We start from the raw sequence: 72,089 nt of genomic DNA on the forward strand, positions 1-72,089 counted from the left end.
ACTCCCTCCACACTGACCCTCTGATATTGATGCACTCCCTCCACACTGATCCTCTGATATTGATGCACTCCCTCCACACTGATCCTCTGATTTTGATGCACTCCCTCCACACTGACCCTCTGATATTGATGCACTCCCTCCACACTGATCCTCTGATATTGATGCACTCCCTCCACACTGATCCTCTGATATTGATGCACTCCCTCCACACTGATCCTCTGATATTGATGCACTCCCTCCACACTGATCCTCTGATTTTGATGCACTCCCTCCACACTGACCCTCTGATATTGATGCACTCCCTCCACACTGATCCTCTGATATTGATGCACTCCCTCCACACTGACCCTCTGACAATGCTGCACTCCCTCCACACTGACCCTCTGACAATGCTGCACTCCCTCCACACTGACCCTCTGACAATGCTGCACCCTCTCCACACTGATCCTCTGACAATGCTGCACTCCCTCCTCACTGACCCTCTGACAATGCTGCACCCTCTCCACACTGATCCTCTGATATTGATGCACTCCCTCCACACTGACCCTCTGACAATGCTGCACTCCGTCCACACTGACCCTCTGATAGTGATGCACTCCCTCAGTACTGACTCTCTGACAGTGTGGAAGTGGCCCGATACTGGCCCTCCGACAGTGTGGCCCAATATCAGGCCAAAACCTCTGACAGTACTGCACTCCATCATAACTGACACTCTGACAGTACAGCACTCCCTCAGTACTAACCCTCTGACAGTGCAGCACTCCCTCAGAACTGACCCTCTGACTGTGCAGCACTCCCTCAGAACTGACCCTCTGGCAATGAGGCAGTCCCTCAGTACTGACCCTCTGATGGTGCAGTGCTCTCTCAGTGCAGATCCTCTGATAGGGAGGCTTGCTGTCTGTACTGAAACTCTGACAGTGTCGTGCTCACTCAGTACTGACTCTCTGACAGTGCAGCACTTCCTCAGTACTGACTCTCTGACAGTGCAGTACTCCCTCAGTACTGACCCACTGACAGTGCAGCACTCCCTCATTACTGACCCACTGACTGTGCAGTACTCCCTCAGTACTGACCCTCTGACAGTGCAGCACTCCCTCAGTACTGACCCTCTGACAGTGCAGCACTCTCTCTGTACTGATCCTCTGAAATAGCACTCACTCAGAACTGACACTCTCACTGTGTAGCGCTCCCTCAGTACTGACCTTTTGATAGTGCATGCTCCCTCAGTTTTGACCCTCTGACAGTGTAGTGCTCGTTCAGTACTGATCCTCTGATGGTGCAGTGCTCTCAGAGTACAGAGCCTCAGATAGAGCGGCATTCCCTCTGGACTGAACCTCTGACAGTGTGGTGCTCCCTCAGTACTGACCCTTTGACAGTGTAGTACTCCTCAGAAATGGCCCTCTGGCAATGCAGCAGTCCCTCATTACTGACCCTCGGACAGCGCAGTGATCCCTCAGTACTGACTCTCTGACAGTGCGGCACTCCCTCAGTACTGACGCTCACACAGTGCAGAACTTCCTCAGTACTGACCATCTGACTGTGTGGCACTGCCCCCATACCGACCGTGTGACATGCTCGGTCCTGATCCTCTCGCAGTGTAGCTCTTTGACAGTGCAGCGCACCTTTCGTTCTGACATTCTTACAGTGTAGTGCTCCCTCAGTACTAACCCTCTGAGAATGCACCGCTCCCTCAGTACTGACCCTCTGAGAGTGCAGCACTCCCTCAGTACTGACCCTCTCACAGTGCTGCACTTCCTCAGTACTGACCCTCTCACAGTGCGGCACTCCCTCAGTACTGACCCTCTGACAGTGCAGCACTCCCTCAGTACTGACCCTCTGACAGTGCAGCACTCCCTCAGTACTGACCCTCTGACAGTGCAGCACTCCCTCAGTACTGACCCTCTGACAGTGCAGCACTCCCTCAGTACTGACCCTCTGACAGTGCAGCACTCCCTCAGTACTGACCCTCTGACAGTGCAGCACTCCCTCAGTACTGACGCTCACACAGTACAGCACTCCCTCAGTCCTGACGCTCACACAGTACAGAACTTCCTCAGTACTGACCATCTGACAGTGTGGCAATGCCCCCATTCCCACCGTGTGACAGTGCGGTGCACCCTCAGAACTGACCCTCTGGCAGTGCAGTTCTTTGAGAGTGCAGCGCTCCTTTAGTTCTGACATTCTTACAGTGTAGTGCTCCCTCAGTACTGACCCTCTGACAGTGCAGCACTCCCTCAGTACTGACCTCTCACAGTGCAGCACTCCCTGAGTACTGACCCTCTGATAGTGCAACCCTCCCTCAGTACTGGATTAGTGGTGCTGGAAGAGCACAGCAGTTCAGGCAGCATCCAAGTAGTTTCGAAATCGACGTTTCAGGCAAAAGCCTTTCATCAGGAATAGAGACAAGGTGCCTGCAGGGTGGAGAGATAAATGAGAGGAGGGTGGGGGTGGGGAGAATGTAGGAAAGAGTACAATAGGTGAGTGGGGTGATGCTGAAGGTGATGGGTCAGAGAGGAGGGTGGAGTGGACAGGTGGAAAGGAAGATAGGCAGGTAGGACAAGTCATGGGACAGTGCTGAGCTGGAAGTTTGGAACTAGGGTGAGGTGGGGGAAGGGGGAATGAGGAAACTGGTGAAGTCTACATTGATGCCCTGGGGTTGAAGTGTTCCGAGGCGGAAGATGAGGCGTTCTTCCTCCAGGCGTCTGGTGGTGAGAGAGCGGCTGTGAAGGAGGCCCAGGACCTCCATGTCCTCGGCAGAGTGGGAGGGAGAGTCGAAATGTTGGGCCACAGGACATTGTTTTTACCTAAAAATGAGCTACTTTTCAACAGACAGAACAGACAAACCTTTCTCGTTCCAGTTAAATGCCAATAATATTCAGATCCTGATGACTCTGCTGACTGTAGAAACATGCTTTTGAGATCCCGGTCTCAATTATTCTCAATTAATATCTGATAAAAATATTCACAAGACAAAGCTCACAGTCAGTGCAAGATGAATATGAAAGACAAATATTTCCTTGGTATGTGTCTGATGTGTAAATGCTCCTCTTCAAATCTCCCCGCCCCCACCCAGGAAGAGGACATGTCCATGCGCCTCGCTGTACCTTGCCCCCAATAAAGATGGTGGCCATAACCCAGGACCTATCATTGCCTGAGGACCACAGACATTTTACCATTTGCTTCAAATGTGGGAGCAGGAGTTTCTAATTCAGGACTAGCGACCTGTACAAAGTGTAATTAAACCCCTCCCAGTCTAAACTGATACATTTAATTCGGTTTCCGCTGCCACTCCCCCTCTCCCGTTTCCACCTCCTTCACACACCAAGGGTCATTCCGGTACCTGTGACCCTTCCTTAGATCCGATTGTAGGAATTCTAAATTTTCCCAGCCACCTTGTGGAAGCAGGGCCATCGGCCCAACAAGCTCGCATCCACCCTCCGATGACTATCCCACCCAAACCCATTCCCCGACCCTATTAGTCTACATTTCCCCTGACTAATGCACCAAACTATGCATCCCAGAACACAACAGGAAATGTAGCTTGGCCAATTTACCGAACATGCATATCTTTGGACTGCAGGAGATAGGGGATAAAGAGTAAATAATAGGTTGAGATGGAGTGCAAAGAGAGACAGGAATATTTGGAAAGACAAAGGAGTGGAAAATGATCTTGCTGGGAGTGTGCATATCTGTTAATGGAGGAGACAGGAACCTGTGTCTGGCAGCATCTCAGTGGCGTTGGTGGAAATGGTGGCTGATGATTTACGTTCTGCTGCAAAAAAGACCCTGAGCTTCCAGTTGCCTGCTCTTTAACACACAAGACTGTTCCCTGGCCAACATCTCTGTCTCAAGCTTACTGCAGTGTTCCAGTGAAACTTGATGCAAGCTGGCAGAACCCTCCAGAACATACCAAATTGCCTCCTCTTTCAAGGATTCACAATTTCCCCTCCCATGTGGTCAACAATGCCCTCCAGTGTATCTCCTCCACTTCCTGCACCTCTACTCTTGTACCCCACACCTCCAACCGCAACAAGGATAGAACCCCCCAGTCCTCACCTTCCACCAAGATACAACACATCATCCTCTGCCAGTTCTACCACCTACAATCAGACCGCATCATCAGAGATATATTTCCCTTCCCACCCCTTTCAGCATTCCACAAAGACCATTTCCTCTGCGACTCCCTCATTAGATCCATGCTCCCCACCAACCCACCCTCCACTCCCAGCACCTTTGATTGCCAGTTCAAGAGGTGTAAAACCTGTGCCCACACCTTCCCCTCACGTCAATCACGGCACCAAAAGATCCTCCCACATCCAGCAGAGATTTCCCTGCACGTCCAGACACCTCACCTATTTTATCCTTTGCTCTCGATGTGGTCTCCTCTACATTGGGGAGTCAGGACGCCACCTTGATTCAGAGAACATTTCTGGAACACATGCACCAAACAACTCCACCACCCTGTGGCTGACCACTTCAACGCCCTCTCCCACTCCACAAGGACATGCAGGTTCTGGGCTGCCTCCATCGCCAAATCCCAGCCACCCGACGCCTGGAGGAATAACACCTTATCTTCCACCTTGGGACCCTTCAACCACATGGCATCAAGGTTTGCTCATCTCCCCTCCCCCCACCTTATCTCAGATCCAACCCTCCAACTCGACACTGGCCTCTTGAACTGTCCCACCTGTCCATCTTCCTTCCCAATTATCCATTCCAACCTCTCATCATTACCTCCCATCTACATCTACCTATTGCCTTCCGAGTTCCCATCCCACCAACCCCACACACCCCTCTTATTTGCCTCTCAGCCCTCTTACCTTTGGAGAGCTGATGAGTTAAGCAGCCTCCTTTCTGCATTAACAATTCTGTGAACATTTCATTCTGAGCCCTCTAAGGGAATATCAGGGCAGGGTTTGTAAAGAGGTCAGATTGAATGAGGGTCTCAGTGAACAAAAGTGAGACACAGATACAGAGAGGTTTTGGGATGGATTGAATCAAATGTTATCAATTTGCACGGCTGCCAACATTACAGAAGGTACAAAGGGGAGTGATCAAGAGAGTGGAATTAGAGCAGCAAATAAATCTTAAACATTTATGGAGCTAAAGGGGATGCTGGGTAAAGATACCACAGTTAGTGCTGATTTCATTCCAGACACACCAGCCAGGGCACACATCCTTGCTGTGTCTACCATATTGATCTCTTTAAGATTTTTGTTCATTTGAAGTGTTTCATGTTTAGATAGTCCAGAGAAGACAGCTTCATTCTCCTCAATCTCTTCTGCCAAGGCAATGTTACTGTTAGAATTCAAGTCACTATGACGTGTTACTGGCTGCTTCAAGGACTGGAACTGGCAATTGAGACTGAAAGGTTACTGTATAAAATATCTTCAATTGTATTGCCAGATTGCCAGACACATGAGGGGCTTTAAGAAAAAGAACTTAAATGATGGGCACTGAGTGTCAGAGTGCCTACTGTTGTGGGGACATTCTGTTCAGATCCAATCTATTGGTAATTGTTAGAATTGACTTATCCTGGCTCCAGAGAAGTGGGCAGAGCATCATAATGGTCATCGAAGATGGTAACAAATTTCCCAGAGGTTACAAATCGTAAATGACAGAGTAGGCATGAGTTCTGCTGGTAAAGTGTATAAATTTATTCAAAAAGGCTCCAATTTACTTTCAGAAACAAGTGAGAGAAAAGCACATTCCTGAGGTCTTTGCATTAGTCCAAATTTAGACATTCAGGACAGCTGAAGGGAGAGCTGGTGTTGGGAGTTGTAGTAATGATAGGGAAAAACTCGTTTCACAGAGAGAGAGAGTTCACAGATGGAAAACTCAGCTTTAACATCACATCAACTGCAGAGTCGTCCAATTCTGCAGGTCCTGATCCTTATCAGTAATATAAAAGGGGAAAGCAGCATTCTTCGCTCAGACAAATCATTCCCATGTTAGGCAGCTGGTCGAATATTTAACTGGTCATGTGATCTGGGAAGACACCAATGTAACGGGACCAGGGCGAAGCTGTGTAAATGTGAAGAAATTTACTTACCCCTCCCAGTGGGACACTCACTGACACGGTCACACTGGGGAGAGGCTGTTCACCTGCCTCACGTATGGGAAGGGATTTACTCGATCTTACAATCTGCTGAGGCACCAGAGGGGGCACAATGGATTTAGATCCTTCACCTGCTTCTTGTGTGGGAAAGGATTCACTCAGTCCTCTGATCTGCTAAAACACCAGCGAGCGAGCTCTGGAGAATGACCATTCACTTACTCCCAATGTGGGGAGAGATTCACTCAAATGCCCCACCTGCTGAGACCCCAGTGAGCCCACACAGGGGAGAGGCCATTCAGATGGTCAGTGTGTGAGAGGGGATTCAGTGATTCGTCCTGACTCCCTGAGACCCCAGTGAGCCCACACAGGGGAGAAGCCATTCAGATGGTCAGGGTGTGAGAGGGGATTCAGTGATTCATCCTGACTCCCTGAGACACCAGCGGGTTCACACTGGGTAGGAGCTGTTTCCCTCTTTGTGTGACAAGGGGTTTGCTGAGACTTCAACACGACTGAGAGCCCAGTGAGTGCACACAGGGAAGTGGTCATCCCCCTGCTCCGTGTGGTGTAGAGTTCACACATCACTGCAGGACTCTGATTCTGATGTTACTGTCCACCAGAGTCAGGACTGGACCTTGTACATGATGACACTGCTGGAGTATTGATGTTGTTGTTGTTAACCACATTAACTGGGCTGGAGTTGACTGAATTTATATTGCCACTTTCTGAACCTCAGGATGCCTCTCTGGGCAGTAGGTCACCACACACAGCAATGTGACAATCAGCAGGGTTCATCTGTATTGATTTAAATTGTGATCATAGCACTGCTGTCTCACAGCACCAGGTAAAAGGTTGGAGTCCAGCCGTGGTCAACGGCCTATGTGGGGTATCCACATTCTCCCCATAATCGTGTGGGTCCCCTCCATGTGCGCTGGTTTTCTCCCACAATTCAAAGATATGCAGGTTAGGTGGATCGGTCGTCATAAATTGCCCACAGTGTTCAGAATTTGCAGACTAAGTGGATCAGCCATGGGAAATGCAGTGTTACAGGGATGGAGTGCTCTGGACGGGATGTTCTTCAGATGGTTGGTGGGGTTTGATGGGCCAATGCTCTCCTTCCACACTGTAGGGATTATATTCTATGATTGAGGATAAAGAATATTCTCGGGGTCTCCTTGGAGGAGGGGCATGTGGGGTGTATCAATGCTCTCTATGCCATTAGATAGAGGTGGGCACCGCAGGGGATACAGTGCATTATCTCCACCGCCACCGCCACCCCCTCACCCCCAACTCTACTTTGATTTAGTCCTTTCCTACTCTGTCACTTGTAACGGTTTGCTTTGCCCATAATGGGCTTTGTTTGTAAATATTCAACTGATGACACTGGTGTGCTCCTGCTGGCGATTATACGTTAACAAAAAACAAAATAATAGAATAATGATGTTGATGGTGGGAAGGTTGCTCAGCTGTGGGAGATAACACTTCTGGGGAGGAGAAAAATGCTTCACAGCTCACAGAACGAGAACTGAAAGTAGTTAAATCAAACCAAAGGTTCAAAGAGGGAAGGAATATTTCCCTGGAGTTTGAGTAACTGAAAAGTGATGGGGTCCGGGAGTAGGCAGGATTTTGTTTAAAGGGCATTTGAAATTTTAAAAACTGTTATATGCAGATAGTTTCAATTCTTTAAGTTTTATTTATTGTGGAATAAACTTGTACTTTTAAAAAAAAAACAAATTCACAAACCTTGCGTTAAAGATAAATTTTAAAGAAAATCCATCAAACCATCCCTCACTGAAAACAGAGGTCGAAGTGCAATCTCCTGCAGAATCCCTGCCCCCTTCTTCCTACCCAGGCTCCGTGACTATATACATACCTGGGAGATAGCAGCAGGAGGAGCCCATTCAGCCTTTCAATCCTGCCCCACCATTCAATGGGAAACAGCTGACCATTCAGCTCAGTCTCCTGTTCCTGCTGTGTTCCAATCCCCTTTCATGGCTTTACCTTGAAGAACTATATTTCAGTCCTCCTTAGGCTTCACTGCCATGTATACCAGCGATGTTGCTGTGTTATTGCTGGGTGTAGGCAGGGTTAATGTGATGGTGCTCTTCCTGGAGGATACACTCAGCGTCCCTCATCATCCTGCAGGAACATCAACTGGGTTTCAGCAATGAGAGATAGAACCCATTTCCAGGATATAGTCATCACTGGCTCAGCCAGCATTTATACCCCATCACTAGGTACCATTGAGATGATGGTCGTGAGCTGCTGTCTTGAACCATTCACCGTCCATTTGTCGCAGATAGACCGACAATGCTGGGAGGGAGAGAGTTGCAGGATTTTGGCCAAGTGATTCTCCATCTTTGGTTCTTCAAATGCTGGTTAACTTAATCACAATCTGCACATGATTTTGAGATTTCAGTCTGCAAATCTTCACCATCTAGCACTCTGTGTAAAGGAATATGTACAGATTAGAAATTCAGAACAGACTATTCTAGTTTCTCTGGAATATCTTTTTCCCCTTTCTTCCCCCAAAGCTGTAACCCTCCAGCCCACTTACTCTCTCCCACCATTCTGACTCTACTACCCCCTAATGTACACCCTCCTCATTCTCATGGAGTTACTGATAAACAGATCCATGTCACCACTTCCCATCCTGGTTTGACTCTGCACCCTTTCTGGGTTTACTTGCTTTCCCTTCAGTTGCTGCAAGTCAATAATGTAAGAGCAGAATGAAACAGACGGAAACAGAAAGGGAGGTGGCAGATCCTGGACAGAAGAGAAACCTTTAATCTGGGAGAATGGATCAGATTCTTCCTTGTTTCCCATTAGTTTATTCCCAGTATTACAATGAACTGGGGATGGAGAGTGGTCCCACGAGGGTGTAGTGACACTTTGACCCCCCAACTGATCAATACTACAAGCAGATACATTCCTCCTCAAGCCAATCACAGTGTGAAATACTTTCCCCTAATTACCCCAAAACACATGCTCCAAAACCCGCCCACATTCTGTACATATACAGTGCCGGGTTTCCCAATACACCTGTGGTTCCTGCCTCAGGAATTATGGAAGTTACAGTCCCCATGAAGTCACTGGAGCCCTGTCTCTGGAAAGTGAATGAAACGTGTGGGATGGAAGGGTGTTGTGTATAGGATCCCCATTCAGACAGACAGGACATTTAGCTTGTCACTGGGTTTGACTGAGACATCTGGTTAGACAACCCAATTTTTGACATAAGGAATATAGATTCAGTCAATTGCGGGGTGGAGGGGTCAATAAGTGGAAGCAGTTTTAGGCAGAGGTGGCTCAGTGGCTAGCACCTCTGCCTCACAGCTTCAGAGACCATGGTTTGATTCAAGCCTTAGGTGACCATGTGGAGTTTACACGTTCTCCCAGTGGCTGCATGGTTTTGTTCGGTGTTCCAGTTTCTTCCCAAAGTCCAATGATGTTCAGGTTAGGTGGATTCGCCATGGTAAACCACAGTGTCCATGCATGTGCAGATTAAGCCATTCACCATGGGAAATACTGGGAATGGGTGAGTCTGAATTATAGGATTGGTGTGGACCCGATGGATGAATACCCTGCTTCTGCACTGCAGGGATTCTATTCTATTCTCATGAAGAAGAATGTACCTATCTCAACGTGTTATGAATCTGTGGAATTCCCTATTCAAAACGCAGTGGATGCCAAGACAATGAGCAAATTTAATGGACAGATACAGATTTTAAATTTGCAATGAGCTGAAGGGTGAGAGAGAGAGGGGGAGAGGGGGAGAGGGGGAGAGGGGGAGAGGGGGAGAGGGGGAGAGGGGGAGAGGGGGAGAGGGGGAGAGGGGGAGAGGGGGAGAGGGGGAGAGGGGGAGAGGGGGAGAGGGGGAGAGGGGGAGAGGGGGAGAGAGAGAGAGAGAGAAGGTGGGAAAATCCAGCTGAGACCGAGGTGAGCTCAATCATCACCGTATTAAATGGTGGGGCTGGTTCGAAGGGCTGCATTACCTCTCCTGGGCCCAGGGCTTATCTTCTTACGGTAATAACTGGAAAGATGAATCCAAAACTCACCACCTTCACCAAAGGGGATTTTCGGAAACAGCAGGATAGTCAGATGGGTTAGCGTTCCAAACTTAGATAGTGAGGAAGCGTGTAGGAGATAATGGTTTTGCAATTTTAAACTGAGGGGTAACAGTGATTTATGGTTATAGATTGTGTCGTACATTCACACTGTCCAGAATACTCTGTTGTGAATATCTATTCTGTAATTTATTACAAAGCCAAGGTTACTGATAATGAAAAACAAAACACCCAGGATACATCGCCTCACCTCGTAATCTGACAAAAGACGCGTGATAAATCTGGTTGAATTTCGAACACAGATGGAAAGCGGGTAGATTAAATCCAGTCCGTAGATCCTGTGCTAAAACAATGAAGACTACAATAGGATGAGGCGGGAGTTGGTAATGTAGACTGGGAGCAAAGACTTTACGGTGGGATAGTTTACAGATAGTGGAGGAATATCAAAGCAATTTTTCGAAGTGCTCAGCAAAAGTTTATATATCAGTGAAAACGAAGGACTATCGGAAAAGGAATAATCTGCCATGGGTGTCTAAGGAAATAAGTGGAGTCTATCAAATTGAAATAGAAGGCATACAAATTGGCAAAGACCAAGGAGAAACTAGGAGATTAGAAAAACTTCAAAAGGTCAACTGAAAGCTTGATGGGAGTGGGTATAAAAAGTGATGAGTAGCAATGCCCAGGGACAGATAGCAGTTTACACTGTTAGAGGGAATACTGGATTAGTGGTGCTGGAAGAGCACAGCAGTTCGGGCAGCATCCAACGAGCAGCGAAATCGACGTTTCGGGCAAAAGCCCTGGGCTTTTGCCCGAAACGTTGATTTCGCTGCTCGTTGGATGCTGCCCGAACTGCTGTGCTCTTCCAGCACCACTAATCCAGTATTTGATTTTCAGCATCTGCAGTCATTGTTTTTACACTGTTAGAGGGAAACCTATTGTTTGGTGAACATATGGCCTCTGTAATTGTTGAAGCATTTAACAGTTACCAGAGAGATAATCCTGATCAAGTTAAAAATCACAGCACACTCCAAAAGCTTGTACTTCCAAATAAACCTGTCGGACTATAACCTGGTGTTGTGTGGTTTTTAACTTTGTCCACCCCACCCCAACCCCGGCTCCTCCATATCAGAATCCTGATAGACAGCTCCACTGAAACTGAAGCGCCTGTAAGGTACTTGAGGGAGCCACAGGGGGTGTGTGGGGGAGGGGTGTGTGGTTTAACCAGAGTTGAACTGAACTAGAGACTTTTTAACTGTTGTTGACATGGAGATAATCCTGAGAGACAGTCTCTATGCAGTCACAAATCACATAGGTAGAAGAATGGGAGCCATACATCGGACCTGATGCTGCCTAAAGGCGTTTTGCACATAAAATACCCAGGTAACTACCATGTCTCATCAATAAAGACTCAAAGAAGACCTCTCAGAGTTCTGTGCCTAGTTATTCCTATCCAGCAGGGTTCAGGAATATGAGTACACAGCAGTCAGTCTTCACAGTGGAGAACACGAAGAACATGCCAGTAATTGACAAGGAGACTGAGGAAGGTGAGGATCTAGATAATAACCATTATCGTGAAAGAGTTAGAGCTGGGCAAGCTAATGGCGCTAAAGGTAGACAAGTCTCATTGCCCTGATGGAATACATCCCAGGATACCAACAGAGTTAGGGGGAGAAATAGCAAATGCACTTAGAGTTATAGAATCTGACAGCAGAGACAGGCCCTTTGGCCCAAACTGGCCCATACCGACCAGAATGTCCATCCACACTAACCCCATTTCCCTGCACTTGGCCCATTTCCTTCTGACCCTTTCCTATCCATGTATTTGCCCAAATCCCTTTTACCTGTTGAGAGTGTTCCTGCCTGAACCACTTCCCCTGCCAGCCCCTCCCATATCCATCCCCCCCTCTGTGTAAAACAGGTGCCCCTCAGCTTCCCTTTGATTCTTTCCCCTCTAACCTTAAACTGATCCAATCAAACCGTCCGATCCTCGAGTTCCTGGGAAAAAGACGGAGTGCATTCACCTTATCCATGTCCCTCATGGTCTTATACACTTCTAGAAAAGAACTCCCTCAGTTTCCTCTGCTCTAAACATAAAATCCTCACTTGTCCAACCTCTCCCTATCACTCAGACCCCTGAGCCCTGGCATCATCCTTGTAAATTTCTTCAGCACCTTTTCCAGTTTAATAACTGAAACCTACACTGCACTCATCACATTTCCAGTGTTTCCCCACAGCGTTGGAACAGACATGACAACGCCAATGGATTACAATTAATGATCGATAATTTACCCCATTACAACAATCCCATTTTCATAGCTTTTTCCATGATGCAGGAATCCTTTTGTGTTTCCTGTTTCATGGTTAATTGTCCTCATACAAAACCAGTGGCTTAACTGTTCCTGGGAAATGTGCCATGATTGTTTAGACTTTCAAAAACCAATGAAATCTCTCTCCACAGTCCCCACACTAACATGGACTTCGCTGTCTCAGTACTTTTTTCCCCAATCACACTGACATTTGAAATACTCATCCACGGGCAGAATGCACCACCTTTCCATCCAGGTAAGGCCAATGATGCTCAGATCTGCACGGATCCAGTAACTATCAAAACTGAACATGAAGTTCAATTTGAATTTCTCAACTGTAAATCCCCCCTTTCAGTACTACACAACAGAGAAAACTGAAAGTGCTGGAAATCCTCAGCAGGTCTGGCAGCATCTGAAACGCTGACAGATGCAGGAAACATTGCAGCCTTGAAGAAGTGGTTAGATTATCACACCAGGCACGTGCGCTTGATGGCCAGTATGTAGAAGATGGGGGCATTGTGTTCAACAGTTTTATACCAGAGACTCTGACCTCATTTGATTCCATGTTTCTCTGCGATTCCCTCTTTTCGGAAGCAGGCAGGAGTGGGAAGCAGTGGAGAATGTAAATGATGGGTGACCTTCCTAGTGAGAGGATTCATGTATAGTAGCAGGGATCCCTTTCTGGAAGGGCCTTGGTGAGACCACACCTGGAGTACTGTGTATACCTTTGTTCCCCTTTCCCAAGGAAGGCTACCCTGGTTATTGAGAGAGTAAAGGAGGGTCACCAGCCTGAGTCCTGGGATGTGGAGATAGTTATGGGCTGCAGATGCTGGAAGTCAGAACCCATACAATGTGGATCTGGGGAAGTGCAGCAGGTCAGGCTGCATCACAGGAGCAGGAAGGTTGATGTTTTGGGTTGGAACCCTTTGTCAGCCCTGATGAATAGTCTTGACCCGAAATGTCACCTTTCCAGCCCCATCGTATTCATGCTGGTCATCAAGCACCTATTAATTCTAGTCCCACGTTCTGGCACTCAGCGTGTAACCGATATTGTAGTGCCTGGTGTGATCATCTCAACACTTCTTCAAGGCTGCAATGTTTCCTGCATCTGTCAGCATTTCAGATGGTGCCCGACCTGCTGAGGATCTCCAGCACTTTTTGTTTTTATTGTGGATTTCCCTCATTTTGCTCAAGCACTTAGAGTCAGAGAGCTGTACAGCTCCATATTTTGCTGACTATAATTCCTGGGATGGTAGGACTGATAGATGAAGAGGGACTCAATCCTCATTTCATCCTCCTTCCCTTTGGCTTTCTGAGCCGCTGACTACATCACTACTATTCTACCTCCCATTCCCTGTCCTGAATCTGACCCATCTAAGCCTACACTTTAGTTCCCATCCCCCTGATAGACTAGTTAAAACGACACCAATGGGACTGGCAAAAGCCTCCACCAGGAGATTTCTCCCAGCTCTGCCCAGGGGTAACCGGTCAGGCTGGTACAGGACCCACCCAGAAACGGTCCCAGTGCCTGAAGAATCTAAACCCTTCTCTGGTATACCATTTCGCCAGTCACACGTCCAGCTGATCTATCCTCTTATTCCTGCTCTCACTAGCCCATGGCACTGTGAGTAAGTCTGACATTATTTTATTTCAGGAGCTACATTTTACTGTATCCCTGATCTCCCTATATCCAGCTTTCAGGACCTCATCCCTTTGTTTAATGATGTCATTGGTATCGGTGTGTTCCACAACCACTGACTTTACCCTCCAGCTCCAGAATGTCCGGCAGTTGCTCCATGATAATCGCGGATCCTGGCAGCAGGGAGGTAACATACCATCCTGGATTCATGTCTGTGGCCACAGAAGTGCCTACCTGTACCCCTGACCATTGAATCCCCTGTCACTATAGCCCTGCCACTGTCTTTCCTCCGGTTCTGTACAGCAGAGCTATCTGTGGTATCATGAACCTGGCTGTTGCTGATTTCCCGAGAAGCCACTCCACACATTCACCCCCAACAGAATCCAAGCAGGATTCAGTATCTTTTTGAGAAGTGGATGATCACTGGGGATTCCTGCACTGCCTTCCTGAGCCTTTTATTTGGTTTGATGGTCACCCATTCCCTTTCTACCTTGCAGTGTGACGAACTCACTAAATATGCTGTCCATAACATTCTCAGATGCTCCACAGTGAGTACACTCATAACTCCAGGTCTGAAAAGCAGTTTCCCAGCAGCTGCAGGTGGGCCCACTTCCTGCACACATAGCCGTCAGGGACACTGAAAGTATCCCTTATTTCCCACATTGTACAAGAGGAGCACCCCACGGGTCTGAGGGCTCCTGTCACAACGTCTCTCTCGATTCAGCTAATTACTCCCATTAAGAGAATTTAATAGAACGTTCAACCTTTCTCCACTTCAAACATTTCCATTATATATCAAAAACCCCAATCTTTACTTAAGCTGATACGTTATATTTTAAAAACTTAACAAATACTCTGCAGGTATCACTTACAAATTGGCTGTTCCCATTGGGACCATGTGAACACTCAATGACAATGACAGGGCTGCACTGTCTGCTCACACCTACACTGCCCTCAGCCTCCTGTCCTGTTCTAATGCATCTCAATGGGAGCTCAGGAACTGCATCTCATCTTTCAGCTCAGCCCTTTGTAACCCCAGAGTCAACATGGACCTCAGCAGTTTCTGGATGAACAGAGAGTTGTCAGAACCTGGAACATTCCACCTGAAAATGTGCTGGAATTGGAGTCCACAAAGCATTTTAATGAGAATTTTGCAGGGAGTAGAAAATTAGGAGTTTACAGGTTAACATCATGAAGTGAGTGATTGGGACTAAATCTGACAGTTCCTGCAAAGAGACTAGGTATAATCTGGATAAATCTGTACTCCCACTCAGGCCAAATCACCCAGGGGGGATTCAACCACAAATTTGAACATCTTTCTGCATGTTGCTTCACAAAAGTATTGGAGATATTTTCCCAGAGACAAAACAGACAGCCCTTTCTCCTTCCACAGTAAAATGCTAATGATATCCAGATCCTGATGACTCCGCTGAGTGCAGAAATCTGCTTTTTTGAGATCCTGTCCTCAATTATTCTCATTTAATATCCCATAAAAAGAATTCACAAAACAAATCTCAGCCAGTGCAGGATGAATTGGAAAGACAAATATTTCTCTGGTATGTGTCTGATGTGTAAATGCTCCTCTTCAAATCAACCCTCCCCCACCCAGGAAGAGGACATGTCCATGCACCTTGCTGTACCGTGCCCCCAGTAAAAATGACGGCCATAACCCAGGACCTATCACTGACTGAGGCCCACAGCCGTTTTCCCATTTGCTGTAAACATGGGACCAAGACTTTCTAATTCAGGACTAACACCCTGTACAGACGTGTAAATAAAACCTCCCAGTCTAAACTGAATCATTTTCTCCCGGTTTCCGCTGCCTCTCCCCCTTCCCAGTTTCCAGCTCCTGCACACACCAAGGGCCATTCCGTGTCCATTGACCCTTCCTCAGAACAGATGGCAGCTGGGAAAATTAGACTCCCTACAGTGTGGAACCAGGCCATTCGGTCCAACAAATCCACACTGACCCTCCGAAGAGTATCCCACCCAGACCCATTCCGCAACTCTGTTATTCTAAATTTCTCCTGAACAACGCAGCTCACCTACACATCCCTGAACACGACGGGAAATTTCGCTTGGCCAATTCACCTAACCTACACATCTTTGGACTGCAGGAGATAGGGGTAAAAGAGTAACTAATAGGTGGGATGGAGCGACCCTTCAACAACATGGCAACATTTACTCATCTCCTCTCCCCGACCTTATCTCAGATCCAACCCTCCAACTCAGCACCTCCCTCAAACTGTCCCATCTGTCCATCTTCCTTCCCAATTATCCACTCCACCCTCTCACCATTACCCCCACCTGCATTTTCCTATCACCTTCCCCACTACCTTCCCACCAGCCCTACACATCCATCCTATTATCTGTCCTCTTCCCCACCCTCACATTCCTGAAGAAGTGCTTAGGCCCAATATGTCAATTCGCCTTCTCCTTGCATACTGCCTGACTTGCTGTGCACATCCAGCGCCACACTTTAACACAAATTGGAAGAACATCACCTCATCTTGTACCTGGCGACTCTTCAGCCCTCTGGCCTCAATATTGGATTCCATGATTTTAGGTCTTACGTCTCCTATGTACTAGTGTCCTAGCCCCCATCCCATAGACCAGGCCCTGTTATTACATCGCCTGCAATTATACACTACCTAGGGTTAGTCACTAACAGTCTCCATAAACAGCTATTCACCCTCCCCCAGCCAGATCGTTATACATTCCTTTGTCCAACTGCTCCCATCGCGTTCTTTGGAATCTATCACCCCCTGACTGTGGCTCTGCCCTGGGATGAGCTTCATCATTCAGTGAATGGGGCAGTATCACAGAGCACAGCGGCTGGGGGCTATTCAGCCCATTGGGGCTGTACTTTCTTCCTCTGGAGATGCTGCCAATCTGCCCTTACTCCACTCCCATTTACCAGTAGCCCTCCACATTTATCCTCAAATAGTTAAATTCCAAATCTGTTTTGACAATAACAAAAGCTGCATCCAGCTGTGGTTCAAACTGTTCCAGATGCTCAGAACCTACTGAGTTTTTAACCTGCATTATTTGCCAATTACCTGAAGGTAGTTACCAAAAATTGTGACAATAATTTCTCTCAGTGTCTCTGTAAATTAAATATCCTGGAAACAAATCTGTTTCTGGTTGAAATCACTGCTTAAGCTCCTCAGCTCCAAGGAGAATTGTCAGGTCTTTTGCTAACTTTCCATAAAAGAGAAATGTATCATAATTTTAATTTATTAGTGTCATAGAGATGCACAGCATAGAAACAGACACTTCGGTCCAAATCGTCAATGCCGCCCAGATATCCTAAATTAATCTTGTCCCATTTGCCAACACTTGGCCCATATCCTTCTAAAAGTTTCCTAAACACGTACCCAATCAGATACCTTTTAAATGTAATCGTACCAGCCTCCACACTTCCTCTGGCAGCTCATTCCACACACGTACCATATTCAGCTTGAAAACATTGCTCTTTAGATCGCCTTTCTATCTTTTCCCTCACACCTCACGTCTGTGCTCTCTGGTTCTGGACTCGCCTAACCTGGGAATAAGACCCTGGCTGTTCACCCTAACCATGTCCTTCACGATTTATCAACCTCGAAGGTCACCTCTCAGCATCCGATGCTCCAGTGAAAACAGCCCGAGCCTATTCAGCCTCTCTGTATGGGTCAAACCCTCAACCCTGGAAACATCTTCGCACATCTTTTCTGAATCCTTTCAAGCTTTATAATATCATTCCGATAGCAGGGAGACCAGGACTGAAAGCAGAATTCCAGAAATGGCTGAATCAATGTCCTGTACAGCTGCAAAATAATGTCGCAACTCCTATACTCAATGCACAGACCAATAAAGGCAAGTATACCAAACGCCTTCTTCACCACCCTGCCTATTCCACTTTCAAAGAACTATGAACCTGCACCTCAACATCTCTTTGTTCAGCAACACTCCCCAGGCCCTTCCCATTAAATGTATAAGTCCTGCCCTGATTTGTTTTTCCAAAATGCAGCACCTCACATTTATCTGAATTCCACTCCATCTGACACTCCTCAGCCCAGTTGATTGAAGTCTCATTGTACTCTGAGGTAACTTTCTTCCCTGTCCACTGCATCTCCAATTTTGGTGTCTATGCAAAGTCACTAATCATAGCTCCTATATTCACATACAAATCATTTATATAAATGATGAAAAGCAGTGGACCCAACACCAATCCTTACACCATATTGCTCAGCACAGACCTCCAGTCTGAAAAGCAACCCTCCACCACTATCCTCTGTATCCAGTTTTCCAGCCAATTTTGTATAATTTGTTAACCAGTCTGTTATGTTGAACCTGTTGAACATCTTTCTTGTCACCAAGTTAGTGATTTCCATGCACAAAGCCATGCTGACTATTCCTAATTATTTCTTGCCTTTCCAATTACATCCAAATCCTGTCCCTGAGAAGCCCTTCCAACAACTTGCCTGTCTTCAGGCTCACCGGTGTATTGTTCCCTGGACTTTCCTCATCACCTTTCTCAAATAATGGCGCCCGTCTTACAGCACCTCACCTGTGGCTATTGGTGATACAAATATCTCAGCGAGGGGCACGGCAATCACTTCCCTAACTTCCCACAAGGTTCTGGGACACACCTGATCAGGTCCCAGGGATTTATTCAGCTTTATGTATTATAAGCTATCCAGTACCTCATTCTCTGTAATATGAACACTTGTCAAGTTATCCCTATTTATTTTTCCAAACTGTCTCACTTCCACATCCTCTAAGTAAAAGCTGACATGGTTCCACAGACAGCCTTGCTGATCTTTGAGGGTCCCTAATCTCTGGTGGTTACTCTTTTGTCCTAGGTGTATTTGTCGAATCTCTTTGGGTTCTCCCTTAAACCTATTTCCCAAAGCTATCTCATGTCCCCTTTTAGCCATTGGTTTCCCCCAACTATACTCCTACTGCCCTTTTACTCCTGGAGGGATTCACGCAAACCCAGCTGTCTGTACCTGCCATATCCCTCCTTCATTTTCTTGACCAGGCCCTTAATTTCTCTCGACAGGCAGCATTCCCTACACCTCCCAGCCTTGGCCTTAACAGGAACATACTCTCTGTGTACTCTCGTTGTTGCAGGCCTATGGAGGCAATGGCAGATGAGGACAGAGAAGCAATCATTCTCAGTAAAGAGGTGGTGTTGGGAAATATAACAGCCTAAAGGTAGATGGGTCGTCTGGCCGTGATGGAGTGCATCCCAGGGGACTATAACAGATGGCAGAGGCTAAATAGCAAACGCACTCTTGATAATTCACTGAAATGTGCTGGACACTGGGACGGTTCTGACAGATTAGATAGCTGCAAATGTGATGCCAATATTTTAAAATGGACCTGTTCGCATAACTTCTGTAGAGGGGGAAATGCTCGATCTCTCAAGGAAGAAATAGCGAGCTATCTGGATCGAAATTGTCTCAGAGCAGACACAGCATCGATTCAAGAAAGGTAGACAACACTAAGCTGAGTGGTAGAACAATGTGTGCAGAGGCCACTGTAAGTCTGCAGAGGGATACGGATAGGTTAAGTGAATGTGTAAGGGTCGAACAGATGGAGGACAATGTTGGGAAATGTGAGGTCATCCATTTTGGTCGGACTAACAGCTAACTGATGAAATGGTGAAAACATGCAGCACGCTGCTGTACAGAGGGAGCTGGATTTCCTTGTGCATGATTCACAGGAAGTTGGTTTGCAGGTGCAGCAGGTAAATAAGACAGTGAAGGTAATATTGTTTTTCATTGCGAGAGGGATGGTTATGCTGCAGCTGTACAGGGAGCTGGTGAGGCCACACCTGGAGTACTGTGTACAGGTTTGGTCTCCTTACTTCAGGAAGGATGTACTGGCACTGGAGAGGGTGCAGTGGAGGATCACTAGTTTGAGTCAGGATTTCAGAGGGTTGGCGTATGCGGAGAGATTGAGAAAACTAGTTCTATACTCATTGGAATTTCGAAGTATGGGGGGTTTGATTGGAAAAAAATTGAAATTATTAATGGAGTAGATAAACTAGAAGCAGGGAGGTGATTTCCACTGGGGACGGAGCAAACTAGGGAGCAGAGAGTCAAAATAAGGGGATATCAGATTTAGGACTGAGTTCAGGATGGACTTCTTCAGACAAATCTGTGAATCTGTGGAATTTGCTGCTGAGTGCAGCAGTTGATGTTATCAACTTGACTATCGTTAGGTCAAAAGGTAGATTTGTGAACAGGAAAGGAGTTAAGGGTTATGGTGAGAGAACAGGACAGTGGAGCTGAGACCATGAAAAGATCAGCCCTGACCTTATTGAATGGCAGAGCAGGCTCGAGGGGCCAGGTAGCCGACTCCTGCTCCTCTTCCTTCTGTTCTTATGTTCCCACTTTCCAGCTGTCCCTTTACCTGGGAATAGCAAAGAAATATTGAAAGTTCTCGCCTTGTACCGTCAAAATTCGCCTTTGTCCAATTTAGAACACCGTTTAGATCTGGTTTATTATTTTCTGTAACTATTTTAAAACTAGTAGAATTATCAGAGAATCCTGAGTGTGTGGAAGCAGGCCATTCGGCCCATCACATCCACACTGACCGTCAAAGCCTCCTACCTTAAACCTGTAACGCTACATTTCCCATGCCTAATCTACCGAGCCTGCGCATCCCTGAACAATCTGGGCAATTCAGCCTGGAATATCCACCCACCCTGCATATCTTTAGATAGTGGGAGGAAACCACAGCAAACAGACGAAACCCACGCAGGTAATAACAACAAGGTGATCATCCCTTTCTTATTTCCCAGGTCAACCTAAATAACTTCGCTGGACGTAATCTCAGAATATCCTCCCTCAGCACAACTGTAATGCTACCCCTAATCAAAAAGGCCACTCCGCCTCTTCTCATGTCCCCCTTTCTATCCTTCCTCTTGCATCGATATCCTGGAACATTACGCTGCCAGTCCTACCCATCTCTGAGCAACGTTTCTGTAATACCCATGATATCCCAGTGCCACATTCAAAACCATACCCTGAGCCCATCTGCCTTCCCTGTCAGGCCTCTTGCATTGAAGTAAATGCAGTGTAACTTGTCAGTTCTACCTGGTTCTGTGCCTTGCCCTTGTCTGCCTTGACTGTCTGACTTCTGAACTGTACCAGCCTCAGACTTACCTCTTTTCTCACCATCTCTTTGAGTTTACCCACACTTCCTCACTGGTTTACTGACTCCTGAGTAGTACGAGCAAATCTCCCTGCCTGGATATCAGACACCTTCCAATTCAGGTACAATCCATCCTTCTTATGCACATCAACTCTACTCAAGAGGAGATTACAATGATCAAAAGATGTGAATCCTTCTGCCCTACACCAGCTCCTTAGCCAATCATTCATCTCCTCCATCCTGCTATTCCTACTCTCACGAGCATGTAGCACCTGGAGTAATCCACATATTATGACCGAGGACCTGGTTTATGATATTCCAGGCTAATTTGCTATATTCTCTCATCCGGATCTTTTCCCCTTCTTATGTCATTGGTACCAATGTACAATGACCCCCCCACTGGTCATTCTTTCCTTTGAGAATATTCTGCTACCTGTCCGAAACATCCTTGACCCTGGCACCAGGGTGGTACCACCCCATTCTGATGTCTCACTGTCAGCTGCAGAAACAGCAGTCTGTGCCCGACTAGAAAGTCCCTGATCATCCTTGAGCGTTTGGAATCTGATATACCTCTGATTATAGTGGAGTCAATCTCAGTACCAGTAACTTGGCTGTCAGTGCAACATTCCCTGAAATTCTATGACAACCTACATTATCCAAAACAGTAAACTTGTTTGAGATGGGGATAGCCACAGGAGACTCATGGCTGAAAAAATGTGTTGCTGGAAAAGCGCAGCATTAAAGGAGCAGGAAAATCGACGCTTCGGGCATAAGCCCTTCTTATGCCCGAAACGTCGATTCTCCTGCTCCTTTGATGCTGCCTGACCTGCTGCGCTTTTCTAGCAACACACTTTTCAGCTCTGTTCTCCAGCACCTGCAGTCCTCACTTTCTCCACAGGAGACTCATGCTCGACCTACCTCCCTCTCCTACCTTTCCCAGAGGTAACCCATCTACCTGACTGTATCTGCAGTTTTCCGGCCTGAAACACATCCTGACTCTTGTAAATTCTTCATTACCATGAAGCACTACTCCATCTGATCCATGTGATCCAAGAGGATTTGCATCACTTCCTGCAGGCTATCATCAGGATCACTCAAACTCCCCCTACTCTCCTCCAGGAAGTGCACATCACTGTACGAATGGCCATCTCTGCACCTTAATCTGTAGACCCAGAAAAAGGCAGAGTCTTACAGCTTTACAAAAGACTACTCTCGAATACATTAGAACCTGTATTTTATATTTAAAACATTGAACCAAAAGATCATAACAGAGGCACTTAAACTAGTAAACACTCACCCTACTGAATGTTGTGGATTTTAAAAAGTAAAACAGAGTAAGATTTACCTTTTAAGAGACTGAAACCCACTGAGCTGATCCCCGGCTGCGAGTCACAGACATACAGCACGGAAACAGGCCCTTCAGTCAAACTCGTCCATACCGACCAGATATCCGAACCTAATCTCGTCCCATTTGCCAGCACTTGGTCGATATCCCTCTAAACCCTTCCTATTCATATACCCATCCAGATGCCTAATAAATGTTGCAATTGTACCAGCCTTCACAACTCCCTCTGGCAGCTCGTTCCATAAACGCAACACCGTCGCATGAAAATGTTGCCCCTTCGGTACTTTTTATATCTTTTCCCCTCTCACGCTAAATCTATACCCTCTAGTTCTAGACTCCCCCACTCCAGTGAAAATACCTTGTCTATCTATCCGATCCATGCTCATGATTTTAGAAACCTCTGAGACCACTCCTTAGACTCTGACACTCCAGGGAAAACAGCCCCAGCCTGTACAGCCTCTCCCTATATCTCAAACCCTCCAACCCTGGCAATATCCTGATAAATCTTTTGTGAACCTTTTAAGTTACACAACATCCTTCTGATAGGTGGAGAACAGAATTGCGCACAATATTGCAAGAGTGGCCAAACCAATGTTCTCAACAGCTGCAACCAGACCTCCCAACTCTCTTACTCAATACAATAAAGGAAATCATACCAAACACCTTCACTATCCTATCTACCTGCACCTCTCCTTTCAAGGAGCTGTGAACCTGCACAACAAGGTCTCTTTGTTCAGCAACACTCCCCAGGACCTGACCATGATGTGTATCAGTCCTGCTAAGCTTTGCTTTTCCAAAATGCAGCACCTCGCACTTATCTGATTTGAACTCCATCTGCCACTCCTCAGCCCATTTGCCCATCTGATCAAAATCCCATTGAAATCTGAGGTAGCCTTCTTCACTGTCCACTTCACCTCCAATTTGGTGCCATCTACAAACTTACTAACTATACCTCCTGTGTTCACATCCAAATCATTTATATAAATGATGAGAGGTAGTGGACCCAGCACCAATCCTTGTGGCATTCCACTAGTCACAGGCCTCCAGTCTGAAAAATAATCATCCATCACCACCACCCTCTGTCTTCTGCCTTTGAGCCAGTTCTATATCCAGATGGCTACTTCCGTGCGATCTAACCTTGCTAACCAGTCTCCCATGGGGAACCTTGTCGAACGCCTTACTGAAGTCCATACAGATCACAACTACTGCTCTTCCCTCCTCAATCCTCTTTGTTACTTCTTAAAAACCAGATCGAGTATGTGACACATGATTTCCCATGCAGAAAGTTATGCTGACTATGCCTAATCAGTCCGTGCTTTTCCAAATACACGCAAATCCTGTCGCTCAGGGCTCCCTCCAACACCTAGTCGAGCACAGCGTCTGTAGTTCCCGAGCTTGTCCGAACCGCCTTTGTTAAATAGTAGCACCGTATTAACCAACCCGCAGTCTTCTGGCACCTCGGCTGTGACTATCAATAATACAAAAATCTCAGCAAGAGGCCCAGAAATCACTTCCCTCGCTTCCTACAGAATTTTAGGGTACACCTGATCAAAGCCTGGGGATTGATCCACCTTTATGCGTTTCCAGACATCCACTACTCTGCAGTATGGACATTTTTCAAGATGTCACCATTTATTTCCCCACATTCTACATCTCCCGTGTCTTTCTCCACAGTAAATACTGTTGCAAAATATTGCATCTTGATAAAACAAACAAGGGCAGGACTTACACTCATTAAAAGTAAGGCTTTGAGTAGTGATATGGAACAAAGAGACCGAGGAGTTCAGGTCTTCTTAGTCTGTGTCACATGTAGACAGGGTGGTTAAGAAGGTGGTTAGCACACTTACCTTCATTGCTCAGACCTCTGAGTACCGGAGTTGGGAATTTAGGTTGAGGCTGTACAGGATGCTGGGGAGGCCTCTTCTGGAATACTGTGTCCAGTTCTGGTTGTGCTGTTACAGGAAGGATATTATTAAATTGGAGCGGTTTCGGAAGAGACTAACCGGGATGTTGCCATGAATGGAGGAATTGTGTCACAAGGAGAAGCTGAATAGGCTGGGATGCTTTTTCACCACAGCGTAGGAGGTTGAGGGATGACCTTAGAGGTTTATAAAACCATAAAGCGTGTACATAAGGGGGTGTGGGGGGATTCAAGACCTGGGTGCATACAATTTTAAAATAGATGAGAAAGGTTTAAAAAATAAATTGGGGATTTGTTTTTACTTTTACATGTGTGAAGTGAACTCCCAGAAAAAGAGGCAGCTGTGAATACAATTACAATGTTTAAAAGACATTTAGACAAGTACATAAATAGGAAATGTTTGGATGAATGTGGACCAAGCGGAGGCAGGTGCGATTAGATTAGTTGGGAATTATGGTCGACACGGACTGGTTTAACCACAGGGTCTGTTACTGTGCTCCCAAGAAAATCGACCAATCACGTGTCATCTATTCTAGTATCACCTTTTCTGACCTGATGTCCAATGGAGCCTGTCATATTCCTATAATAAACATCTCAGCGGTATACAGAACAGAAAAACGCTCTAGTGGTCCATTGAGTCTGTGAGAAAGAAAACTACCACCGAAGTATCCTCATCTATTTTCCAGTACTTGTGGAAAAGTGTCATCTATCATGGCATAGCAAGTGCACACTAAATACATCTCAAATGTTTTGGGGATTTGTGTCTCCCACCCTCACAGACAGTGAGGTTTAGTGCAACTGGTGCTCGATGATGACATCACCCACAGGAACACAGAGCAGCTGGGTCTGTGCAAACCAGAGATCGCCCATACATTGGGAAGGATGGCAGGGTCCCTGAGAGGGGGCACAGGAGAGTTACCAGGATGGTTCAAGGAATGGGGGATTTTAGTTGCAGGGACATGGGTGTTGTTAATACATATCAAGAATATCCATCTATAATAGATGGACTCTCGTTCTCAACCTCTCCCCTTGCCTGGGCTGTCGTAACCTTCAGGTTAAACCACCACCAGACATCTCTCCCTAATAAGAGAGCAGCCCTATGGTCTGGTAGGACAATGCTGACTTTACCTTTTACACAGTGATGCCACTGTGCATCGGGGGTGGAGAGAGGGAATGCTGAAGGTGGTGGATGGGACACCACTCAGGCACAGTGCTTTGTCCTGGAGGATGTTCACTTTCTTTAATACTGTTGAGGGCTGCACCGATGCAGGCAAGTGTAGAATGTTCCAACACGATCCTGATGTGTGCCTTATAGACAACAAACAGACATTGAGGAATCAGGGGTTTGGGAAAACTGAGATTGTTCTCCTTGTAGCAAAGGAAATTGAGGGGAGCTGAGAGACAAGTGTCTGCAAAACATATACATTAGGATGTTAAACCTTACAGTCATCAACTCATCGTACAAGGATTACTGGACACATATTGAAGATTTCGGGGAGATCTATTGACAGGGTGGTTTGATTCAAAGGAGAATTTTTACGCAGAAAATGGATTTGAGCTGAACAATATACTCACACACAGTGCAAATATCCAGGTCCTGATGAATGGAGTAATTCAATCAGCGTTTGGTGTTACAATTACTGAGATTCCCATCTGAATATCCACCTGTAGTATCCTGTAATACAAGTTTATAAAATCTGTCACTGTCAGGTCAGGTTAGAAACTCACACCATCCCCTCCTCCTGGGCCAGGATGACTGGACACATTACCCCTTGTGGAGACCAGTAGTCAGTTCAGGGGGAAATCTATGTGGGTTTCTATGAGTTTCCAACTTGGGACTTCATGTGACTGAACAGGGCAGATCTTTGCCACATGGGACAGAATGTTCCAAGAGTCAGTGAGATGTGGCGACCAGGATTTCCTTCCTTCTGTGCTGCCGCTGTGCCTCATCAATAAGACATGGGGGGGGGGGGTGAAAGGCTCATGCAGCTCGATGGGCAAGTTGTCTCCATTCTCACTAAGGGGCAGCAAGATCCTCCCAGTCATTCCAAAGAGTCTCTCTGAAAAGACAGCAACTCAGCATGCTTCCCACTGGCCGGTGCTCCCTGGAAAGATTTAGAAGAATGAGGGGGGTATCTCCTGGAAAATGCAGAACAGTAAACTTCTAAAAGGATTATAAACTGTTTACAGACAGGGATTCGTTGGAAAAGTGTACAAGTTGGTAAAAGGAGCATAACTTGGGATAATGTGAATTTGTTTATTTTGGAGGAGGTAATAAAAGAACAGAGGACTATTTAAATGGTGGAAACTGTAGAAAGCTGCAACACAAAAGGGACCAGGGGTTAACTGTACAGGAAACACAGAAAGCTAGCACACAGTTACAACAGGTCATCAGGAAGGGGAATGGAATATTGTTCCTGATTTCAGGGGATTTGCAGTAGAAGAGTTTCGAGTATATTCCTGAGAGCCACTTTATATAGTGCGAGTGAGACCACATCTGGAGTAATGAGAGAAGGTTTGGTCCTTTATTTAAGGAAATACATCACTTCATCGGAAGCATTTAGAGAAGATTGACTGGGATGATCGCTGGTTTGCAGGGACTCTCTTTTAAGAAAAGGCTGAAGAAATTGGGACTCGACTCACTGGATTTGTGGGAGAATGAGAGGGGACCTTATTGAAACATATAGGCTTATTAAAGGGTATGACAGGGTAAATACTGAGAGGATGCGTCCCATCAAGAGGGAACCTAGAACCAGACTCTGGGTCAGTTGCAGAATCAAGGGTTTTGTTTTAGATTTGTCAACTTTAATGCAACTCAGACATGGGTAAGGGGTTTCAGTAGCAATGGAGCTGGGGTGAGGTGGAGAAAAACAACATTTTAGAGATTGGAATTCCTGGTGTTTGCGATTGTGTCGATGTCTGATCAGAAGATCAGCTTGGGGTCAGAATATGAGAGCAATATTGTGAAGAGTGTAGTTCTGCCTCAGGCATTTACCAGTGAGAGGGAAAGGAATTTGTAATAGCAACTGAAGGCAAGGGGTTTAACCATTGCAGTGTTTCATTGGAGGAAATTGCAGCCAATCAAGTTGTAGGCGTGTGGTAAGCAGTTTGATGAATGAGTAACAGTGGAGCAATGGAGAGGGATGATAGGGAGAGAGAGCTGGGCATTGTCAGTGTACATGGGAAACCAATACGATGTCACCTCCTGGCAGTATGTAGGTGAGATACAGGAGGGGACAAAGATAGATCCTGGATGGACACCACATATGAAGAATTCAGAAAGGGAGAGTGGAGATGGAGCAGGATTTTCCAACAACCTTGAGGTCAAATATTCGTTCTTAGCAGAATTGGAGAGAAGGTCATAACCAGAAAAGACAGACAGAACAACGAACAATATTTGTGAATGGGTGAGGGGGAGTGATGAGGAGAAACCAGACTCCAAAACTGCTATTTCTACAACAGTGACATCACCCAACTCCACCCTAGTCTCAGCCCATTTACTGAAATACTCGTCCATCCCGGTGTTATCTCCAGACTTCATTATCCAAACACACTCCCGTCCAGCCTCCCACATTCAACTTCCATGTAATCTCAAGAGTATCTAAAACCCTACTGCCTAAGCGCTCACTTGTACCAAAACTTGTTGATCCATCAAAAGGCTCCTATTAACAAGCAACAATTTAAAATTCTCACCCTTGATGTAATTCCTGGCTGTGAACATCCCTGTCTCCCTGCACCACACAACCCGAGAGACCTCGACAGCTCATTTTCTTTCAGACTCCCAAAGATGCATTTATTCATTGCTTCACCAGTCTGGCTGTTTCGACACGGTCATGGGAACACAGTCTGGAATTCGCAAACTAACCCTCTCAGACTTGCTTTCCTCAAAACCTGCTTATTTGACGATATTTTTGATCACCTGACCTAATATCCCCATCTGTGGCCTTATGTCAGAAATTCTCAATTTCTGTGAAATTATAAAAATGATAAAAATACAAACTATTGCTGATTTGCACACACATTGTCAACTCTTCACTGTCGCTGAGTGAATAATCTGTAACATCTCTTACCCAAGAACATTGTGGGAGCACCTTCACCACACGAACTGCAGCTGTACAAGGAAGTCAAACATCACCCTCTCCACAGGCAATGGGACTCTGGCATTAATCACTGGTGGCTGTGGACAGAGAAACACAGTTGATATTTCAGGGAGTGCTAAATGCATTACAGGAAGTGAGAATGTTGCAGAATTTGATGGTCAGAAATGGAAGGAAAATGCACTCTTTTGTTGAAAAAAAAAGAATTATTCACTGGCAAAGATACTGTGGAAAATTTAGTCCGTTTAGAGAGCAGCACATTGTCAGGGGTTGGGCAGCAGAGGAAAATTAACTTACAAAAGGTCTGTGAAAGTAACAGTAAAACACTAAACAAGCCAAACAGCCTGTGTCCAAAGACTTTAACTCCCCTTCCTGCTCCACCAAGAACATGCAGGTCCTGGGCCTCCTCCACCGCCAAATCCCAGGCATCTGATGCCTGGACGAAGAACACCTCATCATCTGTGTTCGGACCCTCCAACCAGATGGGATCAATGTGGATTTCACCAGTTTCCTCATTTCCACTCCCCCTACCTTATCCCAGATCCAGCCTTCCAACTCAGCACCGCCCTCTTCACCCGTCCTACATGTCCATCTTCCTTCCCACTGATCGGCTGCTGCCTGACCTGCTGTGTTTTTCCAGCATCACACTTTTTGACATTGAAAACATCCTGACTCTCACACTGCGTAAATCCTGCCCTCTCACTTCCTGCCAGGGAAGGCTGCGCATGCGTCCCCCTGCAGCTTGCCCCTTACAAAGTCGACAGCTACACACATGTCCCGTGGATCACTGCCCCCAAGAAGGATGGCGTGATCACTCACAATTTCACCATTTTCCGGTTTGCCACAAACATGGGCCTGGGATTTTCAAATTTGTGTTTTCCGATGTGCACTAAGTTCTGTAAAATGTCTCAGCCCATTCCATTAAAATTTCCTTCTCTTCCTGGTCAATAGGTCATTCCATAACCGTGCCCTGCACCTTCACACATTTCCAATGGCTTGGTCCCAACAACACTGTGCTGCCAGTGAAGCTTATCACGTGGCTGAGTACAGCCACGCCCCTCATTCACTCAGATTTGTTGGAGGACCAACTGGCACTGCCTGGTCTTCCAGTCCCGTCTCCATCATCTTATTCGTCCTGCACTGAGATCAATCACCAGAGGCCCATTATGGGCTGGAGCATGCTCAGTGCTTCCTGCTTTTGCTGCTGTTCATCAGGTATAAAAGAGAGAGAGGGCTCATTCCTGTTTCTCCTAATGTCAGACAATAACAACAACTACCTGCATTGTATGGAGCCTTTCACATTGACAAATCCCGAAAAGTGTTTCACGAATGCTGGAAACGTTGATTAAAGAGAACAACTTTAAGATACATCTTTGAGGAGTTCAGAGGGTGTTAGGAAGGATATTGAAGAGGTTTTATTTTTTATGATTAGATTACTTAGACAAACCGCCTAAAGAGCAACCCACTCAGACCCATTCCCCAACATCTAACACTGTGGCAATTTAGCATGGCCAATTCACCTAACCCGCACGTTTTTGGAATGTGGGAGGAAACCAGAGCACCCGGAGGAAACCCACGCAGATACGGGGAGAATGCGCAAACTCCGCACAGACAGTTGCCTGAGGCGGGGACAGAACCCGGGTTCCTGGCACTGTGAGGCAGCAGTGCTAACCACTGTGCCACTATGCCGCCCATCTGCAGCTCTGTCCTCTGCAGCTCCAATCATACAGTGATGTCTGTGGGAAACAGCTTACAACGGAGACAGTTAGTGGCAAACCATAGTTTAGCAACCTCATGTCCTAGCCCCGCCCCCCCCCCCACCCTCCTACCCACACACCAGGCCTCGTTCTCACAGCCTGCCATTACACACTACCTATGGTTAGCCACTAACAGTCTCCATTAACAGCTAGTCGCCCTCCCCCAGCCAGATCGTTATCCACTCCTTTATCCAACCCTTCTTCTCACTCTATCCCCACCTATCCTTTACTCCTTACATCGTCCCCTAAACCCTACCTTCTGCACATAAACTGATCTTTTTTTCTCAGTAATATCTGTTCTGAGGAAGGGACACTGGGTCTGAAACTTTAACTCTGATTTCTCTTCTCAGATACTGCCAGACCTGCTGAGCTTTTCCAGAACCTCCTGGTTGTTGTTTCTGATTTACATCTTCCACAGTTCTTTTGGTTTTAATTTCCCGGGAGTTTGTAATTCAGGTCCAACAGCCTCTGTCCCAGTCTCTGCTGTCTCTCCCAACCCCACCCAGTGACACTGCACCTGCACAGCTCATGGACAGGTGTTGTCTTGCTGGCCACACCCCTCATTCACTCCCATTGGCTGCAGGACCACACAGCCACTCCTCCCATTGGTCTGGAGCTGCCGTCAATCAGCGAGGCCCCATTGTGATGAGAGTGGAGGGCTAATCCCTCTCTCTGCCCTGGGATGAGCTTCACCATTCACAGTGAATGGGGCAGTATCACAGAGCACAGGGCCTGGGGGCTATTCAGCCCATTGGGGCTGTACTCTCTCCCTCTGGAGATTCTGCAAATCTGTCCCAATTCCCCTCCTATTTGCCCACAGTCCCCCAAATCTTTCCTAAAAAATTAAAATTCCAATTCTGTTTCAGAATACCTGCTGAATCTGTGTCGTTCAGACTGTTCCAAATGCTCAGAACTTACTGAATACAATAATGTTCATATTTTCACTTTGTATTATTTGCCAATTACTTGACAGTAGTTACTAAACATTATGACAGTGTTAACAATTCCTCTCTCTAGACAAATTCAAGACCTTGGAACCAAATCTGCACCTGGTCAAAATCACTGCTGCACCTTCTCAGCTCCAAGGACAATTATCTGTGCTGCAGCTTGCTTTCCACAAAAGAGGAACACATCTTAGTTTATTAACGTCATAGACATGTACAGCACAGAAACAGATCTTCGATCCAATTCATCCATGCCAACTAGGAATCCTAAACTACTGGAGTCCCATTTGCCAGCTATCCATCAAAACCCTTCCTGTTCACGTACCCAATCGGATGCCTTTTAAATGTTGTGATTTTTCAGCCTCCACTACTTCATCTGGCAGCTAATTCCATACACACACCACACTCAGCTTGAAAACGTTGCCCTTAGATTACTTTTAAATCATTGCTCTATCAACCATGTGCTCTAGTTTTGGACCCACCTAACCTCAGGAAAAAGAACCCCAGCTGCTCACCTTATCTATGCCCCTCGTGATTTTATAAATCTCCATGAAGTCACCTCTCAGTCTTGGACTCTGCAGGGAAATTAACCCCAGCCTATTCAGCCTCTCCCTGTAGCCCAAGTCCTCCAAACCTGGCAACGTTTTTCTAAATCTTATCCGAACCTTTTCACGTTTCACAACATCCTTCCCAGAACAGGGAAATTCAAACTGAAAATAGAATACGAGAAGTGGCTTAATCAATGTCTTTTAAATGTTGTAATTGTACTAGCCTCCACCCCTTCCCTTGGCAGCTCACTCCAAACATGCACTGCCCTCAAACTATCCAACTCTGGCAAAGTCCTTGCAAACATTTCCTGAAAAGTTTCAAGTTTCACAACATCATTCCTGGAACAGGGAGATTGGAACTGAAAACAGAATTCCAGAAGAGCCTTAATCAATGTCCTGTACAACGACAACATGACAGAGACCATAACAAACGCTGCATTCACTCCCTTGCCTATCTGTGACTCTACTTTCAAGGAACTATGAACCTGCACTCCAAGGTCTCTTTGTTCAGCAAGACTCTCCAGGACCTTACCAGTAAGTGTATAAGTCCTGCCCTGATTTGCCTTTCCAAAATCCAACAGCTAACATTTATCTAAATTGAACTCTATCTGCCATTCCTTGCTCCACTGGCCCATCTGATCAAGATCCTGTTGTATTCTGAACTAACCTTCTTCGCTGTCCACTACACCTCCAATTTTGGTGTCTTGTGTAAAGCTACTAACCATACTTCATATTCACATCCAAGTCATTTATTTAAGGATCCAATATCGATCCTTGTAGCACACTGCTGCTCACAGTCCTCCAGTCCACAAAGCAAATCTCCATCATCACCCTCTGTCTCCTACCATCAAGCCAGTTTCGTACCCAAATGGCTTGTTCTCCCTTCATTCCATGTTATGTAACCTTGCTAACCAATCTGATTTGTGGAACCTTGTTGAATGTCCATATAAACAACGTTCACAGCCTGGTTTAATCAATTTTCTTTGTCACTTCAAAACATTCAGTCAAGTTAGTGAGACACGATTGTGCACGTACAAAGCCACATTGACAACAGGAGAAAGGAGGACTGCAGATGCTGGAGATCAGAGCTGAAAACGTGTTGCTGGAAAAGTGAAGCAGGTCAGGCAGCATCCAAGGAACAGGAGAATTGACGTTTTGAGAAGGGCTGATGCCCGAAACGTCGATTCTCCTGTTCTTTGGATGCTGGCTGACCTGCTGCGCTTTTCCAGCAACACATTTTCAGCTCCACATTGACAACAGTCAATGATTATTCCTTACTTTTCCAAATAGATGGATATCCTGTCCCTCAGAATCCCTTCCAACAACTTGCCTGCCACTGACTTCAGGCTCACTGTTTTCTTGTTCCATGGCCTCTCCTTACCACCTTTTAAAATAATGACACCTCACCTGTCACTATCAATGATACAAATACCTCAGAAGAGGCCCAACAATCACTTCCCTAGATTTCCAGACAGTTCCGGGATACATCTGATCAGGTCCCAGGGCTTTATCCATCTTGATGCGATTCAAGACATCCAGTAACACCTCCACTCTAACATGGATACTTTTCAAGTTCTCTCTGTTTATTTCTACAACCTCTCGAGCTTCCATATCTTTCTCCAGTAAAAAGGGCGTGAAATATTTGCATATCTTCCCCACACCCCGGTGGTTCCATAGACAGCCTCGTTAATCTTTAAGGGGTCCTATTCTATGGTCCAGTTCATCTTTTGTCTGTGATATATTTGTTTAATCTCTTTGGATTCTACTTAAACCGTTTCCTGAAGCTATTTCATGTCAAACAGCATCAGCAGCAAGCAACAGAGCTAAACGATCCCACAACCAATAGATCAGATCGGAGCTCTGCAGTTCTGCCACACCCATTTGTGAACGGTGATGGACAATTAAACAACTCACTGGAGGAAGCATCACAGATATCCCCACCCTTACTGATGGAGGGGTCTCACACACCCATGCACCAGATAAGATGATAGCATTTGCAGCAATCTTCAGCCAGAAGTGCAAAGTGGGATGATCCATCTTAACCAGTGGTTTCTAACATCACAGATGTGAATTTTAAGCCAGTTTGATTCAGTTTGAATAACATCAAGAAATGGTTAAGTAGTGCAAAGGCTACGGGCCCTACCAATATTCTGGAAATAATACTGATGGTTTGTGCTCCAGAACTTGCCACCTACCAAGCCAAGAACCGCTCCTGCACTGGCATCTACCCATAATGTGAAACATTGCCCAGGAATGTTCAACACAAAAACACCGCTCCTGCACTGGCATCTACCCATAATGTGAAACATTGCCCAGGAATGTTCAACACAAAAACCAGCCAATTTCCATCTATCAGTCCACACTCGATCAGCAGTAAAGTGATGGAAGATGTCATCAACAGGGCTACCAAGCAGCAGCTGCTTAGCAACAGCCAGCTGAGTGACACTCATGTTTGGCTCCACCAGGGCCACTCAGCTCCCGATTGTGTTACCGTCCTGATTCACAACCTAACAACTAACTGATTCCCAGAGGCGAGGTGAGGGTGACAGACTAGTCCCACTCCAAGATCACTATTTCTAGCTGATTCTACCCTTGTCTCAGCTCATATACTCTCATCCACCTTCTGTTATCTCCAGACTTCAGTATCCAAACACACTCCTGGCCAGCTTCCCACATTCAATCTCCCTGTAATCTTAAGAAAAACTAAATCTCTGCTGCCCAAGTGCTCCCTCGTACCAAAACTTGTTGATGCATCAAAAGGCTCCTATTCATAATCAACAACATAAAGCCACAGAGATGTACAGCATGGAAACAGACCCTTCAATCCAACCCATTCATGCTGACCAGATATTCCAATCCAATCTCGTCTCACCTGCCAGCATCCGGCCCACATCCATCAATTTAAAATTCTCACCCTTGTTTTAATTCCTGGTTGTGATCATCCCTAGCTCGCTGCATCACACACATCCTTGAAGACCTCGACAACCCATTCTGTTTGAGACTCCCAATGATCTGTTAATTCATTACTTCACCTGCGTGGCTGCTTTTACAGTTGTCAAAGCAACATTTTCTGAAATTCGCAGCCAAAACCTCACAGGTCTGCTTTCCCCCTTTAAGACATTCCTCAAAGCCTGCTGATTTGGCAATGCTTTTGGTCACCTGACCTAATATCATCAGTCTCTGACCTTATGTCTAAAGTTCCCAATAATATTTTGGTGAAATTATAAGCATGATGATAAAACTACAAACTGTTCTTGATTTGGACATTACCTTCAAATCATCACTATTGCTGTAATGAATACTCTGTAATGTCTCTTACCTAATCACATTGTGGGAGCACCTTCACCAAACAAACTGCAGCTGTACAAGAAAGTCAAACATCACCCTCTCCACAGGCAACAGGACTTTGGCATTAATCACTGGTATCTGTGGAAGGAGAAACACAGTTGATGTTTCAGGGAGAGCAAAACAGATTACAGGGAATGAAAATGGTGCAGAATTTGATAGTCAGAAATGGAAGGAAAATACACTTGCTTATTGGAAAAATAATTCCTGACTGTTCAAGATTTTTCAGAAAAAAATTAATAAGCAGCACATGGTCGGGGCTGGGCGGCAGTGAAAAATTAACTTACAAAAATGCCTGTAAAAGTAATCGTAAAATACTAAACAGATCAAAAATACACCCATTGTCAATATCTAGCTTGCTCAGAATCGAACAAAGTGCTCATAAGGGAGCCCAAGGATGAAGCAGAGTTGTATAAGCTGTTATGATCCCACAGTCATAGAGATGTATAGCACCGACACAGACCCTTCGGTTTAACTCATCCATGCCAACCAGGTATCCGTACCTAATCTATTCCCATTTGCCAACACTTGCCCCATATCCCTGTAAACGCTTCCTAATCAGATCATGTGTCTATTTAGATGCCTTTAACATGTTTTAATTGTACTAGCCTCCACCACTTTCTCTGGCAGCTCATTCCACCCACTGCATGAAAGTGTTTTCCTTTAGGCCCCTTTGAATTTTTGCCCCGTTCACCCTAAAGCAATGTCCTCTACTTTTGGACACCACTACTCCAGGGAAAACACCTTGTTCATTTACCCTGTTCATGCTCCTCATGATTGTATAAACCTCCATAACATCACCGCTCAGCCTATGGCACTCCAGGGAAAACAGCCCCAGCCTTTTATGCCTCATCCTGTAGCTCAAATCCTCCAACCCTAACAACATCCTTGTAAGTCTTTTATGAAACCTTTCAAGTTTCACAGCACCCTTCTGATAGGAGGCAGGCCAGAACTGCACACAATATTCCAAAAGTGGCCTAACGAATGTCCTGTACAGCAACATGACCTCCCACATCCTATATTCAATGCTCTAGCCAATAAAGGAAAATACACTGAACACCTTCTTCATCATCCTATCTACCTGCAACTTGACTTGCAAGGACTATGAATCTGCAGTCCAAGGTCTCTTTGTTCTGCAAACGTTTCCAGGGCCTTGCCATTCAGTGTATAAGTCCTGGGCTAAAAAACGTGTTTCTGGAAAAGCACAGCAGGTCAGGCAGCATCCAAAGATCAGGAGAATCGACATTTCAGACATGAGCCCTTCTTCAGGAATCCTGAAGAAGGGCTCATGCCCGCAATGTCGATTCTCCTGATCTTTAGATGCTGCTTGACCTGCTGTGATTTTCCAGCAACACATTTATTAGCTCTGATCTCCAGCATCTGCAGTCTTCACTTTCCCCTAGTGTATAAGTCCTGCCCTGACTTGCTTTTCCAAAATGCAGCACCTCACATTTATCTAAATTAATCCGTATCTGATCAATATCTCACTGGAACCTGAAGTAACCTTCTTCACTATGCACAATACCTCCAATTTTGAATGACCTGCAAACTCAGTTACGATAGCAAGCCATTTAAATGAATGACGAAACAAATCCAGAAATAAACATCCATTTCTCTGAGTTTGAATGTACTCTGTGTAAATCCTACCCAATGACTCTGTACCAGAGAAAGGCTACACAAGCACCTGGCTGCACCTTGCCCCCTACAAAGATGGCGGCCGCGCACGTGTCCAGTGAATCGTTGCCCCGAATAAAGATGGCGGCGCTCACTCAGGCCTGCAGCCGCGCTGAGGCAATTTCCCGTTGACTACAAACACGGGACTGGGACGTTCAAATTTGTGCTTTCCGACGAGCACAATTTATTTGTAAAACCTCTCCGCTCATAGCAACACAGTTTTTCTCCCGTTTCCCCCGGTTTATTTATTTCTTTCCTTACCGTATCCTTTCGCTCCATAACTTCCTGAGTATTCATTACAGCGACTCGCCGCTGTGGGCGAGGGTGATCACGTGGTTTGTCTAGTTCTGCCCCTAGTTCACTTTGATTGGTTGGAGGACCAACCTTCCGCCGGGTCCTCCAGATCCGCCCACCGTCCTTTCATTGGTCCGGTGCTGACATCAATCACCTGGGGTCCCTTTGTTGGGTTGAGCATGCGCAGTGTTTCCTGCTTTTGCTGATATGTTGGGTAATGTGATGGGAGAGTTTACTGAGGGGAAGGATCCCTTTGTGTGAGCTCTGCAGTAGATTTCCTTTATTCATGGAGGGAATTGCCTTCCTACTCATGACTGTATAGCTGTGATTGATGAACCAATGCCATCTGAACCAGTACATAAACACCCCATTTTCACAACATCTGAGATCTTCAGCTCATTGTATCGCGCTCTTCTTTGGAAACAAAACAACATGAAATAGAGCCTCAAGGAATTGGAGCAGGAGTAGGGCATTCATTCCCTTCAGCTTGTTCCCCCCATTCTGTCAGATTATGGCTGGGCCAACCCAGACCTCAATACCTCTTTTATGCTTGATCCGCATAGCCCTCAACTGCTCAATATTTCAAAAATCTATCTGCCCTCTTTTAGGATAATTTGAGATAGAATCATAAATTCCCTACTGTGTGGAAACAGGCCCTTCGGCCCAACAAGCCACACTGACCCTCTGAAGAGTAACGCAACCAGATCCATTCCCCTACCACATTTAACTTTCACAATTGTTTGGGCTTGAAAATTCTAGACATTCACTGAGAGAATAAAAATCTTTACTGTTAGAAACGAAAATCGCTTCTTAATAATCGCTCTAGACAAATTCAGGAAAACAAAGTTTTATTAGCAAGTCTGCAGAGTCGGGCACCCTTCTGAGTAAAAGGCGCCCCGAGGCTTACAAAGTTTCTCATTATATACAGTACAAGTCCCTCCCCTCCTTGGTTCTAACGAGCCATGAGGTTCACATTCTTAAAAACATCATTATTCTCCAACTTGTATCCTTATCACAAAGTCTGCAACAAATGTCTCCAGACCCTCCCCTTCCTGACTCTTAATGAGCCATGAGGTTCACATTCTTAAGAACATCATTATTCTCCAACTTGCATCCTTATCACAAAGTCTGCAACAAATGTCTCCAGACCCTAGAGGTGTTATTTTTCTCTCCCTGTAGTCTTATCAGTCAAAGACTTATTCTTCTCTGTGCTGTAGCAGATGTCTCTCGAGTCGTTTCCCTGTTTTGCAGCCTCTATCAGTCAAGGACTCCTCCTCCCCTGTCTGTGTTTATGGTTTCATCAATCAAGGGCCTGCTTGTTTTACTCTGCTCACAAATTGCCAGCATTCTGCACAATTTAAACTATTCTACTTTTGAGTATACAAAATGTTTTTAGAAAAAAAAACAAAAAGTCTAATGTTTTAGAAAAGACGTCACTCTGCTTACAAATTGTCAGCAATATGCACAATTTAAACTATTCTACTTTTGAGTATATAAAATCTTCTAGAAAAGAAACAAAAGTTTTGTCTTTTATTATGGATCAGTCTGTGGTCCAGGCACATCTTAAAGTTTAAACCGAAATTACCTCTCACAATTCCACCCTTTTCTTTCTTTAAGATGTGCCTGACCAAGATAACCCCCCCCTCCTCAAGGGCCCGGGAAATCCTTGGTCTTTCGCAGCAACATCACTTTAAGTTCACGCGTCCCATGTTGTGGAACCACCACTGCCTGGAGTCGGGAAATATTTTTCTGAATTAAAAACTGAATACAGGGGATTAGGCAGGGTAGTACGAGAAGAAGAATCATGCCCCCCCCAACCATCAGCAACGCTGTGCGCCACCAACTACCACTTAGGAGACCATCCCACCATCCGATGCCACTAAGAGGACGCCAAGATTGTACTGGCACATGGGCCAATTTCCGAATTTCATCGGAAATTTCCAAAACCGCTTTACCATTATCGTCAATTTCTAGACAGCAGTTTGTCAGGTTAAACTTCCCGCACACGCCCCCCTCCGAGGCCAACAGATAATCCAAGGCAAGTCGGTTTTGATATATAGCAGCCCATATCTGATCCTGCTGCTTAGCCAGCAACTCCAGGGCCAGAGCGGTCTGGTTAGTAATGACCTCTACGACTGCTTGGAGCCTGATAATTCGATTTAACATATAGATAGGAGTACGATATCCCCATGATCCGTCCTGTGCCCATGTAGCCGGCCCGTAGTATTCAATAATCCGGGCCGGTGGCCACTCATCCCCCCAATCACCGACTTGGATATCTCTTGGCAACCTACGCAGGGAGTCAAAGAGTTTAATTCCCAAATCATCGCCTTCCTCCCGGGGTAATAGGAAGAATTCAGGTCGTATTAGACCCAGGAAGCATACTCCAGCCCATCCCATGGGGAGTTTGGAATATGCCTGATTACCGCATATCCAAAATAGGCCATCTGGAGCAGGCCCCCCCTGTTTCGCAACTTTATTCCACACCTCTTTTACCCCAGGAATGCCCTCATAAGGGCCGGAGCCGCTACAATTCCAAAACCGAGAGTCATCACCCAGCCTCACACAATTGCGGTTCTCCTGTTTTGCAATGTACCATGTGATATCCTTAGGCCACCAGACTTGTGTGGTTGCATTCAATACACTCTGACAGGGGCTGATACCCACCTCAATCTTCCCTTTCCCTTCAACACACAACTGGCCTTCCGGGCTGTTAGTCAGTCTCCACCTCTGTCCTTTTCTTTCGTTGACATGTGTCCAATTATACTGATGTAACTCCCATATATCTAAGCTATGACCAGACCACGGCCATTGTGCAGTCATATGCGGCCCCCCACAAACCCAGCAATTGCTAATATTTAACACGGTGGCTATCCTAGACGTAAGATCAATAAACAGGTTCTGTGTTACATCGGGAAGTTTGATCTCCTCTTCTACCTCCTTGTATATAGACGGCACCTTGGAGACAACGGCCGTCCTTTGACGGTCCTGCTCTTTCTCTAACTTCCGTACAGTATTCTGTACTCTGGTCTCCCTGACTCTGTCCACATGTTCCTTAAGCAACATGGAGGGTAGGCCCCACTGCCCAGCTTTGTTAACACAGACCCAGCGGTCATTTTTGGGGCACCCACGGACCCTGCCACCGTATCCTTTATTATACACTTGATAATAGGGTTTTCCACCCTCCCAACATTCTTGCCGTGCATTCAAATCGTAACACCGATCGTCCACATGGGAGTGAGAAACAAATGATCCCGAGTAGATCCTACTCCCAAGCCTCACCGTAGTCCGACATTTGTCACATCTCCCCTCACCCTCCCCCACATACAAGAGAAAACTGATTAATATCCCCACCAATACAGTCCAAGTAGAGTTCATTATTGCTGTCTTTTCAGTTTTACCACCAACGGCTTGTCCCCTGGCTCGCATGTCCAAGTGCTCTCTCCTTCTGGCGGAACAGGTCCCTTTATCCTTGATGCGTGGACCCACCCTTTTTCTTTCGTCCGAACAGCTGCTTCAGTTGTTAACAGAACTAGGAACGGTCCTTCCCACCGCGGCTGGAGCTTTTCGGCTTTCCAGGTCTTAACAAGTACCCAATCTCCGGGCTCCACCTTATGCAGGAGGAAGTCGAGCGGTGGAGTCTGAGCCAGGAGACCTTTCCTCCGGAGTTCTGCAAAAGAACGGGATAAGGCCAGTAAATAGTTTCTGATAAATATATCTCCCCCTTGTAAAGTGGGACATCCGTCAACCTTACTCCAATATGGTAATCCGAACAGCATTTCATAGGGGGAAACCCCGACATCCCGGCGAGGTGCCGTACGAATCCTCAATAGGGCAATGGGCAGGCACTTCGGCCAAGGTAACTTAGTTTCTAACACCAGCTTAGTCAATTGGGTCTTGAGTGTGCCATTCATTCTCTCAACCCGACCCGAACTCTGAGGATGCCAGGGTGTGTGGAATTTCCATTGGATACCCAGGGCAGTACAGATCAAATGGTGTAGTTTAGAAATAAAATGTGTCCCGCAGTCTGAGTCGATAGATTCCATTATGCCATATCTCGGGATTATGTTCTCTAACAACAGTCGGGCCACGGTTGGTGCATCGGCTTTGGCAGTTGGGAAAGCCTCTACCCAGTGAGTGAAATGGTCTACTATTACTAGCAGATATTTCCATCGCCGTACTGGGGGCAATTCTGTAAAGTCAACTTGGATCCTCTGGAATGGCCTAATTGCGAGGGGCTGACCACCAGCTGGCATAGAACGCATGGCTTTCTTGTTAATACGCCGGCAAGTGGGGCATCCGACTACCTCCTGTTGGGCTAATGTGTATATCCCCCTGCACACATAGTCTCTCAGGATCGTATCACACATGGCTTGCACCCCCCAGTGGGTTTGATGGTGTAATCGGTGCAGAATACCCCGGGTGATCTGTTTGTTCAGTACTTGTCTCCCATCAGGAACTGTCCACTTCCCGTTGGTACCTAGCCGGGCACCCAATTGATCCATTTTATCAATCTCCCCCTGGGTGAAGACGGGTTGTTTAGCGAGCCCTTCCCTCAACGGTATTAACGTTAACAATTGGACGGATTTTTCGACCGCTGCCCGCTTGGCTTCCTCATCTGCCAGCCGGTTTCCCACCGCTTCCGGTGTCGACCCCTTCTGGTGACCGGGTACATGGACTACTGCAAGCTCCGTAGGTAACGCCAGGGCTTCCAACGTTAGGCTGATCATTTGTTCGTGAGCTAATTCTTTTCCCCGGGAAGTTATCAATCCTCGCTCTTTCCAGATTTTCCCAAAAGTATGAACGATCCCGTATGCATACTTTGAGTCAGTATATATGGTTCCCACCTTCCCTTCCAACAACTTCATGGCCCTCTGGAGGGCGTACAACTCACAGGATTGGGCTGACCACTTCGCAGGCAGTCGTCCGGACTCGATCGTCTGCTTTGCTGCACCATCTATGATAGCGTAGCCACTGTACCGTACCCCACTGATGCACCGGGAGGACCCGTCGATGTACAGTTCCTGTCCTTCACCCAGCGGGGCTTCTTGCAGGTCCTCTCGGGTCTTGGTCTGCAAGTCTACAAATTCCACACAATCATGCTCCTGTTCTCCATCTACAGGACGTCCGTATAGAAACTGGGCTGGGTTGCAACTAAGATCTTTTGCAAAATTGAGATCGTCCCCGGTCATCAAAATCGTCTCATACTTCAGGATGCGAGAGTCTGTTAACCAGCGGTGAGCCTTCTGAGCCAGTATGGCACTAACCGAATGTGGGGAATATACTGTGATCCTTCCTCCAAAGGTAAGTTTTCGGGCCTCTTCCACTAACATTGCCGTAGCTGCCACTGCCTGTATACAGGTCGGCCATCCACATGACACAGGGTCTAACATTTTTGACAAAAATGCAACCGGCTGACGTTTCCCTGCCCGCAGCTGGGTAAGCACGCCCTGGGCAATTCTGCCGGCGGTATTGACATATAACTGGAACGGTTCCTTCAGAGTGGGTAAAGCCAATACCGGAGCTCGGATCAGTTTACTTTTAATAATATTAAATCGCTGCTCCTCCTCATCTGACCAGTCCACCTTTTGTACTTCTTGTCCCAGTTTGTCGTACAAGAATTTTACTAAAGTGGTGTAACTTTCAATCCATATCCGGCAATATCCTACTAGCCCCAGGAATTGTCTGATTTCCTTCTTCGTCCTGGGTATTGGCATAGCCGTAATCCCTGATATTCGTTCTGGCGTGATACGGCGATGTCCCTTACTGACTTGATGGCCCAGATATCTTACTTTTTGCTCCACAAACTGGAGTTTTGTCCTGGAGACGCGTAGGCCCTGTTTCCCCAGGAAGTTCAGCAGGTCAACGGTGTCTGTCCGTACCTCCTCTTCTCTTGGTCCTGAGAGTAAGAGATCATCGACATATTGGAGCAATTGATTTTCCGCGTTACACCGAAATCCTCCTAAGATCTGCTCCAGTATTTGTCCAAACAAGTTGGGTGACTCCGTGAATCCCTGCGGCAAGACCGTCCACCTTAACTGTCGCTTTCGTCCTGTGAAGGGATTCTCCCATTCAAAGGCAAAAAGGTTCCGACTTTCTTTGTCAAGGGGGCAACTCCAGAAGGCATCTTTCAGATCTATTACGCTGAACCATTCGTGTTCGGGGGAAATTTTACTCATTAACGTGTAGGGATTGGGTACCACCGGGTACCTAGCCTGGACTACTTCATTCAACCCCCGCAAGTCTTGCACCAGCCTATATGTCCCATCCGGCTTCCTCACAGGGAGTATTGGAGTATTGAAAGGGGACATACATCCCTCCAGTAGTCCATCTGTGATTAATCTTTCTATCACAGGTTGTAACCCCTCGCGTCCTTCCATAGCAATCGGGTACTGTTTCCTTCTTACCGGGCCTTTTCCTGGTAACATGGTGATTTGGAGAGGTTTGATGTTTAAACCCCCTCTGTTCCCTTCTCGGTACCATACTTCCGGGTCTATTTGTTGATCATCTTCTTCGGTGAGGGCGAACAACCTTACCACTATTTCCCCGTTACTTGGTACCGTTCCGATCCCTAGTTTGACCTGCAAGTCTCTTCCTAACAAATTAAACCCCGCCGATGGCAGTAGAAGGAGGTCTCGTTTAGTAGTTCTGTTTTCATATCCAATTTCCACGTCCTCCACCACTGGAACTTGTAATTTCTGTCCTCCAATTCCAGATACCCCCATAACTTTTTCTCCTGTTCGGGTGCCGGGGGGTATTTGGATTATACTTGATCTTTCGGCTCCCGAGTCCACCATAAATGTGATCTCCGATCCTTGGGGTCCGACTTTCAAATTTACCAGGGGTTCCTGTCTATAGTCCTTTTGCCCCAAGGGTAGGAACCCCCGACCTCCCTAATCTTCCTCCATCAGTGCGTACGACCGCACCTCCTGCTTGTAGCTGGGGCACTCCCGTTTAAAATGTCCCTCTTCATTACAGTAGTAACATCTGAGTATCCTCTTTGTTTCCCTGTCGCGGTCTCGCGTTCCTCCACTCTTCCTTTGTTCCGGCCATGGTTCTCTTTTCCTCTGCTCTTGCCACGACTCTCCCTTCTCCTGTTTCTGCCACGGTTCCCCCTTTTCCCTTCTTCCAGCTGTCATTTGTTGCACCGCTTGCATCATTATCTTTGTCGCCTTCTTTTGCTTCTCATCGTCCCTTCTCACAAACACCTTTTGCGCCTCCCGCAGTAGTTCACTTAGAGATTTACTATCCCAATCATCCATTTTCTCTAACTTCTTGCGTATGTCTGGCCAGGCTTTTGATACAAACTCTACCCGTATGAGTTGTTGCCCCACGTCCGTCTCAGGGTCCACCCCAGCGAACTGCTGCAAATTCTTCCTAATCCTGTCTAGGAAGTCCGTCGGGGTTTCCTCCGGGTTTTGATGATTACCAAAGGCCTTGGTAAAATTGTGCCCCTTCGGGGCTGCGTGTCTTATTCCTTTTATCCAATAGTCCCGCATGTCTCTCATGTTGCGCCGTCCTTCCTCCGTGTTCTTATCCCACTCAGGGTCGGTGAGGGGAAACTTCTGCTCCCCTCCTTCTCCTCCCTCTCTCTCCCAGGCCAAGAGCGCAGCTTGTCGTATCATCTGTCGTTCCTGGCTAGAGAACAATGTTTTCATGATGGAATACATCTCTTCCCACGTGTAAGTATTCGGACCCAGGAACTGATCTAATTGTTCAGCCAGGCCCATGGGGTCCTCCAGTAGGCCCTTCATCTCCCTCCTGAAATTCCGTACTTCAGTACTCGTCAAGGGAACGTTCACATAGCCCGTGCCTCCTTCCTCGCCCCCCATGGGCACTTCCCGGAGTGGATTCATTAATGCAATTGAGGTAGGATTTTGCCCGTGACCCCTTCCAGCTCGAGATCTGGTCTGTACCCCTGAGGTAGTCTGTGATTCCTCCCCTTTTTCTTCCCCTTCCTCTGACTCGTCGTCACCCTGAGGAACATTTTGTGGGGCAGACGGGGTCACGTAGGGCGGCGGTAAGTGATCTAAAGGTTCCCATTCTTTCTGCTTTCTCGAGTCTTCATTAGGTGCCTGCATCTGGCAAGATATCGTAACCGGTAGCCAACAAAAGGCATATTCACTTTCTTCCAGATTACCATCAGGTTTTGAATTGACATATAAAATAAGAGCTTGCCGGACCCAGTCTTCGTCAGTACCGAATCTAGGCCACCACACTGAGTCGCCCTGAATAGGTTTCTGGGACCACTTTTGACAGTATTTTACCATCTTCCTTTTAGATTTTCCTTTTCTCCCACCCTGATCCCAATTATTTAACATTCTTCCTAACGGACTATCGTCAGGTACCCCGGGGTATTTGTCATTGTCTCTGTTCAAGCCTACCTTTCCCTTACTCGCCTTGGATCCCTTATTTCCCATTGCCGAGGACTTCGTAATTTTCCCGTGATAATCTATCACAATTTAGCCAATTCCCGGACCTTCAGTCCCGTGATCGCCCAGGTTCCTTTGCAGGCACCCCCGGTCTTTGGATTCCTGTGTCCTACGTCTCTGTGACACAGATCACAGGCATCCCGTAGGTACACGTTCCTCCTCAAACACGGTCTCTGCAAATTCCCTCACAGGCAAGCCCCGGTCTCTAGATACCTGAGTCCTACGTCTCTGTAGAAAAATCCACAGGCACCCCGTAGGTCCCCAGGCGTCCGGAAACACGGTCCCCGCAAGTTTTTCTTACCTGGGTTCGGTGCACCGAAATTACTCGATCATTAACCGTCCCCACTGCCTCGGCCACACCCCTCCTTTGTTTTCCTGAGCCTCCCGGATATCACTCGCTCAAGCCGCGCGGGGCGACAAGCAAGGAATCAGGGACTGCTGAAATCAGCAGGGTGCACCTTCTCCGATGTCCTTCCTCAGCTCCCCCCGCGGCCGGAGTGTTGATCCCGGACGAGCCCCCAAGTTGTTAGAAACGAAAATCGCTTCTTAATAATCGCTCTAGACAAATTCAGGAAAACAAAGTTTTATTAGCAAGTCTGCAGAGTCGGGCACCCTTCTGAGTAAAAGGCGCCCCGAGGCTTACAAAGTTTCTCATTATATACAGTACAAGTCCCTCCCCTCCTTGGTTCTAACGAGCCATGAGGTTCACATTCTTAAAAACATCATTATTCTCCAACTTGTATCCTTATCACAAAGTCTGCAACAAATGTCTCCAGACCCTCCCCTTCCTGGCTCTTAATGAGCCATGAGGTTCACATTCTTAAGAACATCATTATTCTCCAACTTGCATCCTTATCACAAAGTCTGCAACAAATGTCTCCAGACCCTAGAGGTGTTATTTTTCTCTCCCTGTAGTCTTATCAGTCAAAGACTTATTCTTCTCTGTGCTGTAGCAGATGTCTCTGTATCAATCTGTAGCAGATGTCTCTCGAGTCGTTTCCCTGTTTTGCAGCCTCTATCAGTCAAGGACTCCTCCTCCCCTGTCTGTGTTTATGGTTTCATCAATCAAGGGCCTGCTTGTTTTACTCTGCTCACAAATTGTCAGCATTCTGCACAATTTAAACTATTCTACTTTTGAGTATACAAAATGTTTTTAGAAAAAAAAACAAAAAGTCTAATGTTTTAGAAAAGACGTCACTCTGCTTACAAATTGTCAGCAATATGCACAATTTAAACTATTCTACTTTTGAGTATATAAAATCTTCTAGAAAAGAAACAAAAGTTTTGTCTTTTATTATGGATCAGTCTGTGGTCCAGGCACATCTTAAAGTTTAAACCGAAATTACCTCTCACATTTACTTTTTTTACAAAACGAATGTTCCCTTATGTAATGTCCCCTGGTTTGAGACTTCACTGGTGCTAGAAGATCTAGTCAACATCTACCCTGTCAAGCTCCTCAGAATCTTGTTTCCATAAGATCACCCCTTATATTATGTGGCTGGCACAGTGGTTAGCACTGATGTCTCACAGTGCCAGAGACCTGGGTTTAATTCCTGCCTCAGGTGACTCTCTGTGTGGAGTTTGCACGTTGTCTCTGTGGGGTTCCTCCGGGTGCTCCAGTATCCTCCCACAATCCAAAAAAAAGTGCAGGTTCGGTGAATTGGCAATGCTAAATTGCCTGTAGTGTTAGGTGAAGGGGTAAATGTAGAGGAATGGGTCTGGGTGGGTTGTGCTTTGGCGGATAGTTGTGGACTTGTTGGGCCAAAGGGCCTGTTTCCACACTCTATTTTTACCTGTCGAGATTCTATTGAATAATGACCTAACTTGTTTAGCTATTCTTGATAGGTCAACCTTTACATCCTCGAAGCAGCGAGCTGAATCTTCTTTTGAATGGTCTCCAATACTGGTTTATCCCTTATTAAATATGGGAGCTAACATTGTATACAGTACTCCAAGTGAGGTCTCGGCAACAGCCAGTGTGGTTAACCAATCCTCACTCCATGCAAATACGTTACCCCTGACACAGTGAGCTCCTGTATTATGCAATTAACTTTGCTGTAGCACCTTATCATTTGCATTTTTGAAATCCAAATACGGAACATCATTGGATTGCCCTTTCTCAGCCCTGCTTGTTATCTCCTCAATGAACTGTCGCAAATTTGTCATAGTGTCTCTTTCACAAAACCCAGTCTACCATGTTTAATGATAAGCTTTTCTAAATGCCCTGCTATTTATTACTTTAATATTCGAATCTGCTGTATTACAAAAACAGATATTAAACTCACTAGTCTATAGTTTCCTGATTTCTCTCTCCCTTCCCTTCTTGAAAAGGTGCATGAATTCACTGGATGCTTCCTGTATCCCCTGATTCTGGAATATTCCAATCGATGCCTTGAATATCTCTGCACTCAGTTGCCTTAAAAGTGTTTGATCCAGGCCATTAGGTCCTGTCTGCCTTTAGTCCTATTAGTTGGTCAATACTTTGTCCCTTGTGACAAAGACGGTTATAACATTTTTCTCCCCATGATTAACTTGCTTATTTGCTACCTTTAGGATGATAACGGTATCCTCCTTCATGAACATCAATGTAAAATATCGGTTTAAATTATCTGCTGTTTCCTTGTACCCATTGTCAATTCCACACTCAGAACCTCCAAGGGTTCGATGCTGACGTTAGATACTCAATTTTTATATACCTGTACAACTCTTGTCATTCATTTTTGTTTCTTGTCAATTTAATTACATGATCAGTTTTCTCCCTTTTTAGTCATCCACGGCTATGTCATTCTTTTCCTTGTGGGTACTGCTCTTGACTGCCTTTGTTACCCACGGGCGGTTCACCTTTCTCTTCGAGTTCTCCTTTTTGCTTCAAATTAACTTTTGCTAAGAATTATGTAAAACAAAACTCATCATATTACAGTGACTGAGAATGTGATTTTTTTTAAACATTGGATGCCTTAATGTTCTCATTGGGTTTTGCTGTTTCAAAGAAGATCTGAGATCAGCTGCAAAGGAAGTGACAGCTGATTCGCTGTTAATTTCCAAAATTAATTTGAATACTTGCAAAAAGAAATTGTTTGTATTACTGTGAGAGCAGGGATCTAGCCAAATACCTATTTTAAAAAGGTAGCACAGTTGTGATGGGTTGAAGAGGGGCCTCCGATTTCAAAAGCACAATGTGATCCAAGTTGTCTTCTTATCTGTGCTGTACTAATTCTTTCTGATTGAGATGACTGGGTTGGCATGTGCGCAGGTTGTAGCAGGATCTCTGACTGCCACAAACCGATCTGGGGGAACAGCTCCTGTGTCAGTGACAGTGCTGTTGGACTAATAGAGGCAACAACATTCAGACTTCACGAAGCAACTGCGAACCAGGGCTGCAAACCCACAATTCAAAGAACTGCAGGTTAGGTGAATTGGTTATGCTAAATTGCCATAGTGTCCAGCGATGCACAGTTTCAGCGCATTAATCAGGGGTAAACATTGAGGAATAGGTTTGGTTGGGATACTCTTTGCAGGGTTGGTGTGGATTTGTTGGGCTGAAGGGCCTGTTTCCACAACGTAGGGATTCCTTGCTATGAGTAATTTTGGGGATCTAACAGAATCCTGGAATTCAGAGGGTTCACTGTTAGTTAAAATAGTATTGTGCACTCAGCTTATGTTACCTTCTGAAGCAGTTTGAGGTCGACTGCTCTGTGCAATTTTACAGAACAGATGCTCTAGAACCAATCAGGGAACAGCTATTTTAGACCTGATAATATGATTGATTAATGAGCTCAATGTCAAAGACCCTTTTGGTAAGATGCAATGCAGCATAATAGAATCTAGCTTTAGGGTGAGGAATTTGACTCTTCAACTAGTATCTAAACTTAAAGGCAGTGACAAGGGGATAAGGTAGTCGTTCACTAAACTGGAATGGGACTCTAGTTAGAATGTCAAAGCAGAAGAATATATTCAGTTATTTTATTATTCTCAACAATATATATTAACTTGTAAAAGAAATGCACGATGAACAGCGGTGCATAGCTGAGGGAATTATGAGTGACATCAAATTGAAAGAAAAGATGTACAAAACTGCAAAGATGATGGTAGACAAGAAAGTTTAAAAATTTCAAACTATCGAAGGATGAACAAAACAACAGGTGGAAGATATTTTGTCCCTTGTCAGAGAGACTGTTGTAACATCTTTGCTCCCCTTAATACCTTGCTTATTTCCCAGCATTAGGATGGTAACAGCATCTTCCGGATTAGTAAAATAATTGGGCAAATTAACCCACCAGTCACTCAGCCTAAAACACAGTGCTCTTGTGATTCTGTGGTAGTGTCTCCAACTTTGAGCCAGAAGGCCTGGAACTGTCCCACCTCCAGAGGTGTCATAATGCATTGAAATAGTTTGATTGGGAAAGCAATACTGAGACAAACTTCAGTAATTGAATGGACAATCTTGATGGTCTCTGAAAAATCCAAACTTGACTGATTTGTATCCTCACCTGAGGCCTGATCTCAATTAATCTGCCTCATTTAAATGGAATTGCCTTTTCTTGTGTTGAATATAATTGAAGTTTGCCCTGTCTGCATGCCCCCTTGTGCAAAACATGTTGCAATCTGTCAAAGAATAAGATTGAAAACTCAGATCAGCTGATAACCTGTTCAAGGGCTTAAACCAGTGGCCTTTTCCACTGGGACAGTAGGCGCTACAAAATTGATCCCATTTCCCATTAAACTGAGACAGGTGGTGGTGAGCTTCCTGGAATGTCTTTCACTGAAACATTTTTGAATTAAAATAAATTACTTTGGTTGCGGTGCAATTGAATTTAGAGATTTAGTGGGGAGTATCGACTGTCATTTCTTCATTTCATCGCAGAAGGAATGAGAGCAGCCCAACGCCAGCCGAAACTGCCAGATATTAAAATGCGTAACTCCACCTCATTAGCCAGTCTGACTGAGTCATACAGACTCAAACATCATGACTGGAGGTGGGCTTTTTGTGTTCACTGTGGATGCTTTTACAGAGTTCAAAATTAATGCAGAACATATTTCTTGAGAACTGAAAACAACAAATAATGAATATCACAGGAGGGAGCTGATGGCCGAGTGGTATTACTGCGAGGTAAAAACATTGACTGCAGATGCTGAAAACCAAATACTAGATTAGTGGTGCTGGAAGAGCACAGCAGTTCAGGCAGCATCCAACGAGCAGCGAAATCGACATTTCGGACAAATGCTCTTCATCGGGAATAAAGGCAGTGAACCTGAAGCGTGGAGAGATAAACTAGAGGAGGGTGGGAGTGGGGAGAGAGTAGCACAGAGTACAATGGGTGAGTGGGAGAGGAGATGAAGGTGATAGGTCAAGGAGGAGGGGATGGAGTGGTTAGGTGGAAAAGAAGATAGGCAGGTAGGACAAGTCCGGGCAAGTCAAGGGGACAGTTACTGAGCTAGAAGTTTAGAACTAAGGTGAGGTGGGGGAAGGGGAAATGAGGAAACTGTTGAAGTTCACACTGATGCCCTGGGGTTGAAGTGTTCCAAGGCGGAAGATGAGGCGTTCTTCCTCCAGGCGTCTGGTGGTGAGGGAGCGGCGGTGAAGGAGGCCCAGGACCTCAATGTCCTCAGCAGAGTGGGAGGGGGAGTTGAAATGTTGGGCCACGGGGCGGTTTGGTTGATTGGTGCGGGTGTCCTGGAGATGTTCCCTAAACTGCTCTGCTAGGAGGCGCCCAGTCTCCCCAATGTAGAGGAGACCGCATCGGGAGCAACGGATACAATAAATGATATTAGTGGATGTGCAAGTAAAACTTTCATGGATGTGGAAGGCTCCTTTAAGGCCTTGGATGGAGGTGAGGGAGGAGGTGTGGGCGCAGGTTTTACAGTTCCTGCGGTAGCAGGGGTAAGTGCCAGGATTGGAGGTTGGGTTGATTGGGGGCGTGGACCTGACGAGGTAGTTGCAGAGGGAACGGTTTTTGCGGAAAGGGGTGGGGAGGGAAATATATCCCTGGTAGTGGGGTCTGTTTGGAGGTGGCAGAAATGTCGGTGGATGATTTGGTTTATGCGAAGGTTGTTAGGGTGGAAGGTGAGCACCAGGGGCGTTCTGTCCTTGTTACGGTTGGAGGGGTGGGGTCTGAGGGCAGAGGTGCAGGATGTGGATGCGATGCATTGGAGGGCATCTTTAACCACGTGGGAAGGGAAATTGCGGTCTCTAAAGAAGGAGGCCATCTGGTGTGTTCTGTGGTGGAACTGGTCCTCCTGGGAACAGATTCGGCGGAGGCGGAGGAATTGGGAATACGGGATGGCATTTTTGCAAGAGGTAGGGTGGGAAGAGGTGTAATCCAGGTAGCTGTGGGAGTCGGTGGGTTTGTAAAAAATGTCAGTGTCAAGTCGGCCGTCATTAATGGAGATGGAGAGGTCCAGGAAGGGGAGAGAGGTGTCAGAGATGGTCCAGGTAACTTTAATTTCAGGGTGGAATGTGTTGGTGAAGTTGATGAATTGCTCAACCTCCTCGCGGTAGCACAAGGTGGCGCCAATGCAGTCATCAATGTAGCGGAGGAAGAGGTGGGGAGTGGTGCCGGTGTAATTACGGAAGATCAACTGCTCTACGTAGCCAACAAAGAGACAGGCATAGTTGGAACCCATACTTGTGCCCATGGCTACCTCTTTGGTCTGGAGGAAGTGGGAGGATTCAAAGGAGAAATTGTTAAGGATGAGGACCAGTTCAGCCAAACGAATGAGAGTATCGGTTGAAGGTTACTGTTGGGGACGTCTGGAGAGGAACAAACAGAGGGCTTGGAGGCCCAAGTCATGGCGGATGGAGGTGCACAGGGATTGGATATCCATGGTTAAGATAAGGCGTTGGGGGCCAGGAAAACGGAAGTCTTTGAGATGGTGTAGGGCGTGGGTGGTGTCTCGAACGTATGTGAGGAGTTCCTGGACTGGAGGGATAGGATAGTGTCGAGGTAGGTAGAGATGAGTTCAGTGGGGCAGGAGCATGCTGAGACAATGAGTCGGCCAGGGTGGTCAGGCTTGTGGATCTTGGGAAGGAGGTAGAACCGGGCAGTGCAGAGTTCCCGGACTATGAAGTTGGAAGCTGTGGGTGTGATATGTCCTGAGGTGATGAGGTTCTGTATGGTCTGGGAGTGGGGACACTGCTGGGCAAGGAACAGCTATATTCGAGGCTTCAATCCCACTATCTTGTGAGGACATTTCTTTCCCCTCTGATGTATCGTCCTCACTGAGACAACCCAGGTGGTCCCAGGTATCAATCTTGACCCATGCTGTATTAGTGATCCCTGTAATATCCTCCATTCCCGATCATCTTTCCTCTGTTTGGAATCTCTTCTAGTCCCCACAATGCTCTCTATCTCTGTCAGGTTCTCCAATCCCTAACAACATAATCCCTATACATCTCCAGTAGAAACTAAATTCCTTCATCCTGGTTAACCCCGAGAGTCCTGTTTATCCCTGTAAGCCCCTCCTACCAATACTGCCCTCCATGTAAATGTATTTGCCTTTAACCTCTCCATCCTTTCCTGTCTGGGTAAACGTCTCCAGCTCCTCCAAGTCTTCCTTGTCTGTGAAAAATTATTCACTCCATTGAGCTGTCCCGATCTGTGTAATCCCTTCCAGATCTAAATACCTCCCTGTCTTTGAAACTATGTCAGGCTCCTACCTGAGAATCTCACTATCCGTGTAATCTCCCAAGGAACCCCTGACTTCAGGAACCCCTCCACCTGATAACATTCTCCACGTCTGTAGAAATCTTCCAGTTCAACCGTCCCTATCATGGAACTTTGTCTCTATAATCCTAATGATGATGATAAACTCTTCCTCTCTAAAGCGCACTCAATCTCTGTAAACTCTGCTGGTCCCTGCTCCCCTCCTTGTGCATGTAATCTGCTTCAGTCACTACATATCTTTATATCTTTAACGTCCTCCCCATGTGACTACACTATTTATTTCCGTTACCTTCATGAGCTTCCGTAATTCTCACCGACTCTCACCATGTCCCATCCCTATATCCCTCTGTTTTTCTGAAAAGTCCTCCTGATTCATAAAACCCTCCCTAAATTTGTCTCCTGTTCCAGCCTCCACATCTCTCCCTGGAGCAGTCAAAGCTGCTCCAATAACCTCAAAGCCTCCTGGTGTTTCTAACTCCCTTTAGTTGTGAAACTCTCCCCATGTCTGTAATATATCCTGCAGTGTCAAAAGCTCTCCCTATATTTGTATGGTCCTCCAATCCCTACAATTGCCCCTGTTTTTGTAACATTATCCTGCACCTTGAAACCTCCTGATTGCCGAACCTTCTTCAGGCTCTGCACTTTCTCTATTTCTGCTACTTTCTCCTGTTCTTAGAACACTCTCTCTCTGTATGATCCCCTGCAGTCTCTGTAGCCATCCGTATCTCAAACCACAAGCTGCCTCCACAACCTTCCCCACACCTTTTCCTGCTTCCAGTCCCTTCAGCACCTTCTATAACTGCAAACTGCCTGTTTGCCAAGGCTACTCCAGTTCCTACAATGTCTGTCAGAATCTGATGCCCACACTCTCTCTAATCTGCAAGTGTCTCTGTAATCTGTTAATATCTGCAGCCACCACTACTGTCCGTAACTTTCTTCGGTCTTCCAGTCCCATTAAGCTTCCCATTCTTGCATTAACTAAAGCCTGTGTATCTTAGTACTGCCTAAAAACGTGCATGTCTATGTAAACTGTTCCAACCCCTCACTATCTCCATAAACACCTGCTACCCCTAAATCCATCTCTATTTGTATTCCCTCTTCTAGTCCTGTCAAAACCCCCAATCTATGGAGCCCATTTGATCTTCCCTTGTTGGGTAATCTCTTGAAGTTCCAGGTGATTTCCCAATTTTAGCAGTTTCCCCAATCTTTATGACTCTCCAATTCCGATCAGACTCACTTTCAATGCCAGTTTATCTAGTATCAAAACCTACCTATAATCTGCTTATTCTTCTCCAATTCTTAGAAATTAATCTCTTTACATTTCACCCTAGTTCTCCCCCAACCCTCCCAACCACAGGAACCTCTTTCAGTTTGAGCAACCCTCCCCATCTGTGTCATTGTCTCTAACCCAGTAACCTGGCATTCTCCATTGCCTTCCTATCTATGAGCCTTCAGAACCTAGAAGCCTTCGAATATCTGTAAACATCTTCCGTCACTACAACCTTCCATACCTCTCTCAGGACTCTTCTCTTGGAAACACCCCCTGTCTGTCCCTCTCAGTCTGCCTGCCTCACCCTACACCCATCCCAATCCCTATCTCCAGAATTAAATCCAGCTCCCTCTATCTCTGTAAATTCCTCAAATCCCCAAACACCTTTGTCCCGCTGACATTCTTGATCAGATGTACTCTGTTTAACTCTAACATCCTTGTGTCCCTGTAAGCCTCCCTATCTCTGTAACCTTTATCCATCTGTTCAAACCCCCACTACTGAGGAATGACTCCCTGTATTCGCCATAAGGGAGAAGGAAAGACAGTGAACAGATATGATGGAACTGTCATTCCGGAGATGTAGCTGCAGAATCACCATCGCTGGGAAGGGAATATTGAAGGGTTGTTGGGATCTATACAAAAAGGCAACAAGTTGTGAAGAAAGGATGAGGTTAATGCATTAATGAGACAGTCATATGGATCTGAAGATCAAATGTTGGAGTCTGTTTGGGTGGAGCAAGCAGCAACAACCGTTAGCAGGAATTATTTTATGGGCACCAGAAAATGATGGTAATGTCAAGATGGTTATGATCAGGACACTGAATATACTTGGAGCAAGGGCAGTATAGTTACTGTGGCTGACGGTGGTCTCCATCCCGACTGGATAACTAATGAATATCAGGGCTATAATGGATGGAATCCTGGATTGATTACGAGATGGTTTTCTCTAACATCATATCAAGGAGCCATCAACAAAATTGTCTATTGTAGATCAAATACTGTGTAATAATAAATATCTAAAAATCCTAATCTAAAGGTGTTTTTTTTGAGCAGAGACCCACAATGTTGTAATGTAGATGCTCAGTTTGAGCTAGGACCATGAGAAGTAGGAGTGAAATTAGACCATTTGGCCCATTGAGGATGCTCTGCCTTTCAATCTGATCATGGCTGACCTGATACTCTTCAACTCTACTTTCCTTCCTTTTCCCCAAGCCCTTGTTTCCCTGATTCATTAACATCTGACCATCTCTGCTGTAAATATTCTTAATGACCCAGCCTCGACAGCCCCCTCCAGTCAGGAATTCCCACAGAGTCACTACCCTCTGAGTGAAGACATTCCTCCTCATCTCCATCTTAAATAGGTGAGCCCTTGATGGGATTTTAGGGTCTCTGGTTCCAGATTCTCACACAACTGAAACGAAGGGAAATGACAAAGATAATTATTGGAGGTGAAATGAAAATTGGTGGAGATGGGGTTAACGAACAAGAATGTCCAAGGTTGCAGAGCTTTACAGATCAGTTGGAAAGATGTGCAGAGAAATGGCAAATTGAGTTTAATCTGGACAAGTGTGAGGTGATGTCAGATTCAAGCGGAAATTAAGGACACTGAGGGAAGTTGATAAATAGAAAGATCTTGGTGCAAGACATTAACTCCCTGAAAATGACAACAGAAGTGTTTCAGACAGGAAAGAAAACAAATAGAACACTGGCCTTCATCGGTCACAGCGTTGGGTATAGTGGTTGGCATCTGATGTTGTAATTGTATTAAACTTCTGCTTGGCCACATTTGCAGTACTGTGTGCTGTTCTCATCTCCACGCAATAGGAATTATGGGGAGACTTTGGAGAGGGTACAAAAGGTGTTTATCAGCACGTTGCCTGTGTTAGGTTTTTCATGGTGTGTTAGGTGTAAGAGGAAATTAAACAAAGTTGGATTGTTTTGCGAGAGTATCAGAGGCTGACAGGAGACCAGGTACAGAGGATGTTTAAACGAGATGTGTATGACAAGTTTTTTTTAATATAGAGAGTGGAGGTTACCGAGGGATGTCGTAGCAGCAGATTGTGAATAAAGTTTCAAAGTGGCATTTAGACAGAAACATGAACAGGGATACGGGATATGGACCATGTGCAGGCAGATGGTATGTTTTAGAATAGCATCTTGCACAGCACAGCCATGGTAGGCCGAAGGGCCTGTTGCTGTGCTCTACTGTTCTATTTTCTAACTTCACAGCATCTGCCCGATCAGAGACCCTCAGAATCTTGGATGGTTCATTCCATTTCTCTCTCATTATCTAAACTTCAATGGGTTCAACCTCAATCTACTTCACCTATTCTCACTAGAAAATCCCTCCATTCCCAGGATCAGCCGAGTGACCCTTCTCTGACCTGCCTCCAATGCGACAGTATCTTTCCTTCGGGCACTCAAACTGTTCATAATATTCTAGGTATTGTCTGACTTGAACCATGCCTAATTTTAGCTAGATCTGCCTATTTTTAGACTCCATTCCCTTTGTAATAAATGCCAGCATTTGATTTGACTTCTCTATTACCTGCTGACCTTGGAAGCTAACCTTTTTAGATTGATGAACAAGAACTCCCATAACCCTTTCTCCTGCCAGTCTGAAACCAAATAGTGTTAGCCTGACATTAAGTCGGGAGCATATTAAAATTGTTCGAAAGGATATTTTAAAATAAAATAACTGGCCACTTAGAAACACATTTTATAAAAAAGACTTTGTTTTTGAGCCTGTTGGATTTAATTGGTTTGTGTGAATATAAATGGCTGAATTGAATGGGTATAGAAGGGGTGTAGTGGTACAGGGGAAATGGTGTCTTTGAATTATCAGAAGCCTTTACACAAATTTCAATAAGGGCTAATGAGTAACTTGGTAGAGAATAGGGCCTCTGAAATATGAATAAGTTCGCCTATGTGTGGAACCAGAGGAGGTGGGTGAGATATTAGACAAAATAGTGTTGTCAGTATTTACTGTGGCGAAAGACATGGAAGTTAGGGAAAATGGGGAAGTAAATAGTGATGTCTTAGAAAGAATCCTCAACAGAGAAGAGAAAGTGCTGGAATCTTAAAACAAATAAAGTTAGATCAATCCTCAGTAGCTCATTAGGTGCATCCTAGAATATTGTGGAAATCTAGGGAAGAAATTGCACTGCCCCTAATAGAAATATTTATATTATCAACAGATGCAGTGCGGTGCCGGAAGACTGGAGGGAGGATAATGCTGTTCCATCACTTAAGAGCTGCAGGGAAAAGCCAGGAAATTACAGCCCAGTGAGCCCAGTGGTAGGGAAGTTGTTGGAGGAGATTATGAGAAAACGGTACCACATATATTAACAAAGGCAAGGGCTGATTAGAGATAGTCAGCATGGCTTTGTGAGTGGAAAACCGTGTTTCACAAATCGGATTCACTCTTTGAGGAGGTAGCCAAGAGATCGATGAAGGCAGACCAGTGAACATTGTCCACATGGACAGCAAAGCATTTAACATTGTTCGAAGGGATTTCGAACATCTTGTCAAGAGGAAGAAGGAAGCTTATTTTAGGTTGAGGAAGCAAGGGTCAGAAAGCTTTTTCGAGGGTAACATAGAGCAGAACGATGGCTCAGTGGTTAGCACTGCTACCTCATAGCACCACGGACTCCATTTTGATTCCAGCCTCAGGCGACTGTCTGTGTGGAGTTTGCACATTCTTCACGTGTCTGCGTGGGTTTCCTCCAGGTGCTCCGGTTTCCCCCCACATCCCAAGGATGTGCATGTCAGGTGACTCAGCCAAGATAAATTACCCATAGTATTCAGGGATGTGTAGGTGTGGCGCATTAGTCAGGGCAATTGGGGAGTAATAGGGTGGGGGAATGAGTCTGGGTGGGATACTGTTTGCAGGGTTGATATGGAGGTGTTGGACCAAATGGCCTGTTTCTATACTGTAGGGATTCTCGAAAGTACCAGGAAGGAACTTAGGAGTGGACTTAGGACAGCTAGAAGGAGACATGAAAAATCATTGTTGGGAAGGATTAAGGAAAACCGTAAGGCAGTCTCCACTTAAGTGAGGAACAAGAGGATGGCCAGAGTGAGAGTAGGGCCTGTCAGGGATAATGGAGGGAACTAGTGCCTGAAGTCGGAGGAGGTTGGGAAGGACCTCAATGAATCTTATGCCTCAGTATTCACTGCTGAGAGGGACATTTGTGAGGACAGCCTGAAACAGGCTGATATACGTGAACAGATTGATGTTAAGAATGAGGATATGCTGAGAATTTTGTAAAAGATAAGGATAGATAAGTCCGCTGAACCAGATTGGATGTGCCCAAAGTTACTGCACGAAGCGAGGGAAGTGATTGTTGCACTTTGGCGATGGTGCACCCTCACTGCAAAGGTGCACCCTCACTGTTCACTGGAGTCGGACCAGATGATTAGAGAGTTGCAAATTTTATTCCCTTGTTGAGGAAATGGAATCCTGGGAATTACAGACCTGTCAGTCTTATGTCTGTGGTGTGCAGATTATTGGAGAGGACTCCGAGACAGGATTTATAATTCCTTGGCAAACCATAGTTTGATTACAGATAGTCAGCATGGCTTTGTAAGGGGCTGATCATGCCGTATAAATCTTATTGAAACTTTTGAGAATGTGACAAAATACCTTTTAGGCTCAATTCAGAAAGTACAGAGACATGGGTTGCCGGGAAACCTCTCATTCTGGACATGGAATTAATGGCCCCCAGAAGACAGAGGGTGATTACAGATGAAAAGCATTCATCCTCGAGCTCAGTGACCAGTGTTGTTCTGCAGGGAGAGGTGCGAGGACCTCTGCTCTTTGTGAGTTTATGAATGACTTGGATGTGTGAGTGGAAGAGTGAGTTAGTAAGTTTGCCAATGACACAAGCGTTGGTGGAGTGGTGAATAGTGTGGAGGACTGTTGTTGTTTGCAACGGGGCAATGACAGGATGCAGAGCTGGGCTGACAAGTGGCAGATGGAAGTCAATCTGGAAAAGTGTGAAGTCATTCATTTTGAAAGATTGAATTTGAATACAGAATGCAATGTTAAAGGCAGGATCTTTGGCATTGTGGAGGAACAGAAGGATCTTGGGTAACAGGTCCAGAGATCCCTCAAAGTTTGCCACCCAAGATGATAGGCTTGTTAAGAAGGAATATATTGTGTTGGATTTCATTAGCTGGGGGATCGAGTTTTAAAGCTGCGAGGTTATGCTGTAGCTCTATAGAGCCCTGTCTGGACCCCACTGGTAATATTGTGTTCAGTTCTGGTCTCTTCATTACAGGATGGATGTGGAAGCTTTAGAGAGGGTAAAGAGGAGATTTACCAGGATGCTGCCTGTACTGGAGGGCATGTCTTATGAAGAAAGGTTGAGGGAGCTAAGGCTTTTCTCATTGGAGTGAAGACGTGTGAGGATGACTTGGCAGAAGTGAACCAGATGATGAGAGGCACAGAAAGAGTAAATAGTGAGAGACATTTTTTTTACCCTGACATAAATAGCTATTACAAGGGGGTGTAATTTTAAGGTGATTAGCGAGTATTTAAGGGGAGATTTCAGAGGTAGGTTCGTTACATACAGAGTGGTGGGCGAGTGGAATGCACTGCCAGAGGTGGCAGTAAAGTTAGACGCATTAGGGACATTAAATATATTTCTGGATAGGCACATGGATAATAAAATGAAGGGTGTGTAGGTTAGTTTGATCTTACGTTTGGATAAAATATTGGCATGGCATCATGACCGAAGGGTCTGGTGCTGCACTGTCCTGTGTTCTTTGTTCCGTATGGTAAAGTGGGTAATGAGCTCAGATCAATGTAAAAGGATATGGCATTCAGGAGGAGTGAGGGAACTGGATACAAAACTGGGCTTGATGATAGGAGACAGAGGGTGATGAGAGACATGTTGTTTTTCTGACTGGATGCATGTGACCAGCGGTGCAGTGGGTCCCCTGTTGTTTGTCATTTGGACTAATGGTTTGGATGGGAATATTGGTATCCTGGAAAGTAAGATTTTGTTTTTGAGTTATACTGAAATTTGTGGTAAAGTGGACAGTGAAGAAGGTTATCTGTGATTCTACAGGATGAACAGTACAGCTGGGATAGTGGGCTGAAGAATAGCAGATGGAGTTTAATTTGATAAATGTGAAGTGTGCCATTTTGGTAAAACAAGTCAGGGTGGGACTTGTAAAGTTAATGCTTGGGGCCTGGGTGGTGTGGTCAATCAGAGACCCAGGGATGTAGGTACACAGTTCTTTGAAAGTAGTGTCACAGGTAGACAGGCTGGTGAAGCAGGTGTTTGGGATGGTTACCCTCATTGGTTAGAGCATTGAGAGTCGGAGTTGGGATGTCATGTTTACTCTGTACAAAACATCGGTGAGGCCTCCATAAAAAACATTGTTGATCAGTAGGAAGAACTCACCTGGTTCACTTACCTGCTTTAGGGAAGACCACTGACATTCTATCCTGGTCTGGCCTACATGTGACTCCAGACCCACAGCAATATGGCTGACTCTGAACTGCCGTCTGGGTAATTACCAGTGGGGGCAAAGAATGCTAGTCCAGGCAGTGACACGCACATCCCATGAATAAATAACTAAAAATACACATGGCGCTCCCTACCTCTGCAAACCCCTCCAGCTGCAGCAATCCGTACTGACTTTGTAACAACGTTCAGGCCCTGACCACTCTCTGTAACACTCACCACCTCCATCCCCTTCATCTCTCCCTGTTCCTTTTGTGACAATAAGCCCTGACAATTGTACCCCTTCCATCTGACTTCCTCCTGCTAGACGACCCTTTGTAATTCCTTTAAAAATTACACCTAAACACTCCCTTATTGCAGAATTTGGTGATCCTCTCAGCCTGATAATCTAATATGATGCATTCTGTCCTGAGTGAGGGACCAGTGGGAATTTCTTGCTGAGGTTTTGTCTGTTTCAATGGAATGTCCTTTTGTTGAGTGTTTTACACTGTTCCTTCAAATGTTTTCCACTGTTCATTTACAGACACATATTTCAGTCTGTTTAGCCTGTTTACCTTGGTCACTTGTCTGCTCAAACACAAGTAATTGGCTATTTTCATTTCTAGTTGTAACTTGTCCTTTCTGCGAGTCTCTTTACAACATTATAATGCTTAAAACTGCACTTACCACAATTTCCTATAGGATCTCTTAAGGTGATATGACTCATTCACTAAGTTTCATCACACAACGGTCCATCTGAGATAGTTACGTTCCTAGCCAGTTGCCCAATGAGTTATTTAAAGCAACACTGAAAAAATATTCTTGGAACTCCTCTTCCAATATCACAGTTGTCCATCTGACTGTCCCAGGTTATGCGAAAATTGAAGTTTCCCAAAATTATCACAATGCCTTAGTTAAAAATTTCATTGAGTTCCTGTTCAATGCAGTGATGAGGAATGAAATACTGTTCGGTGGCGAAAAACTGTTCTGCTGCTTGAGTCCTTGACAAGTAGTAGCCAGAATTTACATTCAGACTGACTCTACTTCATGATCTGCGGCCAAATGCTTTCTCTGTAATGCCTTTGTTATCCATTATTGTTAGCGTTACTGATTTTGCCTGAGTTTCCACAAGATTGTGAACCATTGAATATTTATGTTTCACCTTTTGTTCGCCCTGTAACCACGTCTCCCTGGTGACTAAATCTCTTCTTATCACTGCATCACAAATCCATCTACCTTATTGATGAGAATTCGTCCATTGCAAAAACAAAGTCATATTTTACTCTTTCCCACAATTTCCTGTCACAAACCGATTCACTGATGTACAGTTTTAGTTAAACTTTGTCCCATCCTGTTCCTTTCTGCTTGTCTTCAGCCAAATTCCCATGCTGTTCCGATGCTTCACCTTTTCTTTTTGGATTTGGAAAGCTCCTTTCACCTGAACCCTGTCCCTTAATCCTCTCTGTCAGTTTAAAGCCCTGTCCATAAACCTACCGACATGATTGGCCAGGATACTGCTCCCAGTACAGTTCCAGTGGGACCGTCCTAATGGACTATTTATTAAATCAGTTATGGGATGTGGGTGTCTCTGGTTAACCAGCCTTTCTTGCCCAGCCCGAGCTGCCCTTGAGCTGAGTAACTTGCTCGGCCATTTCAAAGTGTAATTGAGAGGCAAACACTTTGCTGTGGATATGTCGTGCCGACCACGTGAGGATGGGCAGATGTCCTTATCTAAACAACAAGTGTTTGGGTTTTTTGTACATCAGCAATGGTTTCATACTTACTTATGGATTCTTACTTACTATTTTTGAAATTATTCATTTGAAATTCCACTATTTCTGTGGTGGGATTCAAATCTGTCTCCCCTGAACATTAGCTGTGGTTTGGGATACATGCTCTAGCAATAATACCACTAGGGCATCACTTCACCTGCTCACTGGTTGCTCATCCCTGAAACCAGTGCATCATGAAGCTAAACCCATGATTCTGTGATCCCAACACCTTCCAGCACTCTAGTGATATCACTCAGTATCTCTCCATGTGGTATCCCTCACTGTGTGGGTATAATTGCAGTCTCTGTCAGTGCTTCCCGCTCTTGCAGTTAGTCTAGATCCTGGGTCAACAGATTTCTACCTCCAGAAAGATACAGCAACACAGAGCAGGATGCATTTTCCAGATCTCTGTGGGACTTAGTACCATTCTTCTTGTGTAACCCTCACTGCATCAGTCTAATGTCCCATTCTGTGTAATGTCCCATTCTGTCTATTTCCCTGTCTCCTGTAGGTACTTGGGAAGTTCCTGGCTCAATAGACTTCCCAACTGCTTGTCTGTCACCACATTGAAGATGTTTGGTCAGCCAAAGAGACAAAGGGAAGAGAGATCTGGAGCCTTCAATAAATCCTGCAGTGAGGTGAGATCACTCACAGTGCACAGAGCAGGGAGCAATGAGTGGGCTCCAAACACCGGCAAACAAGACATGACACAGATGCAGTGCTGGAGGGGGAGCATTGTACAGACACACCCCAGGCTCAATCACCACATCTACTTTAACGTACGTTGTGAGACAGCATCGGGAGTTCAGAGAAATCATTCCAGGCCTCTGCTGTCTTAGTGAGCATCAGTACAAAATAGGTTAAAGCAGGCCTCCCACAAGACGTTTGGAATGCTGCATGGGATCTTTCTCTTCTGTGTTCTCCCTCCAACACGGCACTAAGACTCAGTACCTGTAACACTGTGTCTACGGCATGGCTTGTGCACCAGTGTCTTCAATAATTTGTAACTCCTAGAACAGTTCCTGTCCCTGTAACCACCTCCATTCCCTGTACTCCCTCCACATATTTGAAAGGTACTGCATTCTGGATTACCATCCCTATTGCTGTAAATTGCTTCAGTGTCTATAACATGCTTTATTTCGGTAATCTAATCCTCTTTAACTGGATACAGAGTCATACAGCACGGAAACAGAACCTGTGGTCCAACTCCTCAATGCTGCCCAGCTTTCCGATACCGAACGAGTCTCACTTGCCTGCATTTGGCTCTTTTCTATTCTAACCTTCTCCTCTCCATGTACCTCTCCATGTTCCTGCCCAAATGTCTTTTCCATGTTGTTATTATTCTTGTTTCTCCCATGTGCCTCTGGCAGTCCATTCCGTCTATGCACCATCCTCTGTGGATAATGTTGCCCCTCAGCTCCCTCTTTAAATCTTTGCTCTCTCACCTCCCGTTTATAGCGTCTAGTTTTAGACTCACTTCCCCTTGGCTATTCACCATTCTTAGGAACTGTATGGTTTTGTAAAACTTTATAAAGTCACTCCGTAGCCTCCTCTGCCCAAGAGAACTATTTAGGACAATGTTACAAATATCTCCAACGTATCTAACAAAGTGCTGGACAATGACGGCAAGTGTCCTAAATGCCACTTTCGCCACCCTGTCCATCTGTAACTGTACCCCTTGGTCTCTCACTGTTCGACAACACTGGCCAGGGCTCTCCCATTAACTGTGTCATTCATCCCTCGTTTGTCTTAACAAAATCCAAAACCTGAATTAAACTCCATCTTTCATTCCCTGGTCCACTGGCCCAGTTGGTCAGTGTATTCACTGTATACGATAACTGTACTCACTGCCCACTACACCATTAATTTGATCATCTACAAACTTACTAACAATGACTCCTATATTCTCAACCAAATTGTTTGTGTCGGTGATGTATATCAGTGGACCCAGCCCTGAACCTTCTGGCACACCGCTGGTCACAGGACTCCAGTCTGAACAACAACCCTTTCCCACCGCCCTCTGTCTCCTATTATCAAGCCAATTTTGTATCCAATTGGCTAGTTCCCCCTGATCCCATGTCAACTAATCTTACGAAACAGTATATCTTGATAAATCCTGTCAAAGACCCTGCTGACTTTAGTGTAGACAATGTATGGTCACCACTTCAACAAAAGTATCAAGTTAATGAGACCTGACTTTGTATGCACAAAGCCGTGCTGACTATCTTTAATCAATCCTTGCCTTTTCCAAATGAATGTGACTCCTGTCTGGCAGAGTCACTTCTACAACTTACCCACCATTAGGCTAATTGGTCTTTAGTTCCCTGGTTTTCTATTGCAGCCTTTCTTAAATAATAGAATTAACCCACATTCTTGTCATAGAGTCATAAAGAATGGAAACTGACCCTTCACTTGATACCCATCATAATCTCAAACTAAACTCATCCCAGCTGCCTGTTGCTGGCCCAAATCCCTCCAAAACATTCATGTTCATATACTCATGCAAATGTCTTTTAAACGTTGTAATTGTACCCACATGCACCCCTTCCTCAGGAAGTTTATTCCACACTCAAACCACCCTCTGTGTAACAATTTTCCGCCATGTCTTTTTTTTAAAAAATCTCTCTCTTCTAACTTTAAAAATGTGGTCTCTCCTCTTGAGAATCCCCCACCCTGAGGAAAAGGCACCGACCATTAAATTGGTCTATATATCTCATTTTTTTCATAAAAAGTGCTCAGCCTATCCAGCCATTTTTCAATCTCAAGCCTTCCATACCCAGCAACATCCTGGTTAATCTCGTCTGAACCCGTGCAGCTTAATAATATCCTCCCTATAACTGGGCGGTCACAACTGGATGGAGTACTGCAGAAGAGACCTCACCAGTGTCCATACAATCTCAACATGTTGTCCCAAATCCTACACTCAATGGACTGAGCAATAGTCAAACATGCCAACACTGTCTTATCCATCCTGTGATACAAACTTCAAGAAATATGTAACTGAACCTGGAGGTCTCTCTGCATTAAAACACTAACTGAGGCCCGAACATTAATTGTATAAGTTCTACCCTTGTTTGTTGTACGAAATGTATTCGTTGCATTTATTCAGACTGAATACCATCTACGGTTTTTCAGCCCATTCACCCATATTGTCAAGGTCCATTTGTAATCTGAGTAAACCTCCTTCACTGTCCACTATGCCACCCTCCAGCCTTCCAGCACCTCACACGTAGATGTCAATGGTATAAATACCTTTGCTAGGGGCTCCACCATTTCTTCCCTAGCATCCCACAATGTCCTGTGATACACTTAATGAGGTCCTAGGGCTTTCCATTCCTCTGTGTTTTAAAACCTCCAGCACTACCTCTTCCATAAATGCACTCTTTTCAAGTCACAGAGATGGATACCATGGAAACAGAGCCTTCGGTCCAACGTATTTATGCTGACCAGTAGATCTAACACATCCCTCCCATTTATCAGCATTTGGCCCATGTACCTCAAAACCCATGTTATTCATGTTCCCATCCAGATACCTTATAAATGTTGTCATAATATCAGTCTCTGTTACTTTCTCTCTCAGCTCATTCCATACACGCATCACCATATGCATGAAAAAGCTGTCACTTCAGTGCCGTTTAAACCTGTCCCCTCTAACCTTAAATCTATGCTCTCTAGTTTTGGACTCCCCAACCCCTGGGAAAAGACCTTGAATGTTTACCCAATCCATGTCCGTCATGTTTATATAAACCTCTGTCAGGTCACCCCTCAGTCTCCGATGCTCCACTGAAAATAACCCCATCTTATTCAGCAGCAACCCGGGCAACGTCTTGTAAATCTTTTATGAGCTCTTTTTAGTTTCACAACATCATTCCTATAGGAGGGAGACTGGAATTGCAGAGAACACCAATTGTGGTGTAACCTATTACTCTTGTTCCCTGAGTTCCCCAGTCTTTGTCCACAGTAAGTTCTGGAGTGAAAAATGTGTTTAGGGTCTTGGGAAATATCCTGCAGTTCCACACATGAATTGCCTCATTGATATTTAAGGGCCCCAATTTTGGCCTGAGATACTCGTTTACTTTTAATATTTTATACAATCACTTTTGGATTCTCCTTATTCTTCTCTGCCGAGGCATTTTCATGTATCTTTTCTGCATTACTGATTTCTACCCAAAGTGTATTCCTACAGTCCCTATGATTCTCAAGGATCCCCTTGATCCAGCTGGCTATACCTGACATTCGCCCCCTTTTCCATGACCAGACCCTCAATAGACAGCCAGCATTTCCAAATGCTGTCAGCATTGACCTACACAAAAAACAGGAACATGTTGGCGCTGAATGCTCAAATTATCTCACTTTTAAAATATTCTCACTTGCCAATCTTCCCTTTCCCTGCAAATACACTCCCCAGTCACCTTTTGAAAGTTCCTAGCTAATGCTATCAAGATTGGGCTGGCTCCGTTTTAAAAACTGAACTTGTGGACCAGGCCTGTCCTTTTCCAGAGCTATTTGTAAACTAGAAGAACTGTGGTCACTTTAGCAAAATGCCTTCCCACTAACACCTCAGTCCCTTTCCTGATCTTGTTTCCCAAGGAGTTGGTCAGGTTTTGTCCCTTTCTCTTTTTAGGCCGTTTACATATTGATTGGGAGTTTTCTGGAACGCAATTACCAAATTCCTCCCTTCCAAACGCTGAACACTGGCAGTCCCAGTCTAAGTTTGGAAAGTTTAAAAAAATCCCTAAAATTACAGACCTATTATTCTGATTGATATTTGAGATCTCCCGACATACTTGTTCCTCAATCTGCCACTGGTTATTCGGGGTTAGTAGGACAATTGTATCAAAGTGATGACACGTTCTTATTTCTGAGTTCCACATAGCTTCATTGGGCGATCCCACAGGAATATCCTCTCTAAGTACTGCTTTGATGATTCATGCAATCAAAACCCACCACCACGCGTCCTCTCTTGCCTCCCCTTCGATGCTTCCTGTAGCATCTCCACCTTGAAACAATGAGCTGCCAGTCCTGCCCCTCCCTCAGCTGTGTTTCTGTAATAACTATAATATCCCAGTCCCATGTTCCAATCCATGTCCTGAGTTCATCTTCCTTAGCTGTCAGGCCCCTTGCAATGAAATAAATGCAGTTTAATCATCAGTTTCCCCCCATTCCCTGTTATGTTCTTGCCTGCCTTGTCTTTTGAAATCACTCTCTTTAACGTGTGCACCAGCCTCAATCTTCGTTGTGACCTTACAACTGTTTAAGGTCCAATACCCTGCCAGACTAGTTTATATCCTCTCAAGCAGCTCTAGTAATTTACCCCATCAAGATATGGGTCTCGCTCCCGCTACCAGTTCAGGTGTCTTCCCCACCCTGTCTACCTGTGCTGACCCATTCAGAGATCAATGGACTTATCCACCAAGGTCCCTGGGTTCCTCAGTACGCCGCAAGGACTGACCATTCATTGTGTCTGTCCGTTGCTTATCATACCTCCCACAAGTTATTACCTCACATTGATCAGAAATAAGTTCTGCTCAGCTTATCATCTGATTGACATCGGACTGCAGCCTGAGACCATCCCCCTCACTGTGGACAACACCCTCACCTTTCATGGCATCTGCAAACCGACTAATGACACCTTCCGCTTTCACATCCAAGTCATTAATGTACATCATAAACAACAGTGGTTCCTGCACAGATCCCTGTGGTACACCCGCTGGTACATCCGCTAATTTTACATCCAATTTGCCAACCTGCCTTGGATCCCAATGGCTCTTTACCTTTGGATCAGCCTTCCATGACGGACCTTGTCAAAGGCCTTATTCAAGTCCATGTAACCCACATCATCTACACTGCCCTCATCAATATTCTTAGACACCACTTCAAAATCTGAATTCCTCAGACAATATCTTCCTCTACTCAATCCGTGATCACTGCCTTTTCAAATGTTGATTCATCCTCAGAATTGTTTCCAATAATGTCCCTCCCCCTGCTGTCAGACTCCCTGTTCTGTAATTACCTGGCCTACCCCTGTTGCCCTTCCTGAATAAAGGTGAAAATGCATTGCTGGAAAAGCGCAGCAGGTCAGGCAGCATCAAAGGAGCAGGAGAATCGACATTTCGGGCATCAGCCCTTCTTCCAGCATCTGCTGTCCTCACTTTCTCCTCCTTCCTAAATAAAGGAACCACATTAGCGATCCTCCAGTCATTCGGCACTTCACGTGTGGCCAGCAAAGTATTAAATATATCCACTAGGGCCCCAGCAACCTCCTCCCTTACCTCCCATAGCAGCCTGGGAACATTTCATTGGGCACTGGGAATTATCTCCAACATTACGCCAAATAAAACATTTAATATCTCCTCGTTATTGATCATACCATGTTATAGAATCTCACCAACCGAAATGAAGTCTGCAGCTACAATGTCTTTCTCCTGTGTGAATACAGATGGGAAGTATTCATTGAAGACCTCAACTACTTCATCTGGCTCCATGCACAGATTGTCACTTTGGTTTCTAACAGGCCCCACTCTTTAGCTGGGAATCCTCTTCCTCTAACTACACTCATAAAATACCTTGTGACCTTTCCTTAACAGTATTTTAATGAGGATATTTCATGGCCATTCTTTGCTACTCATTTTTAAGGACCCCTTTGCACTCTTGATACTTCTGAAGAGCTTCGCCTGTTTCCATCGTACTGTACCTCATTTATCCAGCTGACAGTATCGCTTGACCAGTATTCGCTCTTCAGGGACCACACCGGCCCTGAATTCTCACTGTATCACTTTAACATTTTTCCTCTTTCCGAATGTGAACGTAACTGCAAATAGTTCCTCCGTGTCTGTGTTTGCCAGACCCTGTCTCCTGATAGTGAGAATGCCCAGTGACAGTGATATTAGAACAATTAGGGGGCTTCCCCAAAATTGGCCTCTTCACTTCTGCATTATTCCTTTTCCAAAATGACATTGAAACCTAGTGTTATGACCACCATCGCCAAAACATTACAAAAATCCTTATGTTTGCCATCTTGTCCAGCACCTACAGCCGACTCTGTCTGTAACATCCAGCCCTTACTGACCTCCCCATCTGTGTACCTTCCTCCAGCACATGATGTCACTGTAACCTTCTCCAGTCCCCACAGCACTCCTCCATCCTGTCTTACAGCACCCCATTACCTCTAACCTTCCACCATCCATTTCACCTCCCTGTCTGTACAGAGTCCTTCAGTTCTGTAGCGTTTCCTGCCAACCCTCCCTTTGTGTAACGTTCTGAAGCCACTTGAACTGTCCCAATATCTGTAACCTTGCCCTCTCTTTCCATACCTCTCTGTCTCTGTAACAAACTCCCTTCCTTGCCTTTGACCACCTCCAGTCAGTACTAGCCTTTCTAGCTCTCGAACATCCTGCAGCCACGAAAACCATTCATGTGTCTGAAACCTCCTCTCAATTGTTGTAAAAACTTTCATTCACACAACTGCCTCTGTCTATAACCTCAGCCAGTCCATAGAATCCTTGCTAACTCTGGAACCTCACCCAGTGTGCACAACTCTGAGCAGTACTAACTTCATTCAGTCTCCCCAACCGTCCCTACCTCTTATTGCCTGGAGATTCCACAGCCCTCCCTATTGCGCTAACCTCCTCCAGTCCCTCTCATGGACACCATCTGTGAAACCTTGTCCTATCCCTGACTATATATTCTTCCTTTTCCAATAAACCCTTGTGAACTTTCGAACCTGGTCTAATGTATGCAGCGCTCTGTATAATCAGACACAGGGATGGCTCAGTGGTTAACAATGCAGCCTCACTGCGCCTGGGACCTGGCTTCGATTCCAGCCTTGGGCAACTGTCTGTGTGGACTTTGCATGTTCTCCCTCCGACTGTGTGGGTTTTCCCGGGCGCTCTGGTTTCATCCCACAATCCAAACGTTGCACGATCAGTGGATTAACTATCATTAAGTGTGGTTTAGGTGAGCTAACCATGAGAAATGCAGGGTTAAAGGGATAGGTAAAGGGGTGGGTCTGGGTCAGATGCTCTTCAGAGGTTTGGAATGGACTGGTTGGGTCGAATGGCCTGGTTCCAGACTGTGGAGATTCTATTCAGATTTTTGTCCAGTCCTGCCAACCATCCCGGTCTCTTGAACCTTGCGTCATTCCAGTATTCTCTTTAAAACTGTAATATCCTCCAGTCCCTAAGACACTCCTTTCCGATGTAACCTTCTCCAGTCCTTACAAAGATTGATATATAAACCTCTTCCTGTTTTTAGCACCCTCCCTACAACTACTGCCATTTGTTACACCACTCCCAATCACTGTTCCCTCCTGAAACTCCCATGAACATTCATATCTCTGAAACACATTGGACTGTCTCAACTTCCCTTTGACAGTTACGTGCTGAGACCTGCTCTATATCAGTGAAGTAATTAAGTCTTGGCAACACTCACTGTTATAATCTCCCTCCAGCCTTACAGCACCGAGGATCTGTAGAAGGTCTTTTCAACCCGACAGCCATCTCTGTGTCTGTAATCTCCTCCACTCCCCATAATACATTCTCTCTGAGCTCCTCTGTAGTCCACTAAACACTCCCTAACACTGTCTGTATCAGTGAAACCTTCACCAAAACACAACCTTCCCTATCTGTGTAAATCCCTACACCAGTCCCTATCCCTCTAGCTCCGTCTAACAAGATAACCCTCCATGTCTGTGTATTTACCTTCAGTCCTTACAACCCTCCCTATCTGTGTAACCTTCTCCATGCATATTTGCTTCACTCTCGTCAACTGTCCCTGTCAGTGTAATCTCTTCCAGACGCAAAAACTCTCCATCTCTTTAACTTTCTCAGGCCACACAACCCTCATATCTGTAACCTACTCTTGTTGGAGAACCCTCACTATGTGAACTGCTCCAACTCTTCCACTCTCCATAAGCTCCTGCAGCTCTTACATCCCTCCCTATCTACCAAATCTCTTCCAGTCACTAAACAACAACAGTCTGGGGAGACCCGACAACTATCCCTATCAGTGTAATCCTCTCAGGTCTCGGCAGCACTTCTGATCTGTAGAACTCACTTAAATGCCTGTGACTCTCCCAATCAAGTTTCTACAAAACTCACTATCTATTTAACACTTTCCTGTCACTATCATCCCCCGTCAATATTAGCTCCTCCACTGTCTCCACCATCTACCCACCTCCATAACCTTGTCCAGCTCTTATACCCCCATCTGTGTAAACACCACCCTCCTCTACAACCTCCTCCTGTTAGTGCTGTGCTCCCTTATCTGTGAAACTGTCTCCAACCAAACTTCCTGCACCAATCTCTGAAATATATTCCAGATTCCACATCCTCCATGTCGAAACAACCTGCAGAACCTAAGC

General features: G+C 45.6%; 1 long non-coding RNA gene across 3 annotated transcripts; it reads right to left on the minus strand.

The window, feature by feature from the left end:
• Window positions 1-7,725: 7,725 nt before the first annotated feature.
• LOC140470073 (uncharacterized) lies at window positions 7,726-37,193 on the minus strand. Of its 3 annotated transcripts, none has more exons than XR_011956344.1 (8): window positions 37,103-37,193; window positions 35,142-35,248; window positions 28,547-28,653; window positions 26,052-26,151; window positions 24,403-24,507; window positions 20,370-20,466; window positions 10,370-10,457; window positions 7,726-8,500 (listed from the first exon to the last, which is right to left on the minus strand). It is a non-coding gene; the product is annotated as an uncharacterized lncRNA (long non-coding RNA). The 3 variants fall into 3 exon arrangements; XR_011956343.1 differs by having other exon boundaries at window positions 10,370-10,462; XR_011956345.1 differs by lacking the exon at window positions 10,370-10,457.
• Between the last annotated feature and the right edge of the window lie 34,896 nt (window positions 37,194-72,089).

The sequence above is a fragment of the Chiloscyllium punctatum genome, chromosome 50, assembly GCF_047496795.1.
Source record: "Chiloscyllium punctatum isolate Juve2018m chromosome 50, sChiPun1.3, whole genome shotgun sequence".
NCBI classification, from domain to species: domain Eukaryota; kingdom Metazoa; phylum Chordata; class Chondrichthyes; order Orectolobiformes; family Hemiscylliidae; genus Chiloscyllium; species Chiloscyllium punctatum.